The following is a 72,089-nucleotide window of genomic DNA, read 5'->3' as shown; positions in this document are numbered from 1 at the left end:
TTTGTATTCCTTCTATTTCTTTTTCTTCTCTGATTGCCATGGCTAGGACTTCCAAAACTATGTTGAGTAAGAGTGGTGAGAGTGGACATCCTTGTCTTGTTCCTGATCTTAGAGGAAATGCTTTCAGTTTTTCACCATTGAGAATGATGTTTGCTGTGGGTTTGTCATACATGGCCTTTATTATGTTGAGGTAGGTTCCCTCTATGCCCACTTTCTGGAGAGTTTTTATCATAAATAGGTGTTGAATTTTGTCAAAAGCTTTTTCTGCATCTATTGAGATGACTGTGTTGTTTTTATTCTTCAGTTTGTTCATATGGTGTATCACATTGATTGATTGGCGTATATTGAAGAATCCTTGCATCCCTGGGATAAATCCCACTTGATCATGGTGTATGATCCTTTTCATGTGTTGTTGGATTCTGTTTGCTAGTATTTTGTTGAGGATTTTTTCATCTATATTCATCAGTGATATTGGTCTGTAATTTTCCTTTTTTGTAGTATCTTTGTCTGGTTTTGGTATCAGGGTGATGGTGGCCTCAGAGAATGAGTTTGGGAGTGCTCCTTCCTCTGCAATTTTTGGGAAGAGTTTGAGAAGGATGGGTGTTAACTCTTCTCTAAATGTTTGATAGAATTCACCTGTGAAGCCATCTGGTCCTGGACTTTTGTTTGTTGGAAGATTTTTAATCACAGTTTCAATTTCATTACTTGTGATTGGTCTGTTCATATTTTCTATTTCTTCCTGGTTCAGTCTTGGAAGGTTATACCTTTCTAAGAATTTGTCCATCTCTTCCAGGTTGTCCATTTTATTGGTATAGTGTTGCTTGTAGTAATCTCTTATGATGCTTTGTATTTTTGTGGTGTCCGTTGTAACTTTTCCTTTTTCATTTCTAATTTTATTGATTTGAGTCCTCTCCCTCTTTTTCCTGATGAGCCTGACTAATAGTTTATCAATTTTGTTTATCTTCTCAAAGAACCAGCTTTTAGTTTTATTGATCTTTGCTGTTGTTTTAATATAATTAGAAAATGCTGTGAAAGCACTTTAATTAGCCTTAAGTAAATATTTGTGATAATTTAATCACAAATGCCATGGAATTTTTTCTGTAATACAAATAAATGAGATTTCCTAATCACCTTCTCCTCCCCTCCATTCCTCACCCTCCCAATTAAAATATCATGTTTGTCAATGTAGGAGAACATTTTAAAGTATGGTTGATATCTAATACATTTTTACAGTGTGACAGAAATCAATACTACTTAATATTGTGTTATATGCTATTTATAAATTATTAGTGATTGTTTTTATTCATTAAGGGTAAAATTCTGCTAAAGGACAGCTGGTTGGCTCAACTGTGATTGCTGTTTATATTTTTACAAATGCAATAATACAATTACAAATGGAATTATTTAAAATGCTTATGAATCTAAAACTTGCCCTACTTTACAGAGGTATGATAATAATAGCAATAGTAAGAACAACAGCTATAAGTTAATGAGCATTTACTCTGTGCCAAGAACTGTGCTAATTGCTTTGTAGATGTTATTCATTTTACAAAACCTTTGTGAAACAGGTTTTATTATCCTCATTTTACAGACAAAGGAACTGAGATTTAAAGAGGTCATTGCAAAGCTAATGAGTTGCGATTGGACCCCAGTAGCCCTGACTCTATCACATCTGCTCTTACAGTGATAACTGATAGCAATCTGTGTCCAGTGTCTACAGTGTTTTTATGGGCATTGCTTAAAAGTCACTATCTCCTTAGACCCCAACTTTATTCACAGTGTATATTATTTCAGTGTCTTTCTTAGGAAGCAATATAAAACTCTGCTGATAGTCATAAATGGAAAGACTTAGGAGTAAATGGACTAAACTAGACTTGCTTTGACTAGGATAAAACAGGATCCTGAAACTTCTAATATTTTCAGTTACTCTGAGAAATGTGATTTTATTTTGTTGTCCAAATTTATTCTATCCACAGAGTCAAAGCCTCTTTTTCCACTCAGTCACATTAATGACATAAGCACACCCACCATAATATGATGCATATATAAAATTAATTCTTCACTAAAATTTTTTTGGATGTTTTATGTTACTTTAGCTCACGTTTGTTTGATTTTAGCTAAATCTCAGGGGACTGGTTTCAAGACTCAGTTGTTCACATAGGGCTTTAAATAGAGTCCAGGTACCTTTGAATACTCTTGTGGCCCATCGTGCTTGGAGCTCTGTGCCTGCTAAGATGGATCCTGTAAGGCTGATGAAGCCAATCATAGCCAGTGTTGTCCTCTCTAGGTTTGAGGGAAAGACCAGCTTATACAGGAATATCTTCTTTGTGCAAAGGCTTTTGAGAGGTTCTTCCAGAAAGGGAAAAGAAAAGGTGTATCCTGTAGTGAAGATCACAACATCGATGTTTTCTTCCACTGTCCCATCTTCAAAGAGAGCAGAGGTTTCTGTAAACTCCTTCACGCTGGTTTTCATAGTGACTGTCCCACAGAGGATACAGGTTGGCAGCTCATCATTCACAATTATTTTTGGTTTTTTCCTTTGACATAGAGGAGAAAATTATTCACTGTGGTTATATTTATAAGACACTCAGCAAATAATTTATTTAGTCAATTCAAAATATCTGCCACGTCAAGGGAGTAAATTGACCAATGTCTAATTCAAAGTTGTCTATCTGACTTACTGTTTCTATAACATCTTTTGTTTTCCTGCTCCCAGTAGAAGGCATGTAGAAAATGACTAAACCTACTCTTTCCTGTGGGATTTAAAATTCTCTATCTCTTGGGTCTAATTTCTGGAGCAATGTCAGGATCAAGTGCATAACAATCCATTTGATAATCAGTTTTGGGTCCACATCACCCAGGCCTGAAAGGATTGGCATTTGGCAAAGAGGAAATTACAAAAAAAATTTTGGATTAAAAAAATTGAATCTATTGATAGAGTTTCATAATAAATATTTTCATGATGAACATCATTCTACCTAATTGCAGCAGACATAATGTCTATAAAATTTACGTATTGAATCATTCGTAGTTATTAATTTTCTTCGTAAGTTGAAAGCCATCTTACCAAAGAAAAAATATTTGGGTCATGCATATAATAAAAATCACATTTAATGACTTTACATGCATTTGAAAGTTTTCCTTTTCCTTGCCAATGTGTAGCTCTATATAGATGTGTATTAAAATATATAACTCTAGGAATTCCTATTGGCAGTTCATACCTCTAATCATTCAGCCAGAGTAGACATTTATTAAAGGTTAGTGAGAGCTGGCCATCTGCACTCACTGGTGCTGCAAATATTCTATTTGTGGATGGCAGCCATCCTGTGAACCCTCAAGGCCAGTTTAAATTTCCTAATTTTCAAACTGGAAATAAAGCTTCCATCCTTCATTTTCTTCTAGCCTCATCAATTACTATTTTGCTACCAGAGAGTACTCCTATTTCAAGAACTTCTGTGGTACTGATAGACATTGTCTTAAAAGAATAAGCTTAGAACAGGATAAACAAAGGCAATGTCACAATTATTGAACATTTTGAGTTCTGAATAAAATAGAATGAAAAATATTGATTAAATAACTTTACCATTAAATAAAAATATAAGTACCCCTTAGTAATATTTAGTCCATAATTAGTATGATCAAATCTTTTATTCAAGCCCCTCTCTTGACTCCACTTTAGTACACATGAAGGCAGAACTTGTGCAGTAAAATTATGGCGTCGTCTTGTACCCATCATATTAAATGGGTAGCCCCCATCTGAAGAGCGGCTGATGACCCAGGTACCAGTTCTAGTACTGAGAAGAACCTAAAAAGTAAGGCAAGAAGGATAAATACATGTGCATCATTTTTGTAGTATTTTTCTTCACTATGTTTCAAACGATTTATAACATTCTGGCCTTATAACAACAGAGGACTGGTGAAGTTGCACCTAGATCTACAAATGACTAGCTGTTCCCACTGCTGTCATTATTTTCATAAATCACTTTGACCTGATCTATGTATCGGTTAAGTATGTTCATCATGTTTAAAGGAAAGAATTATAGTACTAGTAGACATGTGCTATTGAGCTGGCAATTTTTTACATGTAAGTAATATAGGATTTAAAGTGAGGTTTTGAGAAAGCAATTTTAACTAAATTAAATAAAAATCTATTATTTCTAAATCTAATCATTGTCCTATAATTTATGATAAAGTGCAATAGATTTCTAATTTGTGAATCTATGCTTGGAATTTCTAAAATCATTATGCATACTTCTTGGGCAAAGTAACGGGTGCTTTTACCTCAAAATGAAGTACAAATCTGACTCCTTTTGAAAACTTGGAGATGTTGAGAAAACAACCTCCCCTTTCTCTTTTTACATGGGGGTTTTTCCAGAATTACAGAGAGAGAGTGTGAAAGAAAGACAGTTGGCATGGGTAGAACAATTTGCTCATTTGATCTTGTTCCAGGAGTACGTCTGAAAAATACTTAGTGATCTGGCATCCACACAATTTTCTTAGACCCTTCTTGGAGATGGTTCAGTTCTGTAAAGCGTGCGTTATGAGAGGCTTTAAGGATTTTCAAGATTTTTTTTTCACTCACCCAGTGTCCACATAATTTAGCGATTGGCCGGTGTGTTTTATAATCTTGAATACCACTCTCCAGACACCAGAAATGATGCTGGGGGTGGGAGTGCAGATTCAGAGATGGTATACCTGAGCTGCGGTTCGACTGAGCTCCACTGCAATGTCCCCTCCAGTGTTCCCAAGACCGATCACTAAGACGCGTTTGTCCTGAAAGCCTGTTGGGATCTTGTACTCTTGACTGTGCAGGATCTGGCCTTTAAACTTATGGATTCCTGAAGGGACAGAAGGATCAGAAATATCTAGAGTTATAACTCCTTAGTTGGCAGGCATGGGGTCTGTGGGAAAAGGGAAGTCCCAGAAATATGGCAGCACTTTGCTCCTCCTCCCAATTGCAGGAAGTAGAACCAGTATATCATCCCCTATCCCACTGGATGCTGTAAGCCCAGATACTGATTTAGTATAACATGCCTTGTTAAAAACATAGGAGAACTTATATATTTCATGCGTGTTCCGTTTTAAAGCAATTACTTAGGGAAATCAAGCTTACTGCAGACAATAATAAGAAACATCTCATGCATGACCTGAACATCCTAGACAAGAAGTAGATTGTTGATGCATGTTATTTTACCCAATAGATATATTCTATCAGAATGTGATTTATGTATATAACATGTTTACAAATTGAATTAAGAAATTTTCTTTTTTACAAAAGGAAATTGTGTGGCATGTTCTCATGTAAATAAAGTAATTATTCTTGTGATTTAGGCTTGTTACTTCATGCTTATTTTACTTTGTGTCTTATTATACGCTTAATGCCTTATTATACTGTATGCTTATTTATACTTTATTCTTTTGTTATTTATATTTGTATTTCTGACTGATCTTTCAAGCTCCTAACACTCTGTCAATGGAAGTATCACTATTACGATATTGATATACTATATATGAAAAGGGCTACCAAATATTTCTCCTCTTGATTTTTTTTTTTTTGGTAATTATCTCCTTGGCATATATAACAGACATAAACAATGGATTCATATAAACTAAGAATGGTAGTAACAGTGGAAGCAGAGCTATTTACAGTGCTGGCTGTGTCACTGGCAAAGTCCATTAACAATTCCTGAGAAATAAAAGTAGAATCTGGGTAATAAAGTCTAACCTTTTTCTTTTCCTTTGTACTTAGTCTAGTTTCACCTGCTCATAGGATACCATGTGAAGAGGCCTTGTACCCAGCATTTCAGACCAGAGATCCTAGTGTGAAATGGCTGTGCCTGACACTTCAGCTCAGCAGACCACATGCAGAAGTGCATTCAGGGAATGCCTCTGAATCTATACTACCACCGACCCCAAGTCATTGGAAGGGAATGCCAGATAGATGAAGAATGATGGGGCCAGGGGGCTGCTAAGCTGGCACACCAATTGACCCCTAGGAGCTCCAGCTAATATTGGACATGGGGGGAAAGCCTGTTGAATTCTTAGTTGACACTCATGCCACTTACTCAGTTCTGAACACCAGATCAGGTAAACTCAGTCACAAGAGTTGTAAAATTATGGGGGTCTCAGGGAAGGTCCAAGAACGGGCATTCATAGAACCATCAGAATGTAAACTGGACAAGCATAGGCTCACCCATTCCTTCCTGCATGTTCCCGAGTGCCCCGTACCTCTGCTAGGAAGAGATATCTTGGGGGCTACTATACACCTAATGGGAGACAAATTGGAGACTGGTGTCCCCTTAGACAAAGGGCACAAGATGATAATGTTAATGGCTGAGGACAAACCTCCCCAGACAGAGCAAGTTGATCTCCCTGGAATAAATGCCGAGGTCTGGGCCCAGGGATGGGTGGGATGAGCTGTAGGAGCCAGTCCCATGATAGTCCATCTAAAATCTGTACGTACATGGCCCAATAGAAAACGGTACCCACTCTGCTGGGAGGTCTTGTTGGGAACTGCCCATGTCACAGGGCCTAACTGACCAGGGCCTTATTAGACCATGTCAGTCAGCCTGTAATACCTCCATTCCCCCCGTAAAGAAACCCAATGGGAAATACCAGATGGTACAGGACATCAGGGCAGTCAATGAAGCCACTGAAGATATACACCCAGTAGTGTCTAATCCTACACCCTGCTGGCCACTCTACCGTCCACCAGGACCTGGGGCTCTGTATCAGATTTAAAAGATGTCTTCTTCTGTATTCCATTAACCACAGAGCCACAAGAAATTTTTGCTTTTGCGTGGCAGGACCCAAACATGCAACAAAAACAACAATACTGCTGGACAGTCCTGCCTCAAGGGTTCAAAAATTCTCCCACCATCTTTGGGGAAACTTTAGCTAAAGACCTAAAAGATCTACATCTGGAGGAGGGAACCCTCCTCCAGTATGTAGACGAAATTCTGATTGCCAGCCTTACTAAGGAGGCCTCTGACAAAAATACTGTAACCACCCTGAACAACCTAGCAGATAAAGGATATAAGGTATCCAAGAAAGAGCTTCAAACACCACAAACTAGGGTGACCTACCTAGGCTTCATTCTCACAGAAGGTAAGAGAAGCATACGCCAGGAAAGGAAAGAAGTCATTTGCTGCCTCACCCCTCCTAAAAACTAAAAGACAGCTTAGAGGTTTCCTGGGGATGGCCAGGTTTTGCCACATCTGGATCCCTAACTATGGTTTAATAGCTGGGACTCTGTATGAAAAGTTGAAAAGAAAAGATAATGATCCTTTTGAATGGAATTCAGAATGTGAAGGGGCCTTTCAAGAACTGAAAAAGCAGTTACTTCAGACTCCTCTCCTGGCCCTCCAAAATTTAGCTAAACCCTTTGACCTTTACATTCATAAAAGAAAGGGAATCACCCTTGGGGTATTAGCTCAAAAAATGGGACCCCTTACTCAGGTGGTTGCTTATTTCTCCAAACAATTAGATCAAACTGCTAAGGGATGGCCTCCTTGTCTACCAGCAATAGCAGTTACTACAACCCTGCTAAAGGGGGCTCAAAAGTTAACATTTGGTCAGCCATTCACTATACGGACTCCATACTGGGTTCAGGCTTCAGTTAAGTTCTAAGGGAACAGAATGGCTAACCCCCAGAAAGTCGATTCAAGTTCAGGCTATGCCTTTAGACAACCCAGTGGTTACCATAAAAAAACTGTCACAGGCTAAATCCTGCTACCCTGCTACCCACAGAAATAGGGCCCTTGGAGCATGATTATATAGAAGCCATAGACACGATCTATTCCAGTCGCCTTGACCTAGGAAGTGAGCCTCTCCCAAACACCGAAGAGGAATGATTCACAGATGGGAGCAATTTTATGAGAGAAGGAAAAAGCCTGGCAGGATAGGCAGTGACCTCCCAGACCTAAGTCATAGAAGCAAGAAGCCTACCCCCAGGGACTTCTGTCCAAAAGGCCTAGCTGATAGTCTTCACCTGAGTCTTAGACAGGGAAGATTTTACACAGATGTTTACACAGGTTCCCAGGATATGCCATCCTTCACACACAGGGCTATTTGGAAGGAAAGAAGTATGCCTGCTGTGGAGAATAAACAGGTGAAACATGGCTTAAATATACTGAAGCTCTTAGAAGCAGTACAGCTTCCAAAAAAGGTGAGTGATTCATTGTAGGGGTCACCAAGAGAAGGATGCAAAGGTAATAAAGGGAAACAACAAGGCCAATGCAACTGCTGAAAGGGCAGCCCTAGAACCAGTAACTTGGCAACTACCCCTCATACCTCAAAGGCCAGATCCATCCAATTATTCCTCAATCTGCACAAAGGAAGAATTAAACAGAGCCTGAAAATGAGGCTTCGATAGAGATCTAGGAGGCCATGCGTGGCTAGTTAATGAACACGGGCAATACTTCTTCACCCAAACTGCAGCTTGTCAAGCCATCAGGGAGGCTCATCAAGGAACTCACTACAGGCATATAATTGGCTAGTTGAGGTCATGGTAACTCCTGGCATGAAAAGTATAATCAGTCGGAGAGTTGAGACATGCCCCATCTGCACAATGAACAACTCCAACACCAGACCCCCGAGAGGCCCCCAGGTAAGGCCCATTCAGACCAGAGGGATATATCCTGGGGAAGATTAGCAGACTCATTTCACTGGCATGGCGAGAGTACCTGGCAATTTCAGGTATCTCTTGGTGCTAGTAGACTCTTTTTCTGGGTGTATAGAAACGTTACTAACAGAAATAATTCCCAGGTTTGGGCTTCCAGGGTCCCTACAAAGTAATAATGGTCCAGCATTTGTGTCTCAAGTGACGAAGGGGATAATGAGCACTGTGGCAGACCTTGCACTCAGCCTAGAGACCTCAATTGTTGGGGACAGTAGAAAGATCCAATCAGACTTTGAAATGGGCCTTAGCCAAGCTATGTCCAGAAACTCAAGAAGACTGGATTAAATTGCTTCCAATTGCCCTGCTCCGCATGTGATTAGCCCCAAGGGATAAGTGAAAGTTAAGTGCATTTGAACTCATATATGGTACAGCCACTACCCGAGCCCGAGAGAAGGGACACCTTAACTTGAAATGGAACAACTCAAGTGTGCCCTCCAGGGAGGAGAAACTATGAAAGCTTTCATGGAATATGGTAACCAGGTGCTGCCTGCACCCACCAACCTGGCCCTCCACCCATTCTGGCCAGGAGACTGGGGACACCTAAAAACCTGGAAAGCCAGCAGCCTTGAAGACCAGCTCAGTCCTAAGGGGAACGGACCCCACTTGGTGACCCTAACCACCTACTCTGCCCTGACGTTGCAGGGATTGCTCTGTGGCCACATCACCCTTGAGTGAAGAGGACCCTAAACCCCAACCTCCAGAGAGACAACCTGGGGCCATGGACCCCCCACCCTGTCTCATGCGAACCTCTCTCTGACCTGAAGCTTTTCTTCCAAAAAAACAACAAAATGTGACCAGGGATACTTAGGCCACTGCAGTGAACCTCCATATCAGGGCACGTTTGCCTACAGGCAAAAGACCTAGATACGTGCATTTTTAGGAAAAACTTGCTCTTGCTAAAATTTGGGCCATGTATCTTAAATTATCTGGTGTCCTTTGTCTCCAAAGGGTTAGACAAACGATGGTCGCTCAGCAATACGAACAGTTAGGGTTGAGGCCTGGTGACCATCAAACACATCTAAAGGCATCTGGGAAGAAGTCTGGTCCTCTTCCGGGTGGGGGGAGGTACAAAAGATGGACCTGCGCCCCCTAGCGCCCCTCAAGGATGAGGAGCAGGACAAAAGAGAGGAGGGATTTGTCACCAGCAGAGCCTAGTCTGGGTAATAAGATAAAGTCTAACCTTTTTGTCTTTTCCTTTGTGCTTAGTCTAGGGTCACTTGCTCACGGGGTGCTGCGTGCCGAGGCCTCGCTCCCGGCCCTTCAGACCTGAGTTCCTAGCGTGAAACGGCTGCGCTGACGCCTCAGCTCGGGGGAGCGTGCGGAAGCGCAGCGCGTGACCCTCAGTTGAAGGCGGTGGCGGTGACGGGCTGCGTGCAGAGTCTCTGGGTCCAAACCTCGATCTGGAGCGTGCGCCGTACGCCTGTGCCTGTCTCGCGAGAACTCTGCCCCCCACCCTGCTGACAGAACCCTGCAACGCAGCCCCACCGCGTCCTCTCCTGGAGAGCGCCTTCTCTAGAGCCAGATCTCGCACCTGTCCACTCTCTAATCAAAGAATAAAGCTTTCCTCTGCTTCTGAACCAAATTTGGTCTCTTGGCTCGAACAGCACCGGGCAGGAGGACCCTCGTTGGGGACCAGCTCGAAAGGGTCGGTGGTAACAGCTTCAGCAATGAGAGGTGGCAGAGGAAACAAACAGCGACGGGGCCGGCCACCTTCAGACCCCGTGACCGGTGAGATGAAGCCCTGACAATGAATCGGAAAGGGAGGCGCTGCACTTTAGAGGGTTCCTCAGCCTCTCACCCCAATACTTCAAGTACTTCTGCAATTTTAATGTAAAAAGATGAAACTGTCTCCTGGAACCTATCATTCTCCTACCAGACAGTCACTGCTTCATTCATTTACTCAATAACGTTTATTGAAGAGCTACTATATATAACACAATGTTTTAATAGGAGTCTTTGCCTGCTGAGGCCCCCAAAGCTGCAAACTGAATGCACTAAATATGACAACAAATAGTTGCCACATTCCTAGGGAGGTGCTCAACCCACCAGGCAGAATTTGCAAAGAAGGTGTACGCAGGCCAGTTTTGTGATCCTTTGCCTCTCACTTACTTTCAGGGAGTGAAGTTGAAGTGGCCAGAGGTTGGAAATTGGAGACTTTCAGGAAAGGATTTAAAGTGCTGTTGCATTTTTTCTCTCCTTGACACGAAGCCGTATTCGAGGGGCTTCTGGGAGACCCCTGCGAGACCTCGACCCTTGGAGGCTATGGAGCACGGAGACTGGTGCGTGACCCACGCTTGAACTGCCTGCGAGGGGTGGCTGCACCAGTAGCGAGTTTTTCATCTACTGCTGACGGTGTGGAATACATGTCTCATGTGGACCAGATGAAAGCCACGCAGGAGAGAGCCTGTCTGATGCCAGTTTAAAGGGACTTTGCATAAGGTAGCCATCTGGACTGGCAATGAGACCTTAACAGATAGTCTATGGAAATGACCTGGGGAGGAGCTAGGGTTCAGGGACTTGTAAAGTGGCCAGTCTGAGAGTGCTTGGTCTGTAGCAACAGGGGCTGCACGGAAAGATCCCTAGTCATGGGGCGTCTCTCTGGAGCAGAGCCTAGGAAAGCACCCCACAAAGCATGGATCTTAAACACCCCCAAGGCCTGAGAGAACTAGCACTCGGTTGGTGCCAGTCAAGAAAGACTTTTCCTGCCCCCTTACTTCTTCTTGTCCTTGCCCTGACTCCAGTTCTGGAAGGGCCAGAGACTGCAGCTGGTGAGTGAAAGGTTTGCAGGAGGAGGAGCTGGCAGAGGAAGGGGGCAGAGCCAAGCGCACCATGTCTTCTCACTGCGGCTGTCAGCACAAAGCAGGAGCCAGCTGGGGGAGGGGAGAAGCTTCATCATTACAGGTAATTGCCAGTTGTTACTATTACACGAGACAGAACATTTCAGTTATAACAATGAGAAGCTGCGGGAATTCCCTGGCAGTCCAGTGGTTAGGACTCTGTGCTTCCACTGCAGGGGGGCACGGGTTCCATCCCTGGTCAGGGAACTAAGATCCTGCATGCTGCGTGGCACGGCCAAAAAAAAAAAAAAAGATGACAGAGGAGGACTTTTCATTATTTGAGAGTGAGCAGAAAAGCGGTGGGAATGGCCTGAAGTTGCAACCAAGGGCAGGAGAAGGACAAGCCCCACAGATGAGGCCTGCAGGGACATTACAAGAAAAAGTCCAGTTGGTTAATAACTCTACATTACATGACCTGTACTTTCAACATTGTATATATAGCCCAAGGCACTGTTTCAGGTTTTAGGTTTAGGAGATGTGAGAATACAAGGCAGTCTCTACCCTTAAAGAGTTCATCCTCGAGTGAGAAATAGGTAAACAGACAATAGCTAACTAACGCTTATTCAGACCTTACTGGCAAGTCCCAGACATTCTTCTAAGGACTTTATACATATGAATTAATTTAAACCTCACAACAACCCCGAAGGGTGAACAATATTATGATGCAATTTTACTAATGCTGAGAGTGGAGGCACAGAGAGCTTAAGCAACTTGCCCAAGGCCATAGAGTAAGTAGCAGAGCCCGACAGGGAAGTCAGGTCATCTGACTCTGGGCTCAGCTGTCAAGCATGATACTATGCTGCCCCCCCCAGAACAGGAGGTGTTACGATGCCTTCAATGGGGCATCAGCCTAGACTGAGCCAGGGAAGTCATCCTGGAGGAGGTGATTTTTTTTTTTCAAAGAATGACATTAGAAAGATGATTAGGAATTTGAAAAGGGAAGCCCTAAGAGGGTTTCAAGAAGGGGGAAGAGCACGTGCCCCGAATGCATTAGAGAGTGGGGCTTCAACCCATTCACTGAGGTTTGGCTGGAGAGAAGCTTCCTGAGGGCTCAACCTCGGTTCATAGATTTTGTATGTACCTAACACAATGCTTTTCAAATAATAGGTTCTCCATAATTGCATATTTGAGCAGGGGACCCAAGAAAAAGTATGGAATGCATAGGTAGTTCTGAATCAATGATTATGTCAATAATGCCTTGCCCCTTCCCCTGCCCCAAAGGAATCTATTTGGTAAATCAAAACTACTAATTCAGAAAAAAAAACGGTCTGCTAGGAGGCACAGGGCCTAGTTTGCCGTGTCAGCAAATATCTCTGGAATAGTTTGCTATTGTGGTTTCTTCATCTTATACTTATTCCCCTACTGTTATGTGTTGGAAAATGCTTAGCAACTACCTTAGGAGAAGGAAGACCAGGAGCTTGAAGTCCATGCACAACGCTCACAAAATTTAAGAACATTTGTTAATAATTGATTAAATATAATTAGGCATTTGTGACCACTAACCTGTAACTAATGATTACAACTGATGTGTGTTTAGAGAGTCACTCTTACACAACTTCTGAGTGTGGGAGAGAGGAGAATGAAGAGGGGTGACCTGCAGAACTGCACTTTGTGCTATCCATCCCGTGATTCCTGTATGGGCTCTGGGAGGATCCAGCACTCTGAGATGGAATGGCTGCTGAGGCTTATAACTGGGGTTATAACTTAACTAAGAGGGAGAAATACTTCTTCGTCTGGGGGACGCACCTGCTTCTTAGGAAGCAGGTTCTTCCAAGCAATTCTCAGATGGTGGATAATAGCTTACAAAAGGTCCTGATTCATAACAGTAGTAGCTATTGTTTATAGAGTGCTTACTGTGTGCTCTGTACTATGCTAAGTATTTTACATGGATGATCTCATTTCATCCTCATCACTACTCTGAGATGGGAACTTATATTTCCACTTTGCTGAGGCTTAGAGAGCTTATGTTCATCCAAGATTAAGCAACTAGCACAGGGTCTGGATCCAGAGCTTTGTGCATAACCATTATGCTGAATGCTACTTATCCAGGGCCATTGCCTGCAGGGAACTGTAGCAGACCAGAACTTCCTGGAAAGCTTACATCGTATCCACTCACCAAGATACCTTACTCTGGAAACACAGAGGAAATTGGGATTATCTGTCCTGCTGTCCCCCATAACAGATTCTTCTAAAGTCTGGTCGTAAACCAAGACCCCCTCAGGGGGAGTCTCTAAAATCTATGTGTGTGGGTTTCTTCCTTCTCCAATATCTGGGTTTTAGGGCAAAAGAAAGGGGCACCTCAATATTTCTACTATAATTATTCCTCCCCCCACCTCCCTGAGGTCATTAAAGTATGTAGAAATGTCTGCTCTCAAGATGATCCAAAACTATGTTGCTACTCTAGTTTATGTTTAGCCAGTCTCTTTCCTTGGGACCACTTCTGCCAGTCTGGACACTTCATGCTGCCACAAAGATCATCACCTCTCAGCTCCTGATTGCTCTTTTGCAGCAGTGTTCTTTAGTTATAGTCGCAGTGGAACTGAAGGTAGTTAGGGGTAAAGGATTAGCCACCTCAAACCTGACAAGACACTTAATTCCAAAAGCATCTCTTATTTGACACTTGTGACAACATTTCCTCATAGAAACATTGTTATAAGAGGCAGTTATATATTCCTTTAGTACTATGTGATTATGTATTTAGGCCCATAGACTAGCAGCAAGCCTGAGCTGACCCACCATTTACAATATTGCTTCTTTGGTAAATTATGTACTGAATTCTCCCTCGCGTCACTAACAACATTTGAAAATAGAATAGTTTGTTAATTTGAGATTGTGTTTTTAAGATTTATATTTCATTTTTTATTGTTCTAAGGGTTTGCAAAACTTTCTTCTTCACATCTTCGTTTCTTAAAAGTTCTTTTAATTCCTCAAAGAAGTTTCAAAACTTCATACTCAATTGCCTTTAGGGCCACTTATGAGTAACGGAAGAAGAGTAGCTTTACTACATTTTAGTAATCCTCACTTGACTTCAAAAGATGGAGATTTGCCAATTGTGAGTTTATTAAAAAGAATGTGCCATTGGATCAAAAGCATTTCCAAAGGGGAATTTCTAAAACTCCTTTGTGTGGATAGCCCTGCTTTAAGAGGTGGATGGATTATTATTGTGATGACTATTTTGAAGGGTGACAATATTTCTTTGTATGTATAATTTCTGGTCTATTTCTTAAAAAAAATTCTGTCAAGTTTCCTTGTATTCTCACTTCCTTTAAGTTATTGAATTACAGGTCACTCCTGATTCAAATGACCTGTAATTTAATGACAAAATTCGAAGCCTATTTTTTTTCATGACCGATCTGATAGTTTTGAGCCTTATGTGATCACTGAGCTTGAATCAGACAGGCATGATAAAACTTAAATGATAAGATCAGCATTTATATTAATAAGCAAATAATAAAATCTGACACCTCTATAGTGTTTTATAACCTTCAAAGTTATTTTGTACATATTATTTCTGAGGGTAAACATAAAGTTGTCTATAGTCATGAGGAAGTATTTCCAATTACAAATCAGTAACTTCTAGAAGAACCCAGAAAAGTAGGCATGGTTTCAGGTAGAAATGACTCACCAGGAAATGACTCCAAAGGTAAATGGGGATTCAGGAAGTGTCCAGTGCAAACCATGACAGCATCAAAGATAGCTCTGTCCAGCTTCCCCTCTGTCTCTGTGACAACATCCCACTGACCAGTTTCGGAGAAGTCAGGACGCTTTGTTACGCTGCACACTGTGGTCTGAAAGCAAAAGACAAACACTCGCTTTCCATCAGTCATCTTGGGACCTCATACAATGACCGTATGGTAACCATGTCTGTTATTTCAAGTGGGCCAAGTCAGTCCCACGATAGGAGGTCTGTTAACACTGGCTTATCTTTTCCCTAGAGAAGTTAAATAATTTGTGCAAAGTCTCCAAAGTGGTCATATAGATTAGGACCCAGAACATCTGAATGCCTTCACTGCAAGGAAGAAACATTCAGTTTTTACTCCTGGTGAGAAGGAGATGAATTAAAATACCGAATGTTGAAAAAATTTAGGAAAATGAGTTTTGACCCATTATATCATCTGTGGTTCAGACTTCTAGTCATTTCTTCCCAATGGGTTTCATGAACAAAATCCATTTTTCCTTTCCTCTCAAAAACATTCTAAATTTTATCCTGAATGAGAGTCTGGATTCAGAGGAAGAACCAGGAAATTCAGTATTTTAGTGACTTATTTGAGTAAAACATGACCAGCAGGGTTATTATCTGCCTTATTCACATAGAGAGAAAGTCAGGAAGAAGTTTACTTAAGCATCCCATTTCCATCAGATTGGTGAATGGGCCAGCCCCTACTCATTAACCTTCCATAACCCAAGGTACCTTACTCTAAACTGAATGTATTTCAGAAGGTCAAAGTGCTCAGCAAACTCTTGGAGGTAGTTCCAAAATTTTTCTTGCTTCATGAAATTGGGATAATCTTCTTGGAAGGGGAAGTCGCTGTAACATGACATTTCTTTGCAGACGTTTGTCACTAATGACTTGTAGACCCTGGTTATTCCATCTTTAGAAGTTTCCTGTGGTGAAAGCACAGTTAGCTTGATGGGGTGGTGGGGGGGATAGGAGGAAGAGAAAGAGACCATCAGCAGTTAGTGTTCCACTTGTAATTCCAAAGAGTTCCTGGAAAAGTTAGCATTGGGTCCCCATGCTATAGTTATCAGAAATCATTGGTGGGGTTGGAATTGTTAAATACAATATCTTTCTCAAACTACAAAGAAGCTAACAACATTTAATAGGGCTCTCCAAGAATGACACTGCCCTTAAATAATTCCATGAACACGGGCCCATGGTCTATCTTGCTTATCTTCTCCTTCTTCCCTTGCCATGATTATTCCCTCCACTCATGCTCTGCACCTCTTCCTCTTGCCTTTGTTTAAGGAACTCCTCACTAATTTTTCTGTTTATTGTCTATGTATATTTTCAACCTCTCTCTTTTTATTGGCTCCTTCCCATCCACACTTAAAATACTGAAGACTCAAATTTTCAAAACAAAACAAAGCTCCCTTTCAACCTGTATCCCCTTCCAGCCTTGTCTCTCTCTGTCTTATCTAGGTCTTCATGAAAGAATCATCACATACTGGCAGCCTCTGTTTTCTCCTGGACTCCTCAACTCATTGTCTTGTCTCGATCTCTGTCACTCAAAAACAAAACAACAAAACAAAAAGATCTATATTAAAGGCACCAGTGAACTTCTCGTGGCCGAAGTTTTCTTCTTCAAGTCTCTTTCTTCACCATCATGTTCTCTAAGAAGCCTTCCATGACCCAACAGATCTTCACAAGGTAACTATTGTGCCCTGCCCCAGCACACTGTACTTTGAGCACAGGATCAATCACACTGCATTGTAGTGATCTGTTTACTGTTTCTGTTCCCCACCAGACAGTAAGGAGGGCTGGGTCCTTGTCTATCTTGTTTCCCATATGTCCTGGTAGAGGGACAACACGAGTACTTGTTGAATGAATGAAAATGAATACTACAATTGCATTTTTGAAAAAAAAATAGTATTTGTATGACTGGAAAAAATTACATCAAAATTTTGATAGTGCTGACTCATGAGTATTGATATTATATTTAATTTGTATTTTCCTTTTGTTTAACTCAGTACTGTTTTCTAAAATTAATCTATATCACTTTACCATAGGAGAAGGAAACCAAACCAACCATGGGGTCAAACAGCAGAAGGTACACAAACCAGACCTAATACTTTCTTTCACATTGACATTTGGTGGCTTGAAGAGGCCCATAGTACACCAGAAAAAAATTATTTTTCCTCAGTATGCTATAATCCTAGGGTTGTGATCATTTACCTGCATTTGCTTATTCTGTTTTCTTCACCATCCATCAAAGACTGGCAAATGCTGCCTCCTCCAAGAAGGCTTCCCTCATTCATACCAGTTTGAAGTACCCTCCCCAACCTTGAGCTCCCACTAAAGGCTGCTCTTCTCTCCCCAACCAAAGCATTTAGTACTTGGGCCTCCCGTCTTCTGACACCTTATACCTTACCACTGGGGCAGGCCCCTTTATTCCCTCTGAAGACCCTGCTATTCCCAGTAACCAGGACCAATTTTGGTCAGAGGCAGGGGGTATTTAGTCATTTCCAGCCCCACTTCCTGATGCTCAAGTAACCTAATAGCTGGCCTAGCCTTGAGCATACCCCACTAGGCTGCATATTACACTCCTAAGAAGGGTGGATTAGTGCCTGTGTTCTTCTTCTTCTGATAATGTGAAAAATACCCCCTAGACCTTTCAAGGTCTGGATTCTTGCCTCACCCTTGCCAATTCTCTTCCCAAAGACCTGAACAATGCCTGGGGGCTGGGGCTCCACTCCCTGCTGCCAACTTCTGTCCTTCCTAAAGTGTCATCTGCTCCATATTCACCAATGCCATTCAGCTTACCCAATGTGACACTCTGCTACTTTGTCTTACAATGTCCCTGCTCCAGAAATCATCGTAACTTCCAATACTATGTTTGTGTATTAGACTTAACTTTTTCTTCCTCTCTCCTCCAACTGTCTCTTGTCCCTACCCTGCCAATTGTCCAAGTTCATCACCTATCAGACTGCATCCTGCCTGGGGTCAGCACAACACCATAACAAACTTGTGCTACTGCAGTGAGCTGCTCCCGTAATGATCACCAAGGTAGGCTAAAGCGACCATGCCTGGGCAGGGACAAAGCAAACGGCCAGATTATGATTGGTGGAAGTGGGAGGGTATGAACTACGCACAGTAAACTTCCACAGTCCCCCGATGTCATTACTTCTTTCAAAGCAGGTAGGCTCCAGGTCCTCATCCAAGCAGCATTTGATGGAGGACAGGCCACTCACACCAGCTCCAATCACTGCAACTCGCTTGGCCATGGTGTGTTCTGTATGAGATAGGTTGAGCAAACCTTCTTTATATGACAAGGCTAGAAGGGAGCCCTTGTCATAGTAGTCAACTTTTACAGTGATCCTTTCATCTTTGAGCTGAGGCAGAATCACATTTTGTTTAAAGATGAGGGCTCTGAAATCACACTGGTTTGGTTTGAATCCTGGCTTCATTTATTTACAGTATGACCTTAGGCTAGTTGTTTATCCTCTGTGTGCCTCAGTTTTCTCATCAGCACAATGGGAGTGGAAATAATAATACCTATTTAAAATATTTGTTGTGAAATTAAATGACTGAGATATGTTGGAAGGGTTATAGAAGTGTGTCTGCTACATAGTAAGTGCTCAATTAAATTTTGCTCTTATTATTAGCTAGTGTAGCCAGGACCTTGATCCCCTTAAGACTTTAGATCCTCTCAGTATTAAAAGGACTCTTTGCTAACACCTAGTCCCTCTGAAATGCTAGGAATTGCAACAAGCAAAAATGTTAGTTTTTATTCAAAGCATCTAAAGTTCTAAAGAATAGCTAGTCATGGGCCATGTTCTGCCAGCAAAAAGATATTACATGCATTTAGGGGAGGTTCTTTGCACAGAGAAAGGTTGACTCACCATAATACAGAACTGTGGTCATATGCTCATATGGAAATGGGGATGCCATGTTGTCAGGAAAGATTGGAGGAAGTGTGAATGTGTCATGGGGATTTATAACCAGTTTTTCTTGATTTTATGTTTTGGGCTTCTGCAAACATCAGCATAGCTTTTGCTTTGATCAGATGGGCTAACCACTGAGTTGATTTCAGTAAATCAGGTTTATGTCACACGGAAGACTTTGAAGTGTCAGGAGTCCTCACTCTCAGGTGCTGCCTTTCCCTCAACCCTCGTGGCCAGTCTGAGAAACACACAAAGAGTAGTTGAGACCTCAAAGTATTTGCTTTATAAAATATACTTAACTGATTTGACTTTGCCTATGAAGACATGGTACTTTTTGAGGAGAGATCTTGCCATATAACTCTTATGTGACTTTTGTAGTGTCATGACACTTACCATAGTGGTGTTTGCCTTGAGGAACCTAGGGAGAACATATTTATTGAGCCCTGATTACCAGTAAATGGGAAAACATATAGCATCATCACTGAACACGACTTAAGGCCACTCTGCTAACAAGAGGTTGAGTCTGGAGAGACTTTGGGTATCTGAGTATGAGCCTGGATGTGCACATCTCATTGGTCTGAGAGCCTGAAGTGTCCTGTGATTCCTGCTACTAAGCTTCTTCCCTCACCTGAGCTCAGGTTTGCTGCCACACCTTCTGGTTGGGCTTGGGGGATTTTGACCTTTTGGTTTTGTAGTTTGCCTCCTAGCCAGATCAGAACCCCCAGGCACAAAACCAAAGTGAAGTTACTGACTTTATAGAGGGCAGAAGAAGACTGCTGAGCCCTTGGACCCTTCAGACTCACCTGGTTCCAGAGGAGGATCTAGGCAGGGACTTGCAACAAGGATCAGAGGGATTTCTCAGGGCTGCCTGTTTCCGAATCTTACCTGCCATCCTACCCTTTGTAAGGTTGAGACCTTCACGGCTGGCTTCATTATTTATAGCAAAATTTACACTTTTACCCCTGAGACTTTTTGTTTATTTAGGAGTATCTTTTGATTTGGAAGAGTTGGGCAGGCTGCAGTAAGAATGGACTTTGGAGGCAGCAGAACTGGCTTTGAACTCTGTCTCTGCAACTGACTAGGCATGTGACCCCAAACAACCCACTTACACACCTTAAGGTTTACTGTTTGCAAATAAGAAAAATAGCCATATTGAAGGATTGTTTGGGTCTTAAACAGTGATAATAATTACACAAAACTGCCTAGCACCAAATACTTACTCAGCATTCATTTCCCACCTCCCTAACTGACTCCCTCCTTTCCTCTCTTCTTCCTGGAAAAGACAGCTCATGCAGATAAAATTTATCAACAAGTTTGGAAACATATAGGCAAACATACCTATGACTTCCTTTGGATTGAGTAAAAGGTTTAGATGGCTTTTAATCAGAAATAAATGGCCTCCACCAATAAGAACACTTAAACTTCCAGGGCACTAGGTAGAGGTCTGGAATTGGCAGATCTCTCTGTGCTGTGTTTTTGCAATAATAATATGAAAGAAATAGTTGTTAACTGATCTGGTTAAAATGCAAAATGTGCTGCAGTGAATAGACTGGCAGCAAATTAATTCACTCAACAGATGCACCCTGTGTACCTCTAAGGGCAGGTACTGAGCCAAGCGTGGGGACCCCCAAAATGATTAAGAGCCAGTGACTTAAATAATAATAATAAATATAGACCCAGTGACTGTCCACAGGAAGATGCCACTATATGGAGAGAGGCTGACACACATGATATCATGTGGTACGTCCTGTAACAGCAGTGTGCTCTGGGTACAAATGCTTGCAGACACTCTTGGGCTGCTTAGCTATGCCTGGAGACCTAGTTAGAGACACATAGTAGGCTGTATTTTTCCTGGGCAAAAACACCTTGTCCTTTACAGACTGACTTAGAGACTGTCTAAGTGCCAAATAATTGGTGTCCAAAATAGATGTGAATTGAAAGGCAGGGGAGAATACTGCAGGCTTGAAGGGGCGGGAGGACATAAGGTGTGTTAAGCTCTTTGTAAACTGTAAAGTGGGCTATAAACATAAGGTCCATTGTAGGTCAAAGGTTGCTGACATTTAGTTTCTTAATCAAAAGAAGCCCTAAACTACTGAACTGGACTTTTGAACAACATGAAAACCCCATCCCATACCTGACAGACCAGAAAATGCAGGAATCAATTTTGAGACATGGAGAGACTTGGATGATTAGCAAATTATGTACCTGATTATGATTTATATGAGTTTGGACTTGGATCTATTTATATTTCTTATTATCACTCTACCAGTGCTCTTCCTCTGCTACGGCAGTTCCTAACATAACACTTGTGAAGTATTTTGTGTTTCCCAATGCCTCACAATTCCATCTCAACCAAAAGATGAAATCAGAAGTGAGCCTGGAATCACAGACAGTCCCATGATTCTGTTATTCTCACCCACACCTTCCTTCAGGGTGGTTTTCCCCTACAACATAACTTTGTTTCCTTAGCACGTTCCTTTGCTTCCTGGTTTTCTCTAATTCTGCTGCTTTAACCCTAATCAAGAGGCTCTCGAAGGAGATGATCACATTCATTTTCAAGGAGTGTACTCACCAAGGAAAGTATTCATCCTCTGTGAAAGCAGCTTCTGGAAACATTTCCCCATTTAAAAAAAAAAGAAAAATCCAGGACACTTACCTTGTTGGCATAGAGCAGATATTTTGACAAATTATTTCTCACAGCCCAAAGCCAAAGATAGTGTTTGTCTTTAAAAATAAAAAATTCCAAACACAAACTCTTTGTTCTAAAAATAAATAAATAAATAAACTAATGCTGACTTTAATCAAAGTGCTCTCGGTTTAAAACAAAAACCATCCGTTTTTCCTGTCATGCTAGTGACAGCAGAAAGTATACTCACCGAGGAAAAAAAGTTGTGTAGGGCACCAGCTTGATACTTCCGTGTTCTCGAAGGAGGGCTAAATGACGAGTTAGAATAAAGCTTTCGGATTCGAAGGCCACAAGCGACTTCTGCCCCTTTCTCCACCCTCCTAAACGTCACAGTTCCGACGGAGCCCTAAACTTAAAGGGGAGCACGTGGTAAGCGACTGCTCTTCTCATTGTAGCCTTTAGAGGGCGCCAAGTCATTCCAAACCACAATCCCCAGTGAAACAGACGTTCTACTTACTAAATTCTGACTCTTGAATTAGTCCCTTGAACCATCATAGGAACTGTCCATAGGAGAAAGTCAATTAGGTGACTATCACGTCATCAAGTTCTCCCAAGTCTAGAGTTCCCTAACCCCAGAAGTGTGATTTCAAAATTCAGAACTTTTTTAAGGAATTTAAGCTGTTTCATCCTTTCGGAAAGGGTTAGCAGAGGGAGCTGGTAAACCTGTTTGAAAAAGCGTAAAATTGGTTTTAGGTATTAGCCTAGGGCTAATATCTAAGAAGAGGAATAATTACAGAAGCAAGCACTTGGAATAATAATAATAGGCAACATCTTTTTTTTTTTCTTCTCCATTGAGTGCTTGGAAACAAGCATAAAATACCATCTTAAGCTCATTGAACAGTTTCTAGACCAGGGGAGCAAATGCAGATGTCCACAGGGGTCAGGAAGGTAACCCAAATGAGGGAAGAGGGCCGGGATAAGATCTGACTGGGAAGCACATTCCCCATCTATTAGGTTCAGCTAAATGGTGTAATTTGAGAGCATAAGCCCCAAATTACAAGGTTTTAGGTTCCTTTCAGTAGAAACTGCAAATTCAGATTTTTATATAAACTCTTCTATTGGCAACAAATTAATTTTTCTTTTGAAAAATATTAAGCCCACAGAAAAGTTGAAAGAACAATTTTATTAATGCACACTAATGTATCCTTCACCCATTTCATCAACTAGCAACCATTTGACACATTGAAATTTTCTTCCCCTCTCTCTTTCTCTTTCTCCACACGTACACACACACACACACACACACACCTGTACACACACACCTGAAAGTAGTCTTCAAACATCAGGATGCCAACAGGATATTTCAGCACATATTTCACAAGAGTAAGGGCATTCTCCCTTTCTATACTAAGAAAGTCAGTATAAATTCAATAACGTCATCCAACATACAGTCCACTTTCAAATTTCTCCAACTGTCCCCAAAATGTTCTTATCTAGTGGCATACTGGAGCTGGCTTGCAGAGTGAGAATATGCATCTCTTCCAAGTTCAGTGATAGCTTGGCATTACACACAGTAATGCTCTACACAGTAGCTTGATATTGTTCATGGTGGGGGTATTTACATCATGGAAACTGGCAAACACTACAAATCTGGGATCTCCCCACACCCCCAGCCATTTTTTAAACATTTATCCATATACCACTCATTTTAGGTTCAATGGCTTTATTGAGGTATAATTGATATACAAAAAATCTCCATATATTTAATGTATATAATCTAGTGAGCTTGGACATATTCATACATCTGTGAAACCATCACCCCTCAAGGTAATAAGCACATTCATTACCTCCAAAAGTTTCCTCATGCCCCTTTGTTTTTGGTAAGAATACTTGACATGAGATATACCCTCTTAATAAATTTTTAAAATGCACAATATATTGTTAACTACTGGCGCGACGTTGAACAGAAGATCTCTAGAATTTACTCATCTTGCATAACTGAAACTTTATATCCATTGAACAAGGACTCTCCATTTCCCTCTCCCCCCAGTCTCTGGCAACCACCATTCTACTGTCTGCTTCTATGAGTTTAACAATTTTGAATACCTCATATAAATAGAATAATACAGATTTGTATTTTTGTGACTGGCTTATTTCACTTACAGTAATGTCTCCAGGTTCATCAGTGTTGTCACCTATGGCAGGATTTCCTTTTTTTTAAGGCTGAATGATATTTCATTGTATGTATATACCACATTTTCTTTATTCATTCATCATGGACATTTAGGTTGTTTCCACATCTTGGCTATTGTCAATAATGCTGCGATGAACCTGGTAGTGCAAATATCTTCTTGAGATCCTGATTCAATTCTTTTGTACAAATACCCAGAAGTTGGATTGCTGGATCATATGGTGGTTCTAGTTTTAATTAAAAAAAAATTATTTGCAGTATAGTTGATTTACAATGTTGTGTTAGTTTCAGGTGTACAGCAAAGTGAATCAGTTATACATATACATATATCCACTCTTTTTTTTAAAGTTTCTTTCCCCATATAGGCCATTACAGAGTATTGAGTAGAGTTCCCTGTGCTATATACAGCAGGTTCTTATTATATATATAGTAGTGTGTATATGTCAGTCCCAATCTCCCAATTTATCACCCCCCCCCAATCCCCTGGTAACCATAAGTTTGTTTTCTACATCTGTGACTCTATTTCTGTTTTGTAAATAAGTTCATTTGTATCCTTTTTTTAGATTCCACGTATAAGCGATATCATATTAGTTTTAATTTTTTGAGGAACCTCCATACTATTTTCCACAGCAGCTGTACTATTTTACATTCCCACCAACAAAGTAGAAGGGTTCTAATTTCTTCATATCCTCTCTAATACTTATCTTTTATTTTGCTTTTGATAATAGCCATCTTAACAGGTGTGAGGTGATATCTCATTGTGGTCTTGATTCACATTTCCTTGATAATTAGTGAAATTGAGTACTTTTTAATATACCTGTTGGCCATTTGTATGTCTTCTTTAGAGAAATGTCCATTCAAGTTCTTTGCCCATTTTTAAATTGGGTTATTTGTTTTTTGCTATTGAGTTGTAGGAGTCCCTTATGTATTTTGGTTGTTAACCCCTTATCAGATGTATGGTTTGCAAACATTTTCCCTTTCTGTAGGTTGCCTTTTCATTCTGTTGTTTCCTTTGCTGTGCAGAAGCCTTTTAGTTTGATGAAATCCCACTTGTCTATTTTTGTTTATGTTGCCTGTGCCTTTGGTGTCATATTCAAGAAATCATTGCTAAGAACAATGTCAAGGAACCTCCATACTGTTCTCCATAGTGGCTGTATCAATTTACATTCCCACCAACAGTGCAAGAGGGTTCCCTTTTCTCCACACCCTCTCCAGCATTTATTGTTTGTAGATTTTTTGATGATGACCATTCTGACTGGTGTGAGGTGATACCTCATTGTAGTTTTGATTTGCATTTCTCTAATGATTAGTGATGTTGAGCATCCTTTCATGTGTTTTTGGCAATCTGTATATCTTCTTTGGAGAAATGTCTATTTAGGTCTTCTGCCCATTTTTGGATTGTGTTGTTTGTTTTTTTGATATTGAGCTGCATGAGCTGCTTAGAAAACTAAAACTAGGATTACCATATGATGCAGCAATCCCACTACTGGGCATATACCCTGAGAAAACCATAATTCAAAAAGAGTCATGTACCACAGTGTTCATTGCAGCTCTATTTACAATAACCAGGACATGGAAACAACCTAAGTGTCCCTTGACAGATGAATGGATAAAGAAGATGTGGCACATATATGCAATGGAATATTACTCAGCCATAAAAAGAAATGAAATTGAGTTATTTGTAGTGAGGTGGATGAACCTAGAGTCTGTCATACAGAGTGAAGTAAGACAGAAAGAGAAAAACAAATACCTTATGCTAACGCAAATATATGGAATCTAAAAAGAAAAAAAAAAGGTTCTGAAGAACCTAGGGACAGGACAGGAATAAAGACACAGACATAGAAAATGGACTTGAGGACACGGGGAGGGGGAAAGGTACGGTGGGATGAAGTGAGAGAGTGGCATGGACATATATACACTACCAAATGTAAAATAGATAGCTTGTGGGAAGCAGCCGCATAGCACAGGGAAATCAGCTCGGTGCTTTGTGACCACCTAGAGGGGTGGGATAGGGAAGATGGGAGGGAGATGCAAGAGGGAGGAGATATGGGGATATATGGATATGTACAGGTGATTCACTTTGTTATAAAGCAGAAACTAGCACACCATTGTAAAGCAATTATACTCTAATAAAGATGTTAAAAAAAATTAAGCTGATTTGAAGGAAACTACTTCGAGTTGCATTCTCCTAACACGGCATTTTTAACATTATTTTCTTCCCTAATTTAACAAGATTAGCATTAAAAGCAGGTGAAAAAAAAAAAGAACAATGCCAAAAAGTTTTTCCCGTATGTTATTTCTTGGGAGTTTTATAGTTGCAGTTCTTAAATTTAAGACTTTAATACATTTTGAGTTGATTTTTTGGCATGGTATAAGAGAAGGGTCCTGTTTTATTACTTTGCATGTTGATATCTGATTTTCCCAACACCATTTGTTGATGAGACTCCCTTTACCCTCTTGTGTGATCTTGACAGCTTTGTCAAATATCAACTGACTGTATATGTATGGGTTTATTTCTGGGCTGTCTATTCTGTTACATTGGTCTCTATGTCTGTCTTTATGCCAGTACCATACTGTTCTAATCACCATAGCTCTGTTTATTAGTTCTAACATTTTATTTTTTGTGGAGTTTTTAAGGTTTTCTATATGTAAATCATGTCATTTGCAAACAGATAATTTTACTTCTTCCTTTCTGATTTTAATACTTTCATTTTTTTTTTGTTGCCTAATTTCCCTGGCTAGAACTTTCAGTACTATATTGAATATGAGTAGCAAGAGTGAACATTCTTGTCTTGTTCCTCATCTTAGAGGAAAAACTTTCAGTTTTTCACAACTGAGTATGATGTTAACTGTAGGCTTGCCATATATAACCTTTATTATGTTGAAGTAAATTCCTCCTACATCTAGTTTGTTGAGAGTTTTAATCATGAAACTGTGTTGAATTTTGTCAAATGATTTTTCTGCATCTATTGAGATGGTCATGTGATTTTTATCCTTTATTTTGTTAGTGTGGTGTATCACATTAATTGATTTGCATACATTGAACCACATGCCACTCTTTATGGTTATATTTCTCCTGATTAAAGAGCCAATCGAGGGCTTCCCTGGTGGTGCAGTGGTTGAGAATCTGCCTGCCAATGCAGGGGACACGGGTTCAAGCCCTGGTCCGGGAAGATCCCACATGCCGCGGAGCAACTAGGCCCGTGAGCCACAACTACTGAGCCTGCGCGTCTGGAGCCTGTGCTCCCAACAAGAGAGGCCGCGATGGTGAGAGGCCCGTGCACCGTGATGAAGAGTGGCCCCCGCTTGCCGCAACTAGAGAAAGCCCTCACACAGAAACGAAGACCCAACACAGCCAAAAATAAATAAATGAATAAATAAATAAAAATAAATTAAAAAAAAAAAAAAAAAGAGCCAATCGAGGGACTTCCCTGGTGGTGCAGTGGTTAAGACTCTGTGCTTCCAGTGCAGGGGGCCTGAGTTCGATCCCTGGTCAGGGAATTAGATCCCACATGAATGCTGCAACTAAAAGTTCGCATGCCGCAACTAAGGAGCCAGTGGACCACAACTAAGGAGCCCACATGTCACAACTAAGGAGCTCACATGCTACAACTAAGGAGCTGGTGAACCACAACTAAGGAGCCCGCAAGCCTAGGAGCCCGCCTGCTGCAACTAAGACCCAGCGCAACTAACTAACTAACTAAATAAATAAACATTAAAAAAATAGCCAATCAAAGTTTATAAATTGCATCTAGCTGTTAGGTCTCTTTAGTTTGTCTTATTCTGTGATAGTTTTCCAGCCTCCAAAGGATCCAGTTTAAGAATGATCAACATTATTGTGTTTGTTACTGCTGGAACTAGTGTCCTGAAATAGTCTTTTAATTAGGTTTCTTACTTGCATTTGCTCCCTTATAATCCATTCTCCAGAACTATCTCTCTAAATCATAAATCAGATCATGTTACTCTGATGTATAAAAGTGTTTGCTGAAAGAGATGTGTGGTTTGGGAGGGTTTTTAAAAAACAGGAATACTAAGGCATTTTTATGTACTGTGGAGAATGACCCAGTAGAAAGGGAAAACTCAACAATTTGGGAGAGAAGTTGGTGGAAATCTGTCAAAGTTATCTGCTAACTGCTACTATTTTCTCATCTGAGAGAGAGGTGAGAAGGAAATGGTAGAGGTTTGTAGTGAGAAGGGATGATATAGAATAGTCATCTTGGAGATGAGATTGGGGCGTGAAGGAATTAGAAAAATCTAGCAGGATTTGGGGGGCAGTAGGGTAAGCATGAGTTGAAGAGTGATCAGTTAGGGTGCTGAGTGTTTTTCCTCTACCTAAGGTTAAGTGCTCAGGTGGAGTTTGAAGTAGGTGGAGAGTTGGATTTTGGCCAGAGTTGGAGTCCTGCCTTCCAAGTGTGAATGAATGGAGTTGAGAGTGTATGCAAATGTGATGTTATAAGATCATGAACTCTAAGCTGGGTAATGAGGGAGATGAGAAATAAAGGAAGGTGGGACAGTGAAAGATGATAGAGTGTTTGGATTGCAAGTCCCAGGAGTTTGAAGAGAATATTGCATTGGAAGAGTTATCTGGAAGAATATGATGATGTTGGTGGAGAGCAGGATGTTTGTAATTCAGATTGTGGAGAATTACACTTGTTGAGAATAACACAGTCAAGACCTGCACTGTCTAATGCAATAGCCACTAGCCATATGTAGCTTTTTAAAATTAGATTTAAATTACTTAATGGTAAATAAAGTTAAAAATTCATTTCTTCTTTGGCACTAGCCACATTTCAAGTGCTTAACAGCCACACGTGGCTAGTGGCTACCTCATTGGAGACTAAAGATCGGATGTTTCCATGATGGCAGAAGGTTCTGTGGGGCAGCACTGGTCTAGCATATGAACATAGTAGTAGGTGGATGAGACAGGTGGAGAATAAGATCATTAGAGAGAGCGGACTAAGGAACTGAGAGGACATGGCATGGAAGGATTGTATAGTTGATTTTGAAATCACTGAGAATTGGGCTTCCCTGGTGGCGCAGTGGTTAAGAATCCGCCTGCCAATGCAGGGGACACAGGTTCGAGCCCTGGTCCAGGAAGATCTCACATGCTGCGGAGCAACTAAGCCCGTGTGCCACCACTACTGAGAGCCTGTGAGCCACAACTACTGAAGCCTGTGTACCTAGATCCTGTGCTCCACAACAAGAGAAGCCACCACAATGAGAAGCCGGCGCACGGCAACAAAGAGTAGCCCCCGCTCGCCGCAACTAGAGAAAGCCTGTGTGCAGCAACGAAGACCCAATGCAGCCAAAAATAAATAAATAAAATTTAAAAATGAATAAAATCTATCTTAAAAAAAAAAAGAAACCACTGAGAATTATGACAGGAGTAATGGGGAAGAGAGAGAAATTGATTTAGAGGTCGATTCATGCCTTCTCCATGCAGCTCTGAGCCTCTCAGAGACAGCTGACCCCACCCCCAGCTCCATGTGTGGGTCTTTTGGTCAAAGGAGAATCCCAACCCCCTAGCACATGACTGCCTTAGAAGCAGGCTTTGATTCAATTTATATATGAGGACTTGAGACACGAGGGGAGATCACTGGAGATTTTAAGATATTTCTATTAGTGTAAAAGGGAAGCTGATGTGACAGAGACCCCTAAAATACAGTGGAACAAATAAGACAAAATTTTATTTCTCTGTCATGCAACAATTTGACCACTCTAAGCTGGTAAGGAAGCTTTCTTGCTTAGGTCACTCAGAAAACCTTTTTCCTTCTATCTTGTTACTCTGTTATCTCTGAGGACTTTGTCCTTTGCATGGTTGAAGCTGGGTGCTGCCATGAACACAATACAGCTTGCAGAAATGAGGAAGTGAGGAAATCCAGAGTAAGCAATTTCCTTTAAGTAAATGAAGGAGGAATTACACATATTATTTCATTCACATTCCGTTCGCAAGAAAGTGATCACGTGGCCACACCAGCTGCAAGAAAGAACTGGGAAGGTTGTCCCTAGCTAGGTGGCCATGTGACCAGGAAGAAGGGGTAAACAGACTTTTTAAATACAAGTTGCTGTCTGCCATAATCTGCTTCTGGAAGAATTCTGGAAGTGATTCTCTCTTTTTCTACCGGTTGTAGCCTAGAATTGCAGCAACTATTCTCTTTGCAAGCTGAGGATGACGTTGGTCCCAGCAGAAGGGCAAATCCAAGGGAACTGTGGAGAAATGGCACTGAAGCCACTGGATTAGGCAACCCCGAAGCCCATCTTACCACTGGACTCCCAATTATATGAGCCACAATGTTTCCTTGTTATGCTAGTTAGTTGAGTTTCTGTTTCTTAAAGTTAGGATGTTTCACAAATTATTTAACCATTCCACTACTAACACTATTTCCCTTTGTTGTTGTTATAAGCAGTGCAATAAACAACTTTGTACACATAACTATCTCTATAGGATAGAGTCTAAGATGTATCACTGCTGTGCCAGAGGATATGTGCATTTAACATTTTGGTGAACACCACCTAATTGCCCCAATCTGCATTTAGTAACATTTTCCTTCTACAATCACCACTCTCCTTCTCTAATGTTCTGGAATGTCTCCCTTTGACTCCTTTTATGTCTTGATTTTGTAGAATAGCGTGTTGGTGACATGTGTTCTCCTCTGCTGACGTTGAGGCTTAGTTTCTTTCTCCATCCACATGTTGCCCTAGCTCCTTCTCTGTTTACTAACCTGGCCATAACTAATCACAGTCACACTCTTTATAAAGGCTGCTGGCACTTCCATGAAAACAGATGTCAGAAATAAAAACGTTGCATAGTTAAATAGTATAACTTTTACTCTGTAGGAAAATGTGCTCAATAGTCTTATCCTATTGATACAAGCTAATTGTCTCATTATATTTTTCCTTTTGGCTTAGAGTTTTTAGGTCTATTTTAAAATCACTAATCAAGTTTTTCTGAAGAGAACAAACTAAGTGTAGACTTTAAAAAAAATCAAAATGTTCTGAAGTTAGAGACTGAAAATAATAATGTATCTTATCAAGGACAGGACAACTGTAAAGGGTGTTGTTTCTCTCGGTTGTCTACAGCTTACATGTGAAACTTTCTAAATTGGGAAGCGGTGATTGGGAGTGGGCCCTAGGACTGGGAGAATATAGAAGCTCTTAAGCTTATCTCCTCTTACAATGACCACTGCAGGGAATGGGAAGACCCTCACATTATTCTGTGGGGGAGGATGGAGAAGTGAGGGGAGATGGGGCCAGGGGAACAAGTGGAACAGGAATCAGTGACCTAGACAGGAAATGAAATGGGCCTGAACTAGCCAGTGAGGAAGGAGGGAGGGTAAGAGACAGACAAGCCTGTGAGATTTAATAATAGTTACCTTTAGGTGAGTATTTACTGTACACTAGGTACTGGGCTAAATGCTTTACAGGCAGTTCCCCGTGATCCCTTCTCTGAACTAGAGACACACTTGATCGAATTGTTGACTGTTAGATGTGGGGTGTGAGGGTCAGAGCGTCAAGGTGACTTCTTTTGTGTTTCAGTGGAAAACTGTGGATGAATAGTATTGTTGTTCCTTGAGAGAAGTATTAAAAGATAATTTTCAAAGGAGGCAAAATCATGCCTCTTATACAAATATAAAGAGAACGCAGTTTAAAGATTTTATTTAACTTGCTGTTAAAGAGGGAATTGGTAAGATGTTACCACTAGTTCAAAAGAAGCTTACATTTACAGATCAGGAATATTAAAATGAACATGCAAATGAAGGCAAAACTAATGTTTTCCACGGTGGGGAATGCCACTTAAACCTCTATTGGATATAATTTGCATGTCTATAGACAAGAATTATTTTGCATTGCTATTAATTGTCTATAATTTACAGTTTCAAAATAGCTCTCAGAATCAAAATAAGATAACCCCGAAAGGAGTGCTCTCAACAATGCTTATTTATTTATTTATTTGACTATGAAAGAAGAAAACACATATTTATTAATAAACACACCATTTATTTTTAAACTGTGCAATTTTACATAATTACTTATTGAAACACATTTTTTTTCCCTGCAGAGGATAAGGAGGATATCAGGGACTGAGTAAGGGAGCTTTTGGGGAAGATAATGAGGTTAACTTTGTACATATTGCATTTGAGAAGCTCATGGCATATTCTGTTTGAAATGTGCATTGAGACGCTAGGTCTGTGGCTCAGAAAAAATAAGGCAGGCAATAAAACGCGCATCCTGCTTAGGTAATAATAGTAATAATAGCTGTCAGTTATTAAATACTTACTAGGAATTATGCTAAGTACTTTATGTGGATTACACTATTTAATCCTTATAACACCCTACGAGGTAGGATGTGTTATAACTTCTATGCAGTAGAAAAGAAAACTGTAGCTTTGGAAAAGTACATAATTTGCTGAAGTTCACACAGCTAGTAAGTGGCAGAACTTCTGCACTGGTTTCAGCTCTCTATGCAACCCCCCCAGCGGGGCATGTTGAAAGATCCAGAGTGTTGGACTGTAAAAAAAGTTAGGCCCAGTAGGTGGTACTATTTGTATACACTAAAAGAATTTCTGAAAATGTAAAATTACTCTTAAGTGAAATGCCTTAGAAGTCCTTCGGATTTAATGATGAGCAAGAGGCCGAAGTGTGTAATATGCTTTCTCTTTTGCCAGGTTTCTGGGACATAACTAAATTCATTCATCTTTATGAATGGGACAAAACTGTTTCCCAGTATGATTTATGGAATAATTCCAAGGTGAGGAATGAGAGCCCCTTTTTTCTATTGAATCTGTTCTACACTATCGCCACAGAGTACATCTAGAATAGTCATGGTCAGAGAAGAGGGAGGGATAAACACGGAAAAAGATGCATGTGGAGATTCAGAAACTAGTGGTCTACATGATGGAAGAGAGCTTCAAAATCCCAGACAAAGCAGGAAAGATGTGTGTGGATAGAGAGGCACGTCCATATACACTCATAGGCAGAGTGAGAAAGGGAGACACACGGATGCTTTCATGGAGCAATATCCTTGTAATATGACTTTCATGATATCACTATTAAGACTTCTGAAGTCATTTATTTGAACATTGGAAACCACAGGCTTAAATGGTGAAGTTAAGAGCCCTGGATGTATGTTCTGCAGATGTATGTCCTGACTTGGCCACTTATGAGCTCTTTTACCTTGGACTAATCAATTGATATTTCCTTGCCTGTTTCTTATTTGTTAAATTTGTAGTACAGCCTTCCCCATGAAGACAGAGCTTGCTATAGCAAGAAACTCAGCTACCATCGCTAGCATTTGGCAGAGATTTAAAGGCAGGCAGGGGAGTTTTTTTTAAGAGTGAAAAAAGGGGAATGATTCAGATATACTCTTATTGGAGGTTGTTAGCATGGGGAAGGTGGAGGCGGGCTAACGAGAAGCAAGTCATCACATGTGACTGGTTTGGGGAGTATATTTGATTTTCTTTGTTGGTCCTGGGTTGGAGTGGGGACAACAGTTAGAGAAGCTGGCACTCATTGACCAAGTCCTGGTCCTGAGTGTTCTAATCTGATTGCTGCTGAGGTTACGGGTCAGAGTTCTATTGTTGTAGATGGTTTGGCCATTGTCTGTTTGTATACTTAGTCTCTTGGCACAATATATTCAGTACTTGAGATTAGGTTCAGGCTCCAGCTTGAGTCCTTGTGGTTTGCCCTTGTGGCTGCCTGGTTAGTTTACCTTGCCTTGTTTCACCCTGGGCACTGAACCTCCCCAGCCAGCTTCATAAGGACCGCTAAAGTGTCAGTTCTGCTTCACGGGAGAGAAAAGCATTTCAAGAAGTCATTCAGATTATATTCAGTGGAGCAGTTTTTCCTTATGAGTTCCTATGTTAAGTGTTCTCCCAATTCCAACGTGTGTGTGGACTTTTCCCCCACACCGTCGAGCAGTTCTTGGAGACCAGCTGGGTGTGCTACAGTTGAACTCAATTCTGATACTATCTACCCAGAGATGGCATCATATTCCAAAAGTTAAGGGCTCAGTCCTACAAGACTGCCTTCCCTCTCAATTCAGTTGTCAACTGTGAGCCCAGGTTGTCACCTGTGCTTCTGAGAACCAGCTATAGATCAGAAGTTCCGATGATCCCCCTCCTTGGGTTCAATTAATTTGCTAAAATAATCAGTAGCTTTGTGAACTAATTTGGCTCACAGAACTCAGAGAAGCATTTTATTTACTAGATTACTAGTTTATTATAAAAGGATGATATAACTCAGGAATAGCCAGATGGAAGAGATGCACAGGGCAAAGTAGGTGAGAAGGGAGTGGAGTTTCCATGTCCTTTCCAAGGGCACCATTCTTCCTGAGCCTTTATGTGTTCACCAACTCGGAAGCTCTCTGAACCCCATCCTTTCCAGTTTTTACAGAAGTTTCATTACATAGACATGATTGATTAAATCATTGGCCATTGGTGACTGATTCAACCTCCAGCCCGCCTCTCCCCTCCCCAGAGATCAAAGGGGTGGGAAGGTTCCAATCCTCAAATCACATGGATTGTTCTTCTGGTGATCAGCCCCCATTCTTAGGTGTTTTCCAAAAGTCTCCTCGTTAACAAAAGACACCTTTATATTCTCATCACTTAGGAGATTTCAAGGGTTTTAAGAGCTCTGTGCTGGAAACGAGGAGGAAGATCAATATATATCGTTATTATAAATCACAATATCACAAGTGTTAAGAAGTGAAATAGGTCACGGGGAAAGTTAAAAAATGGAACAGAACAGAGGAGCTTGAAGAGCAGACCTGAGTGGAGGAGTCGTTACCTGCATCTCTACTTACCTACAGAGCTCACTCTCTCCTGATTCCATAGTTTTTGAATCCCCTCCGTTATGCAAATCATGGACCTCTCTGTGAGGTGAAGCTTCCCATCAAAGCCCAGCAGTGAGGTGAAGTGAAGGCAAAACCTTTTCTGGCTGAGTCACATCCTCACATGTGTAGCTGTGAGAGAGAATCCAGGGTTGGTGTAGTTTGGTCAAAAACTGCTTTTGACATGATGTTTGCTTTTGACATGATGTTTGCTTTTGCTCTTCATTTTCTGTCTTTTCTTTCTTCTTCTTATCTCTCTATTAAAGACTTCCTAGCTTTGTCTTTTCTGTAATGAATTCCAGTTGGATTTCATTGACTCTGAGAAGAGGCAGCTGTTTGCCTCTTTAAGCAAAGTTGTAAAGGTGTATGTGAGCACAAGGTGTTTTTCCTTTGGGTGCTGGAGGCCAGCTCCAAGAGCAGGTGGAGGTGGGTGTTTTCTGTGGAGTAGATCTGATTGTGGTTGTTATTACTTCAGCTGGAGGCCCAGTTTTGTTGCAGAGTGCATTCTAGGGGAATGAGTACTCCCAGGCAAGTACATTCCTCTACAAACACTCCAATGAAGTCATTGAACCCTCCCATCCTTTTATGGTCTTTATTAATAGGCTCCTCATCCCCTTCTCTCTTTCCCCCAACTCTTAAAAAGAGAATAAAAGACCGCTTGAAATAATTCTAGGCTGTTTCTTTCTTTTTATTTTTAATCAGCTGATAAGAGCACCATTTTAGTACAACCAAATCTTTTGTGAAATAGGGAGTTTCATTTGAGATCTATGAAAATAGAAAAGAGGTCTAAATGCTCAGAGTGCTGTCTGGGACAACTCTCTCTTCTAAAATGAAACTTGAACCTTCCAGCCACCTTCAAACGCACAGAAACCTTGGTTATCTTCCTCTAGCATTAGAAGCAGGTGGAGTTGGGAGACCCTCAGGAATACCAGCGGCGGCCCTCCAGCCAGCCAGGAAAGGGCAGGGGGTGGCCTTCACTACTCAGATATGGTTTATATCCGTGAAGGCAATGCTGTTGCAATGGGGGAACCAAAGCATTGTCCATCTACGCTGTGCATTTGACAATCCATTTAGGTAATCTTTTATTTATAGGAAAATCAGGAAAATGGCCACAAGCAAAGCTAGAAAGCTGAAGAGTTTAAGTAAGCTTGCAAAGGGAGAAGGGGATTCTTGTACAACTCTAGTTTTTGTGACCTTGAATGTTTGGTCCCACTGGGTCATGATAGCATTTCTGGCTCCTTCCCATTTCCCTGGGAGAGTCAAACGGAACTGGTATGGTGTGCATGGGCCGACGAAGATGGTCAAAGCCAGGTGTGGATCCGTCAGGAGCAGAGAGAACAGGTTGAGCTTTGTATCGATATAGGTCAGGAGTTCATCTATGTATGGGATATAATCGGATTGTAAAGCTTTGCAGTAACACAAGCCAAACCTTTATAAAAGGAAGATTGGGATAAAGGGGAAGACAAAAAGATTAAATAATGATAACCTTAGAACAAGTAAAAGTGCCAGAAGTAAACAATGATGGTACAAAATTTGGACTGTCTTCTGTATTCTTCCCTCCATGCCCATAGCTGTCTAATGGTCTTACAGTATTATTTAAATACAAGGTGGATTCCTTGAAAATATACTCTGTACATATGGTGCTCCAAATGCTGATAATGGATCTCGTATTACTTTAGTTCTGTTGTCAAATGATCAGCAATTTCTAGAAAAAAAGATTTTATATGATTTTACTATTCCTAAATCTTTCTAGAACTCAATTATTGCTTGATTTGTATAATGTGAAAAACCACAAAAATCATAGGGTGGAATTCCCTGTAATGCTAGTATTAATCCCTAATATCATTGACTGACCTATGTGACAGAAGCTTTTACATCACATAGTTCTAATTAATGATTTATGTTATACTAGAATTCCATAATGGAGATCAGGTCATACCCCAGGTTGAGGATGAAGAAGAGACCCCTAAAATGCTTTTATTATTTTGGTATTTAGCACTTGGACAAGGGTAGAACAACACTGAAGTTTGGAAATATATATGAATGAGAAAAGTGATGTTTCTTAAATGCAGTGATTTTCAAACTCTTTTATTCTGCCACAGAGACCCTTTTTTTTTAAGTGAAAATTTATATCAAAGTCTGAAACAGATAAACAGTAAAACAGATAAAACCAGAGATGTTTTAAGATTAGGAGTCAGGAAGGGGCAAGACTCCCTCTTCACTGGCCATCTCCCTTCCATTATCCCTGGCCATTGGTGGTAGCCAAAGAGCAGAGCACAAGTGGAGACCTCTCCTCTAGAGAAGGTGTCAACCAGCTTATTCTGCAAAAGGTTCTAGATGGTAAATACTTAAGGCTTTGAGGGCCATATTAGGGTCTCTACCTAAACTATTCAACTCTGCTGTTGTAATGCGAAAGCAGCCTCAGACAATTTGTAAATTAATGAGTGTGGCTGTGTTCTAATAATACTTTACTTATGTCACCGTGATTTGAATTTCATATAATTTCCACATATCAAAAAATCTTCTTTCCAATGATTTAAAATTGTAAACGAGAAAAATAGATAGTCAGTAGATTTGGCCAATAGGCCCTATTTTGACTCCTGCACTAGAGTAGTCATCTGAATAAAAACAATAGAGCTGGGCTTCCCTGGTGGCGCAGTGGTTGAGAATCTGCCTGCCAATGCAGGGGACACGGGTTCGAGCCCTGGTCTGGGAAGATCCCACATGCCGCGGAGCAACTGGGCCCGTGAGCCACAACTACTGAGCCTGCGCGTCTGGAGCCTGTGCTCCGCAACAAGAGAGGCCGCGATAGTGAGAGGCCCGCGCACCGCGATGAAGAGTGGCCCCCGCTTGCCGCAACTAGAGAAAGCCCTCGCACAGAAACGAAGACCCAACACAGCCATAAATAAATAAATAAAAATAAATTAAAAAAAAAAACCAATAGAGCTGAACACAGATTTTTTGAAATGAATGAATGAGCAGAACTTTCTGGTGTCAGAGCAGATAAACACAACAGCTTGCCTGCTGATTATGGATAGAGATATAGAATAGTATCTGGTAGATGAGATTAATTATATTTTGGTTTAGAATCTAAACTCCATGTGGTGCTAGATGACCATGGTCTAAAGTGATAGTGTGGGACATTAAAACCTCAATTTCCCTTTCTCTTCTCTCTCCTTAAACAGGCCTAGTTTTTTTTTTTTTTTTTCTTCTCTAAATCTCAGGTGCTTCTTTTTTCTCCAATGTAACTCTCACCTTTCTTTGCTATTGCTTTACCAGTTTTAGTTATGATTCAAAAAGAATGCATAGTACTTAACTTACCCACTGGGCTTGTTTTTTTTTCTTGCATTAACTTCCTCTATCATGATGCTTGATGGTGGTAATTTATTAACACCTGTAAAGCAAAACAAATAAAAAATGCAATTTAACTTTAGGTTTCAGTGGTTACTTAGCAGGTAAAGATACGTTACCACCGCTCATATTTTATTTTTAGTACCCAGCTAGTCATCTGTTCTTCTGGCAGAAATACTAGCAGCCTAAGTGGATGGCTGGGTGATAAAGCCATCAGCTGAAGAGATAAGTATCAGAACATCTCACTACTTATTTGACGTGACAGACCCTCACAACTGGCTTGACTGAATTTTGTCATTCAATTGACTGAACTTTTTAATTTTAATTGAACCAGTTGATTCAGGCAAAATAACAGATTGATATTTTTTGATCCACGATTTATCTTTTGTGCTGGTCACGACACAAATTCACTGTGATAGTGTAATTTGGTGAACAATAGATGACTTTGCTTTTAAAAATTCTGTGGTTTTAGATAGAACCTGGGGAAGGCCTCGAAATTTCCAGTATCCAAAATAATATGGCAAACTGAACATATACGTCCCGCTATTGCTCATGCGCTTGCCTTTCAGGACCCGAACAGCCCATCGAGCTTGCGTTTCCCCTGTGGCTATCATGGAGTCCAAGGGTTTGATGAGGCCAATAACAGCCAGGGTTGGCTTTTGCAGATGTGCAGGGAAGATGTACTTTTTCAGTGATGCTTGGCCATCTTCAACTTTCACCACAGTCTCATCAAGGAAGAGGAAAGCAAAGGTGTATCCAGTGGCAAAGACAATGATATCAATGGGCTCTTCCCTTGGGTCGTTGTTAAATACAACAGAGTTTTCCTTCATCTCCTTTACACTTGGCTTGATGAGCACTTTCCCAGTGATGATACGGCCTGGGAGCTCATTACTTAGCACAGGCTCTCTTAGCTGTGTCCTAGACATAAACACGGATGAGGAAGAGACCTGCCAGGGACCAGTGCAGCCAGTCCTACCTCCTCCTTCCCTTCTTTTCATTCTGGGACTCTCCCCTCCATTAGGCAGGAGGTGCCAGTCTTGGGAGAAGTTACCTCTGTGGGAGTGGATTCATGAATGACCAAGAAGGATGATGGGATATGTTTACCATTTACCAGAGTTTAGAAGCCTGAGGAGAAAGCGGCCAGAGCTTTCTCTAACTCCTGCTTCTCTTGTTGAATTTCAGCATTCAGCTATCACTGTCACTTTAGAGATAGCTGAATGCTGAAGGACCACAAGGGAGACTGGGGACTTCTATATCTGCTGAGAACTGCCGGAAACTCTCTCCTCCTAGGAAGCAACTGTACAAGGAAAACTTGCATGTGTTTAAGAGGAATAAGGGCAGAATTATCTTTTTCTGCCTATGCTTTTGGAATCACAAAACAAACACTTAGCAAGATGATTTTAAGTAAGCCGAGCCATTTTTGGCTTATGGTGAATGCACAGAAAGAGACAATATGATAAAACGGAAGGAGCATTGGAGCAGGAGGTAGTAAGGGTGGCTTTGTGTCCAAATGTTTATACTTAGAGCTTGGGAAAGTCATTGGGTCCCTGTAGGCTTTCTTTTATTCATCTGTAAAATAGGGACACTAACATTTGCCATCCTTAGTTCATTGGGTAGGATGAAGAACATATGAAATAGTATATATTTGAGAACTTTGGAAATGATAAAGGGTTAGGTAAATCTGAGAGAGAAGAGATTACAATTCCTCAGGCTCCTTTTATATATTCTAGGGTTATGTGGATTAAATAAAATTCTTTATAGCTGCCATTCAGGCTGCCATTCTAAAACTTATGGTAGAAAAAGCTCTGGTGAAAAGAGTTATAAACCCTAAGGCCTGGAGTTAAGAAGTAGAAAGAACAGGTAGGAATAAAAAAGGAAGGAAAAATGCAGGGAGAGAGCAGGTATACGAGAGAAGGATGAAGAGAGACCAGAGGATGAAGTACATGTAGTAGGAAGGGGGCTGCCTGCCATCACTTGTGGCTTGGGTACCACCTGATCCCTGCTGGTGCAGAGTGGAATCTGGAGGAAGATCAGACAGGATCTCCAGGCTGTGGTGCCACCCTGGTAATGGAATGTCATTGTACAGACTCAATGAATGAGAAAGTAAAACTGTTGGTTCTTGTTAATGGGATAAGTCATGGGTTGTAACTGAAAGAACAAAACTGAAATCAAGGTCATCTTGACAAGGAGAAGGCACTGCCCTTAGAGAGACATGGGGAAGGATTCAATTTTTCCAACACAGTGAAACAGGCAAGTGTGTTGCTTTTGTCAGAAGAGTCATAGACGAATTATTCCCTTTTGATTGCTGCAGCTGAGGTTTATGTAACTTGCCAAGGTCACAGAGCCCACTTAATACTAAATGAGCTCCGGCAAGTGACTGAACTTCCCTAAGCCTTAGCATACCCACCATGAAAGGGAGATTATACTACTTACTTTAAAGGACTGTTCTCAATTACGTATTACATAATTTCACTTACCAAGCACTCAAAAACAGTTAGCTATTAACTGTTTAAATTAAGTAATTTAAGTAAGCAAATTAAGTAATTAAATTTAATTAAATTAAGTAATTTGTATGAAAGTTTCCTTCACATTCAGTCATGTTGTCACATTATTGCCTGGTTTGGATATGCCACTGGAAAGATCGAGGCCCCTTCTCCCTAATAGCTCTCAGCAGACACTCCATATTTACCTGTCTTTTGGTATTAAGCCATAATTTTCATGATTGAACCAGCTGTTCATCCTTCTCGCTATCAACCAATTCACAACTGGAGTTGGGAGAGAATTTCTGAACATGTTCTGAAATCACGTCACGAACACCATGTCCCATGGGTAGCCTGAGTCAAAGACGTGGCTGATGACCCACGCCCCTCCGGTGGTGCTGAGGAACACCTGGAAGCAATCAAAGAGGTCACTCAGTTTGACACAGTGAACAGGGCTGGCTCTGCCAGAGATTCGAGAAGTTTTGTGAATTGAAAGGCACCAAAAAGTCGGCCACCCTCAAAATACATCCCTGACAAGACAGTTTTGACTCCTCTAACTCCCACTTTAAAGTTATTCTTTTGAGATAATGGTTTGAATATCTAGAGTATTAAAATGCCTTAGAACATATTATTGAGCACTTTTTATCTGCCAGGCTCAGTGCTAGACACCATGGTGAATTATGTATTGAGGCTGGCTGTAGGGGGCTTAGAATCTCATGTGAGAAGACAGTGAACAGGTGATAACAACTTTGTATGCTAATAATTGTAAACGAGAACAGGGCATGGATGCAATTGAAAGTTGTCCGCAAAGGGTTTTGACACAAACCACTGTTAGAACTGACAGTAAAATTCAGTAATACAACTAGTTTTGGTGGGGTTTTTTTGTTTGTTTTTGTTCTTTTGACAGATTATCTGGCTACTTGAGTTTACCTGCTGACCGAGTTCACTAAGCTAATAGTTGTTCTGGTACCTATACAATAAGGAGTTGTCTGTATAACATTAAAAATTAAAAAAAATTAGTCAAAAATCTGTTGCTTTGCAGATACAAAACAACTGATTTAATACGTGGTTTTTCTCCCAACAAACTGGGGTATCCACAGCTGTGGGGTGACCACAGCTGCAGTGTTAGTGTTTTTATTATACATCTGTTTGACCTTATAACATGATGGAGCAGTATGGTGGCAAGAACTATGAGCACATCAGTGATTCTGACATTAGACATATTTGCACCTGCCTCTTTTTTTTTTTTTTAAACATCTTTATTGAAGTATAACTGCTTTACAATGGTGTGTTAGTTTCTGCTTTATAACAAAGTGAATCAGTTATACATATACATATGTTCCCATATCTCTTCCCTCTTGCATCTCCCTCCCTCCCACCCTCCCTATCCCACCCCTCTAGGTGGTCACAAAGCACCGATCTGATCTCCCTGTGCTATGCGGCTGCTTCCCACTAGCTATCTATTTTACATTTGGTAGTGTATATATGTCCATGACACTCTCTCACCCTGTCACATCTCACCCCTCCCCCTCCCCATATCCTCAAGTCCATTCTCTAGTATGCACCTGCCTCTCTTTGTCATGATTCAGAATCGGATATGGCATTTTGGTAGATATGAATTATATCCTGAAGCAAGGGGAATTTCTTTGTCGATATAGAAATGATGTGTGCCAAAGCATGACCACATATGGTGGTCATCATGGATAGGCCTGTGTTAATTTTTGCTTCAGAACCTCCTTTGCCTTCCTTTAGGATAACTCCACCAAATTGCTAAGTCTCTCCAAATCAATCAATTAGTCAATCAATCAATCGAGTTCCTTTTTGAAAATTCCAGAAGGGAACACACTCCCAATTCTTTTTCTTCAGAGCTATTTCCACTCTTGCAATTATTGATCTAATTATTTATATTTATTTATTTGACATCTGTTTTCCCCATGAGTATATGCTCTATGATAGAGGGAATCTTGTTTGATTGTTCTGTTTTCCAGTGTATCCCCCATGCCTGGCATAACATTCGGTATAGTGGAATTCAACAACAAATATTGATTTGTTGGCTGAATGGCTCTCAATGAGTTTATAGCATAGTTGGAAAGAAAATACATACCATAAAAGGTAATTAGCAGGGCTTCCCTGGTGGCGCAGTGGTTGAGAATCTGCCTGCCAATGCAGGGAACACGGGTTCGAGCCCTGGTCTGGGAAGATCCCACATGCCGCGGAGCAGCTGGGCCCGTGAGCCACAACTACTGAGCCTGCGCGTCTGGAGCTTGTGCTCCGCAACAAGAGAGGCCGCGATAGTGAGAGGCCCGCGCACCGCAATGAAGAGTGGCCCCCGCTCACCGCAACTAGAGAAAGCCCTCGCACAGAAACGAAGACCCAACACAGCTATAAATAAATAAATAAATTAATTAAAAAAGAAGTAATTAGCAATACTAAGAATTAAAAGTGCTGACCGAGGAGTGTAAATTACAATTATTACATAAATTCATACTAGCGAGAGATCATTTTGTCTTGGGTTGAGGTATCTGGGAATGTAAATTAAATTGTAATAAAAGAGAAAAGGGCACTGCAGAAGGGAGGGGTATGGTGTGAACAAAGAGGAAAAGAGAGACTTGGGAACTGGAAAGGGCACAGAGTAGACCTGTCAGCGTGCAGTTGATGATCATGTGGGAAAATAGTGTGGGAAAAAGTTAAAACAGCAGATTTGGACCAGATTGTGGAGACCCCTATAATGCAGGGCTGATACATCTGCAAATTGTAATTTTTATTTTTTTAGGTAAGGGGGAGTTAGTTTTTTTAACATGAGTGTCATAATGACAGCAATCTTTTCAGAGGATTTGTTTGTTGGTGGTTGGGGGTCTGGATGGATTGTTGTGTGGGGGGGGGTTGGACTGGGGTAGGAGTGCAGCTCAGGGTAGAATTAGGAGCTGGGGTTTTGAATGGAAGAGACTAGGATTTGAGGACTGGCTCTACCACCTGCTGGTGGTACGCCTTTAGGCGGGTTATTTAACTTCTCTAAGTCTCAGTTTCTTCATCTGTAGTCAAAGATACTAGTACCTACTTTGTGGCTTGTTTTGATAATTGGTTGAGGTAATGCAGTGAAGCATTTAGTGCCATTTTTGGCACAGAGTAAGCAAGCCCAATAAATATTGACTATTTCCATAATTATTATTAGGAGGACAACGCAATAGACTCAGTGGGAGGTGGTATGGACCTGATGAGGGTGGTGGCAATCAATAAGGAAAGGAAGGAGCACATGGGAGATCTTAGCAAGAAAAATTGCCAGAATTTTCTGACCTGTGGGACTGAGTAAGAAACAGATGTCCTCTATAGCTCTTTTTGACTGAAAAAATGACAAAAATAGGAAGTCAGAGAAGCTGGATTTGGAAGAAAAATGACACCTGGAATTCACAATAACATTTATGAACATTCAAGAAAAAAATACCTAAAAAAATCTGTTTAGTGTATGTGTGTGTGTTTTAGGAATTTTTTTTTCCTTTCATCAGTTATCATGGTGTCAAATACTGTTTGCCTGAGGCATGTGTCGTAAGATAAAGCTCCTCATTAGGTAACATCAAGAATGATACCTTCTTTGCCGCGTGGCTGGCCTCCACAGCAATGTCTGTGCCAGAATTCCCCATTCCAATCACAAGAACTCTCTTGTCTCTAACTATATCTGGATGTTTATACTCTCAGCTATGAAAGTACTGGCCTTTAAAAGTATTTATACCTATAGAAAAAAAAAAGTCAAGTAGAAAATTTATAAGACTAGTGAATGAAACATACATGTTATTCAGTTAATAACATCCTTTTGACAGATGATTTAGGTTGTTTTCATAGCATACTCAATTTTAAGAAAATCTGAAACATGAATACATAATTTTACAAGGTACAGAAATTAATGGGTGATTATTTATTTAATGGAAATACTTACTCCATCTCACTAGATAGGCCTCTAGTTTTACTTACTAGATGATTACTAAGTTAAAATATCATGGCACTATAAAAAATTTTCCCCCCAAACCATTGTGGAGTTCAAGGTTTTGGAACATAAACCACCCATTGTGCTTGCTTTGCCCTGCAATAAACCTTTCTCTAATCAAAAAAAAAAAAAAAAAAAAAAAAGAAATCATGGCATAAAAACTTATTAAACTAAAGTGTAAGAAGTCATTACCTTTCAAAGTTTGACAGAAATCAATGGGACAGAAATATTCTATTTACTAATATTTGATCTATATAGAACTTTTCACAAGTAAGGAGCAAGAGCAGAGAAATTAAAGGGAACTATGAGTCAGTGCTTCCACGCTATTCAGCAAGCTTTTTGGATACCTGTTATGTTCCTGTCACTGTGCTAGATGACATGGGAAATAAATAAAAATATGGTTCCTATTCGAAAAGATCCTTGTGGGTTCATCTTGGTGACTGACAGTAACTCAAACTGGGTTTGCTGAGTCAGCCAGATTTGGCTCAGAGAAAAAGGGATTATGTTAGTTACACTGGGATTAGAGCCACTGTTCCAGCTAGATATCTCAAACAGTTGATGCCAAATCTCATTGAAACATCAAGTGTGTTTGGAGAGTTTTGGAAAATACTCAAGGTTGTGCAACACAATCAAAAGTAATATGTCCTGTACAAAGAATCTTTTTTTTTTTTTAAGAAAATGTGATAAGACATCTAGATTCTCAGGGGATGAGTATGGATGCTGTGGCACGTAGCCTTACCAAGGCCCAGTAGCTCTTTACTTCATCTTAAATCATTAGAAATCTAACATGAATCTCAGTTAGGGCCCAACCACAATCTAGATCATTTAGAATTTAACAATGACGCAACCAAGTTTAAATATTAACTCAGCACAGGGACCCAGTCTGGATCCAAGAACTGCCAGGAAGGGAGAGCCGGACAAGTTTAATGAGAACAATAGAATTATCCCTGAATGTTAGATTATCTTAGATTCTCACTGGATCAGGCTGTTTTGGACCACAAATGGACAAAAATGAGACTCTGTAGCTGAGTCTTCTACCAGGCTAATACTTTCCCCACTTATATTACAGGAGAACAGAGCAAGAACTTTTATGAGGTGAAGTGGTTGTGTTAGTAAACACAGCTGAATGTATATGGTATCTGAATTAATAAAATTAGTTACCTTGGGAAATTATATATTTATTCCAGCTGTAATACCTATTATTTTTACTAAGACATTTTGGAACACCTTTTATGGAATTGCCTCCAGAACTCATGACATGCATTTCTGAATAACTTCAATGAATTTAATTTTTGTAATGGTTAACAATGACCCTAGGGAGTATGTACAGACCACGCAAGTCTGCTGTGGGGCAGAGAGGGAGATGGTGAGATCTGGAGGACTCCATTTCAAGTCTGAAGTCATGAAATTTTAGCGCTCAAAGACTCCTTAACAATAATTTAGCCACGGATTTCAAGTGACCAATTGGTAGTGGCTGGTAAGAAGGATATTGAGAAGGACGGCAAGTACTGTAGAGTTCTTTTTGCTTGATTTGTGATGTATGCTATTGGGTAAGGTGGTCCAAACCCCTCAGTTTCTAGGAAAGAAAACAGAGGCTTAGAAAGGTTAAGTGGAAAGCCCAAGATTATATAGCTTGTTAATTGTATAACTTACAATGTATACCTCCAGGGTCCCAAGCTCATCCTATTTAAACTGAGTACATTGACTCCATTGCTTTCAAGGTATGTTTTATCCTAATTTGACCTGACTTCAGTAACATCTGGGGGGCAGATCCAGGATCATTGGAGGTACATGAGTTTGTTGTAAAATGAGTATTGCTATCACTCCAGGTCATACGTAGATGTGATTCCTCCACTGGACTCCTATAAAACTCTTTTCATGCAGGCTATGTGTTGTCTTATCCACCTCTGTAGTCTTAGCATCTTGCGCAGTATACTGTAGGTGCCGAATAAATGCAGTGTACTCTCTATGTCATGAAATTTTCCGGATTCTTGGAGTGATCCTGTACCAGGTACTCCTTCCTGGGAGTCTGGAGTACCTTGCCTGCTCAGGTATTTTTCTCTGTAGGCAAGAAAAGGGTAGGGTGGTAAGAGTTCATTGTTGAATGTGTTCAAGCAGAGGCTGTTGAGTCTTTCTCAGGGATGGTGAAGAGTTTCCTGCACCAGGAAGAAGACTGAACTGCATTCCAATTCAATGATTATAGTCTATGGCAGTTTTCAGGATATGCTTTATCTTAACTTGACCTGACTTGAGTAACCTCTGGGGGCAGACAAAGGATCATCAGAGGTACATGGGTTAATTGTGAACCAAGCCTTGGGATCACTACAAGTCATATGTAGATGATTCAGAGAAAAATTTCCTAAAGTTTTAACTTTTTGAATCCTTTACTGCAGATGAAATAAACCAAACCATTGAATTTTCTATTCCCTCTGAGTTGTAATCCAATTGAAATTTGACATAGATTACCATGAATCATGGTTACAAAAGCCAGATAAAGAAACTGAGACACAAAGATGTCTTAACTTGCCTCCTAAGGCTCATGCCCCTACTGACTATTAATCCAGTGCCATAAACCTCTGATCTAGGTAACTGCTATGACTCATAGAAACAAACAAAAATCACGTTACTTTTTCCTTTATTCACCGATTGACCTCTGTGACCTCTACACTCATCTTTGTCAATGCACCACTGCTGAGGCTCACAACTTGCCTAAGCCTCCCAAGTCTTAGAAGACTTTCTGAGTGCTGCCAGTCACTTAGGGAGGGACATTGAACTTCAGTGAAGCATAAAACTGCTTAGTAGTTATTCATTCTGCTCTTTGGTACTCGTAAGTTGTTTGAAACAGATGAAAGCCAAAAACTGGCCAGATAGTGGTGGTTAGGGAAAAAACCCTCTTACCTCACAACTTTAACTGTTTAATGGAGGAATCAATAGGAATTTATTTCCAGACCAATCCAGTGTAAGGATGGCTCCCATGAGACAAACTAAGGTCAGTTGCAAAAAAGCCTATACCTGGAAAGGAGTCTGGTGGCAAATATGGGTTAGTAAGAAAACTAGTGCAGACCATGACAGCATCAAAGATGGCTGACTTTTGCTTCCCTTCATTCAGAGTGACTACCTCCCATTGGCTGGTAACAGAAAAATCTGGGCGTTTTGTTACACTGCAAACTTTAGTCTGAAAAAAGAATCATAGACATGGTTAATAGTTTTCAAGGTTCCAGTAGGGGCCTGCTGGCTGACGTGCCAATTGACATTTCAAATGTTCTAGAGCACAGACGAAACATAATTAATAAGCATAACCCTAGAAATCAAATTGGACTATCAGATTGATCGTAATTTCCTGATGGAAGTATTCTAAGCTTCGAGTTGTAGAGGGGTATTTAAGAGAGGGGGTGTGGTCCAGAATTTTTAAGTGATTTCCTCAAATTCTCACAGTGAGTGATAGAACCAAGATTATGACTTAGGTCTTTCTATGTTTTTAAAATTATTTTTCTGTTATGTATAGTTCTCGTACACAACAGTTCCTTTACAACAGCTCCTTTAATAGAAACATGGATAATATTGAATATATAATTGAAAATATAAATTTGGTCCCAAGTATCTTAGTTTATTAAAGGTCTTATAGACTATGATGTTGAAGTTTTCCCAGATCTAGAGAACTACTGAAAAGTGCTAACTTTATGGCTGAATTTGTTGGGAGTTGTCTAAATTCAAATACAGTTGATTCTTGAACAATATGGGTTTGAACTGCGGAGGTCCACTTATACGTGGATTTTTAAAAATAGTAAATATTACAATACAACAGGATTTGTAGTTGGTTGAATCTAGGGATGTGGAACTGTGGATACAGAGGCACCTGGGAAATGGAGGAAATGGGAATTTTCCACTGTACAGAGTTGGTGCCTCTAAACCCCTGTGTTGCTCCAGGGTCAACTGTGGTCTATTTTTGTTCTCATGGAGTACATGTATATCCATGGGTACTAGATTCTGATTCAGAAAATATATAAAAGAAATTTACAAGTCAAGTTTAAAAGCATAAATGAGCCACTGACCAAGAGATTTTGCTGCCTTGCTTTCCTCTTCAGTTTTCAAAGAAGACAGACTTCTCAAGTCCCTCCTAATGGTTCACTGTCTGGTTTATAATATTTGAAGTGCTTGTTGGGTTCTACATTTGTATTAGCAATTGTCTTTTTAAAATATAAACTTTCAGTTAATTAAACAACTTTCAAAATAAATTTATTTTTATCTTGAAAATAGTGTGTTCATCATTGAAAATTTGGAATGTATAGAGAGGAAGGAAAAACAAAACCTCTTACAGACAGCTGCTGTGTGTACTTTCTTAAAACTCTGGTGAACATCTAGTTTTTAAAAGTTATTTTAAAACGGGCTTGGGAAACAGGTAGTAAAGGAAATGCTTCAGACTTAGAAATTCTGATGCATTAAATATATTTTTTGTGGATTATATCCATTGACTATGGTAGTGTTTTATTTTTATTCTGTCCCTTGGAAAATAAGGAAGTGGGATGAAATATTCTTTGGACAACTGGAGTACTTTTATTTTTCTCCAGTTTTATTGAGATATAATTGACATATAACACCGTATAAGTTTAAAGTGTACAACCTAATGATTTGACATATGTGTATATTGTAAAATGATTACCACAATAAGTTTAGTTAACATTCATCACCCCACATAGTTATCATTTATTTTTTTGTGATAAGAACTTTTAAGGTCTACTCTCTTAGCAACTTTCAAATATACAATACAGTACTGTTAACTGTAGTTACTATACTGTATATTACATCCCCAGAACTCATTTATCTTATAACTGGAAGTCTATTACTTTTGACTACCTTCACCCATTTCCCTTCCGCATCCCCCATCTACTTCTGGCAGCCATCAATCTGTTCTCTGTTTCTATGAGTTTGTTTGTTTTTTTGATTCTACATATAAGTGAGATCATACAGAATTTGTCTTTCTCTGTCTGATTTATTCCACTTAGCATAATGTCCTAAAGGTTCATCCATGTGTTTGCAAGTGACAGGATTTTCTTCTTTATTTACCATGGCTGAATAATATTCCATTTTCCTATCTATCTATCCATCTATCCATCATCTATCACATTTTCTTTATCCATTTATCCATCAGTTGTTTCCATGGCTTGGCCATTGTAAATAATGCTGTAATGAACATGGAGGTGCAGACATCTCTTCGAGATAGTGACTTCATTTTGATCAGGAGTACTTTTAAGGTTGTGAATGTGAATCTTATATGGTACTTGTTTTGGTCAATCTTTCCATTCATGTTACTTTCTCTGTAATTCTCCATGAATTCCTTACCATCCCCATCTCTGATAGGGAGGGTAATAGAAGGGAAACACATGGATTTTCATGTGTTTCTTGCAGAGGAAGGAAAAAAGGAAGAAAGAAAGAGGAGAAAGAGGATATATTTATTTGCCTTTGTCCTTCTACCTACCTCCTGTCTCTGTCCTCTGAAATGGGAAGGGAGGTGGGTATGGCCAATAAGAAAATATCAAAGATTTTTCTATTCCCTAAGATATCTAGAAAAGATTTCCTTCAAATAGTGACATTCTGTTGTGTATAGGCCAGTGCACACATCCATTCATATAAAGGGATAGTAAAAAGAGAGTACCCAGGAGCTGATAGGAAGTTCTCAATGTCCCTGTGTATAGGCATTTGGCCCAAACTGAAAATCTGGTTTGACATTTTTAAGGTCCATTTGGATACTTGGTTGTAAGCATCGCAAACTAAAAGTTTATACATACAAATCCTTAGACAAAGTATCTCCAGATTTACTTAGGGTGATTGTAAGTAAAAGGGGAAAAGGAATCCAACCTGGTGTCAGCAATCTTGCCAGTTCATTATCTCATCTACAGAACCTAGGGTAGAGAGAGATAATAGAAAATAGGTAGGAAACACTTCCTGACTACTAACTGATGTTTTGTGCCTTTCTTACCCTGAATTGAATGCATTTCAGAAGGTTGAACTGGTTTGCATACATTTTGAGATATTCCAGGAATACAGAATTTTTTTTTTTTAATAATTTGTTTCTTTGAATTCTTTTTTTTTAAAAACATCTTTATTGGAGGAATACAGAATTTGACACATAGTTTGGATAATCTTCTGGGAATGGAAAGTCTGGGTAACAAGACATCTCCTTGCAGCTGTTGGAAACCATGGACTTGTAGAGGCTGGCTCTGCCTTCTTCAACATGTTCCTGTACAAACAGTGCATGCACATGAGTGTGTATGCATGTGTGCATGTGCATGCACACACATGAAATGGATGTTAATTTTTAGACGTTGAACCATACAATTTACGTATGCTACCTGCTACTTTCTAATGGAATTCGCTATCCTGCACTTACTTGAAAGATGATGAATATTGGACCCCACTATGAATATCATGATCAGAATTACAGTTTCATTTATTACATGCTAACAAACCTAGGATAAACTCACCTGTCCAGACTCACACAGTATCACTGCAAAATACAGGAGAATATGGAAATACACCAGAGCCAGGAAGTAGTATCTAGATGATGAACGATTGCTTTGGTTTCATGAGGTATTGTTGAAAGGATTATGGAGAAAGGGGGTTCAGATTTTGAAGGATTTTGTGTCTGAAGTTAAGGAATTTGAATTTCATAGAAATTCATGGAAGTGATTCATATTAAATTTTGAAAAGATAATTCTGGTTCTACAAAAGATAACTTAGAGGGATCTGGAAAGGAAGGAAATGAGGCTAGTTAAGAACCTGAAACACAAATCCATGCGATTGCCAATGAGGGCCAGAGCAAAGGCAGTGACAGTTGAAAATGAGAGACATGGGATTTGTTAGGTAGCAGAAAGGTAGAATACATAGGATTGTGAAATTGTTTGGATTTAAGGTTTGGGAGAGGAAGCAGGTCAAAGGTTTCCAGATTGGACAACTGTGAGCATGGCAAAACACTAAACAATTTCCCACTCCAGTTTTGACTTGGGTAACTAGCAAATAGCAACATCTCAGACAACTACTACAAGGTTGAGTAGTGGGCAGTTTTAATTATTCATTTAGGTATGTACATTGCCTCTGTCTTTTAGATGTATTATAAAGAATTGTTCTAATTTAAGTAGGAAAGTCCTTAGTATTTTAATATTGTTTACCATCTTGTATATGTATAGTTCTTTTTTCCTGTGAAACAAAAATTATTTTATTTGTGTGAACAAGTAGAAATGTGAACATAAACCTCACATATGGAGAGGACTTACTTTGTTCCCTCAAAAGGTTTGAGTCTAGATCTGCATGAAATATGTAATGATAACAGAAAATAAAATTATAAACATACCTTTGTAGCTTGAATTAATGATACCGATCTCATCAACTGATGAGTTCACCTTATCTTGCTTATTTGTGACTCCACATCTGACAGTCCCATTTATCCAGAATAAATCTAGAAAACTGGAATCTAAATGGCTTCTGAGAAAGATGACTATTTAAATCCTGATCTTTCATTCTGTAGGAAGATCTAAAGCAGTGCTACTCAAAGATGTAGGGACTTCCCTGGTGGTGCAGTGGTTAAGACTCTGAGCTTTCCATACAGGGGGCCCTGTTTGATCCCTGGTCAGGGAACTAGATCCCACATGCATGCCACAACTACAACTAAGAGTTCGCATGTCTCAACTAAGACCCGGCACAACCAAATTAAAAAAAAAATTAAAAAAAATGAAGAAACAAAGATGTAGTCAGCAGAGCCAGACTGATATGAACTTTTTATTACCAGTCTATGACAATATAAGTACAGAAGGTGAGAGTAAGCATCTCGAAACTTTTATAGCAATAATTTGACATTGCTCAGTATCCAGGCATGTGGACTCCTTCGTGATGAACGGGACATAGATCAGTCTTGGTTTTGTCTAAGTCACGTGATGAGTTGTGTGGGATTTGAACTGAGTACTAGTAATGCGGGTAAGACTACATTACAGTGTACGACTTTTTTTAAATTAATTTAAAAAAATTTATTTATTTATTTATTTATTTTTGGCTGTGTGGGTCTTCGTTGCTGCATGTGGGCTTTCTCTAGTTGCGGTGAGCAGGGGCTACTCTTCGTTGTGGTGCGCGGGCTTCTTATTGTGGTGGTTTCTCTCGTTGCGGAGCACAGGCTCTAGGCGCTTGGGCTTCAGTAGTTGTGGCACATGGGCTCAGTAGTTGTGGCTCGCGGGCTCTAGAGCGCAGGGTCAGCAGTTGTGACGCACGGGCTTAGTTGCTCCGCAGCATGTGGGATCTTCCCGGACCAGGGCTCGAACCCGTGTCCCCTGCATTAGCAGGCGGATTCTTAACCACTGCGCCACCAGGGAAGTCCCCAATGTGTAACATTTTAAGGTTAGTTTGAAAACTGTTTTCCAAAAGTGCATAAAAGCTATAATTATTTTCTTTCATTGAAAGATAATTGATATTTGCTTATAATTTTACAGAATAAATGATCAGAACTGACTACTGATAAAGGACTGAAGTTAAATTTTAAAAATACAGCACTACTTGCTTCATTCTGGATAGCAGTTTAAAAAATGAATATCCTGAGCTTGCTGAGGTTTCTTTAAAATCTTTTCTTCCATTCCATTCTTATATTCTGTGGGCCTCATTTCTCTACTATGTGTGTTGTTAAGCAAAATTTAGAAACAGTTTAGATATATGTTATCTCTTGGGAGAAGTGCTCTCATCCATTCAGCCCAGATTAGATAAAATGACAAACAAGAAGCAAGCTTAATTATCACATTATAAACCTTAAGTATTAATATGTACAATGTGTAGTGAAAGTGTGCCTACAGGTGTTTAATATGGAGAACTGGTATTTCACACATATGGTTTTGTTTAGCAAAAAGTTACAAGTGTAATAGAGATTCTCTATAGTATTTGCCTTGTGCACACTTTCAAAGGAGTTTGAATTTATGTTTTGACATTTTCCTTTGTTTCATTTTCACCTTTCTAATAGTTCATTTTATTATATTTTACAAATATGATTGTCTATAATTTCTTGGAAATTAAAACAAACCTGATTCTTCTCCACAGTTTGAGAAGCATAGCTCTCTAGATTTGTGCTTCTAAATCTTGTTAAGAATTGCTTGGGGTGTATCAATTTACATTCCCACCAACAGTGCAAGAGTGTTCCCTTTCCTCCACACCCTCTCCAGCATTTATTGTTTGTAGATTTTTTGATGATGGCCATTCTGACCGGTGTGAGATGATATCTCATTGTAGTTTTGATTTGCATTTCTCTAATGATTAATGATGTTGAGCATTCTTGCATGTGTCTGTTGGCAATCTGTATATCTTCTTTGGAGAAATGTCTATTTAGGTCTTCTGCCCATTTTTGGATTGGGTTGTTTGTTTTTTTGTTATTGAGCTGCATGAGCTGCTTGTAAATCTTGGAGATTAATCCTTTGTCAGTTGCTTCATTTGCAAATCTGTTGGTGGGAATGTAAATTGATACAGCCACTATGGAGAACAGTATGGAGGTTCCTTAAAAAAGTAAAAATAGAACTACCATACGACCCAGCAATCCCACTACTGGGCATATGCCCTGAGAAAACCATAATTCCAAAAGAGTCATGTACCACAATGTTCATTGCAGCTCTGTTTACAATAGCCAGGACAAGGAAGCAACCTAAATGTCCATCATCGGATGAATGGATAAAGAAGATGTGGCACATATATACAATGGAATATTACTCGGCCATAAAAAGAAACGAAATGGAGGTATTTGTAGTGAGGTGGATGGAGTTAGAGTCTGTCATACAGAGTGAAGTAAGTCAGAAAGAGAAAAACAAATACAGTATGCTAACACATATATATGGAATCTAAGGGAAAAAAAAAAGTTCATGAAGAACCTAGTGGCAAGACGGGAATAAAGACACAGACGTACTAGAGAATGGACTTGAGGATATGGGGAGGGGGAAGGGTAAGCTGTGACAAAGTGAGAGAGTGGCATGGACATATATACACTACCAAACGTAAAATAGATAGCTAGTGGGAAGCAACCGCATAGCACAGGGAGATCAGCTGGGTGCTTTGTGACCACCTAGATGGGTAGGATAGGGAGGGTGGGAGGGAGGGAGATGCAAGAGGGAAGAGATATGGGAACATATGTGTATGTATAACTGATTCACTTTGTTATAAAGCAGAAACTAACACACCATTGTAAAGCAATTATACTCCAATAAAGATGTTAAAAAAAAAAAAAAAGAATTGCTTGGGGAATCTTATTAACACGTAGATGCTGACTTAGTGGGTCTGGGTGAGCCTGAGACTCTGTATTTCTCACAAGCTCCCATGCAGATGCTGCTGGGTCACGGACCACGCTTTGAGTAACAAGACTTTAGAGCTGTCTTGCCCGATAGGAATGTGATGCAGGCCACGCATGCACTTTAAAAATTTCCAACAGCCACATTAAAAAAGATAAAAAGGAACAGATGAAATTAATTTTAATGGTATATTTTATTTTACTCAATATATCCAAAATTTTATAATTTCAACATGTAATCAATATAAAAATTATTAATGAAGTATTAAAACTTTTTTCTCATATTAAGTCTTCTAAATCTAGTATATATTTTACACATCTGAATCCAAATGCTAAATTTTCACTTGAAAAAGTGGATTTACATACCCAAATTGTTAACAAATACACTTAAAAATTCTCCAATAACTGAATTGAGTATTGGTTTTAAAGTTAAAATGAATTAAAACTAAATTAAATAAAAAATTCAGTTCCTTAGTCGTTATCAACTGCATTCCACAGTTACATGTGGCTGGTGGCTACCTTATTGGGCAACACAGATTTAGAACATCCTTAAACTTGAAGCCAGGTATTAGAACTAAATTTAGTGCTGGTTTGGTGTAGTTAAGAGTGATCAAGTTTCCTCTGGGTTATAGGAAAAAGATAATGGGAATAGCTCTAAAGAGCTGTAATATTGAGAAGTGAGAGCAAACAGAAGGGGAAGAAACTATAGTAAAAGGAGAAAAACATCAGTTATAAACATTCTGGGGTCAGTTTGTGTATGACCAAAGCTCCCTCACTTTTCTCTGGCACCTGAGAGCATCACATTGTAAATAATACTTTGTTAAAAGCGCCAATTTCTAGTTAACAACAATAAAAGGCTCAATTTGGAATACATACTGTCAAAAGGGGGGTAGAGATGTGCATAATATCATGTTCTAAAGATTTCCATAAAAGTAGTTCAAAAACATTTAAAACATTTTATAATGGCATGTTTAAAAATCAAAGAGTAGTAGAGACTCATTGGAATTGGATAAGTCAGGGAACCATGGGGACCTTAAAACAAATGAACTCACAAACGAAAATAGAAAAAAAAACAACAACAACTCTGCTGCGCAAAATTTTGGAAAATAATTGTAAAGGCAGGAAGAAGAAAACCTTCCAGGAAACACTGAAGCCTAATGTGAAGTAATGCATCACAGATGCCAGCTGAGGAGAAACTGTAGCTTAGTATGGAAACCTGACCTTTAGGATGGAATCCAACACCACTTTGCTCTGTCTCTCTTTCCTCCCACTGATTGTTTCTCCTGGTAAAATATAAGGTCTGGAGTGTTTCAGATATATACAGAGAGTACGAGTCCATGCCACTTCTGAATGGGGTTTGCAGGTCCTGGGCCCTCCCCTCCAGTGTTTGCCTCAGTGAACAAACTGCCCCAGTGATTCTCAGGCCCTGCTGGGACCCCCGGCTGCAGGCACTCTTGGCATTGTCTCTGTGTGTGTGCCAATTGCCCTCTGTGTGGCACTCTGTATGTGGAAGCACATTTTTCCTGAGAATTGATGGGGGCACTTAGGGGAAAGATTTTTGTCTTGAAGGTAGAACTGAATGAGAGGGGAAGGGAGATGGATTGTGCAGAGGGGAAAAATAATAAAGGCAAGAATGGAGGGGTTTCTGGCTTCCTGGTCCACTTGGTCCTGCAGTACAATGGGAAAGACATCATATTCACTAGAATACTTCATGGGATTCCATGGACAGTCCAGGATTTCACTGCCCTTATTCCTGAGCTGTGGCACAGACTCTGGAAATGCGTGGAGTATAGTTCTTGTCAGCACAGACCACAGAGTCAGACAGCCTGGGTTCATATTCAAGCTCTACATTTTTAGCTGGGTGACCTTGGGAATTTTCTTAACCTCTCTGTGTCTCAGTTCCCTCTTCTATAAATAGGAATAACAATACTACATATCCCCTAGGATAAAATGAAATGATAGTTCTAATGCATTTAGAACAGTGCCTGGTAAGCTGTCAAAAAGTATTAACTGTTACTTGTAATATTCTTCTTCTACAATTACCATGGAAATTTACTTTCTCAAGCTTTGTGTCCTCCAGAGAGGATTATAGGCAATGGGAAGAAACCTTTGTCAGGTCAGAGGTTTCTCCTTCCTCATTTAAAAAATAGATATAAAATGATAATAAAAGTCACTCCTATATAGATACATAGAGACATTCTCTCAATGCACGACATTTGCAGCTCTTGTTCTTTTTTTTTTGGCTGCGTTGGGTCTTCGTTGCTGTGTGCGGGCTTTCTCTAGTTGTGGCGAGTGGGGGCTACTTTTCATCGCGGTGTGCGGGCTTCTCATTGCAGTGGCTTCTCTTGTTGTGGAGCCCGGGCTGTAGGCACGTGGGCTTCAGTAGTTGCAGCACACAGGGCTCAGTAGTTGTGGCACAGGGGCTTTGTTGCTCCGTGGCATGTGGGATCTTCCCGGACCAGGGCTCGAACCCGTGTTCCCTGCATTGGCGGGTGGATTCTTTTTTTTTTAAAAAATTAATTAATTAATTACTTAATTTTATTTTTGGCTGTGTTGGGTCTTTGTTGCTGTGCGCGGGGCTTTCTCTATTTGCGGCGAGCGGGGGCTACTCTTCATTGCAGTGCGCGGGCTTCTCATTGCAGTGGCTTCTCTTGTTGCGGAGCACGGGCTCTAGGTGCACGGGCTTCAGTAGTTTTGGCGCACAGGCTCAGTAGTTGTGGCTCGCGGGCTCTACAGCGCAGGCTCAGTAGTTGTGGCGCCCGGGATTCGTTGCTCCTTGGCATGTGGGATCTTCCCAGACCAGGGCTCGAACCCGTGTCCCCTGCATTGGCAGGCAGATTCTTAACCACTTTGCCACCAGGGAAGTTCAGCTGTTGCTCTTAAGAACAATTATTTTCCTTCTTTTCTTCTTCCTTTGAACAGCCGGAACACATTTTACTTTGTCACTTCCTCTCCCTATGGAGAGTCAGACTGTCTACAATCTGTCCACAGTCTGTAGATCTGTTTTCAGATCTACAGCACAGGAGAGCTGTGGAAACCTCAGAGGAGATTTGAGGAACCCCCAAGAGGTTAGGAGCCTGTCAGGTGTATCCCCTCCAAGATAATATGAATTCAATAAATGTTTGTTTAATATATGAATAAAAGGAAACCTACTAAGATTACTGAACTTTTAGAAATAAGGCTTTTAAGAAGAAGTAAAATGGTACCCAATTAACAAATCATTTCAGCCCCTGTAAGAATCAGGCTTAACGTGCCTAAAGAAGAAATAGCTGAAGAAGAATTCCTTAGTGATTTAAGGGGGTGAAGTATTACACTTCATCATTGCCCTCACTGAATCTAAAAATATGTGGTGCATAAGGCGCATAGTAGGTGCTCAATAAATGTGGAATAAGTGAAAGGATACATGTGCAGAAGAAAAGACCTCGATGCTCATAAGGAAGCACGTCATTCCAGGGAGGGTTATTGTTACAGAGATATGATGGGTGAAGCAGAATGTGTTTCTATCAGCATAGTATAATTACTTCTAGAGGATGTCAGTGTGGTTCTACATTAAGGCTATTTCTCAAGGCTCCTTCCTATACTAAAATTCTCTAGGAGTAATATTAGTTATGAGTGACAGAACAATTCCTGACATTTTATTTCTTCAAGTGTTCCTCTACAATCGAGATAATCAGCCAATAGCATTACTGTTCTAAGCCTCCCTTTCCTCTCAAGAGCCTGAGAGAGTTGGTTGTGGAACAGATGTTCCACACTTACCTCCTGCTGCCACTTGAGTTGGTGGTCACAGGTGGGTTCTTTATCAATGTATCCCTTTTCTTTTTAAACGATGCCAACCCCTCCCCCACCCCAATGAAGGATGGACTTTCTTTTCCATTGCAACCTTTGTCTGCTTCCTCAGTTAAGACTGTGGTCTGGAAGAGGCCAGAGTTATGCCCATGTGAGTATCGAATTAAGTGCAGTAGTTTATAATCTCTGTAATGTTGGGGGCATCTCTCTATTTGTAAATGGAAACCTTCTCCGTATGTGTTTTATTGGGTTTCTGCAGTTTGCCTGTCTATTTTTGCATTATGGCCCCTTTCACCCAGAACAGGGACTAAGGATCCCCCTTGTACATTTTCTGGTAAGCACAGCCCTTGCCTGAGCAGACTCTCTAATTCTGCAGGTTTTAAATGGGCCACTTGCTTTGATTGCAAAGACATCTCTAACAATCTTTCGTGGTGTGTGTGTGCGTGCGTGCGTGTGTGTGTGTGTGTGTGTGTGTGTGTGTGTGTGTGTGTGTATCTGCTGGGGTAGAAGGGGGAAGGGATGTCTCTAGAAAGACCCAGGAGAGTCATAGCATGTTAGAGCTGGAAGTCCCCTTTAAGGTCACTTAGTTTAGAGATTTTCAATCAGGCTTTAGAGGAATCTCAAGGTAGTACAGAGGTGTCTTAAAGAGGCTGCTGTGTCAAGAAAGGGCTGCTGAATGAAGGTGGGGATGGTTTTTCCTGCCTCCCAGGACCCAGTAATTTAGCTTTTATCTATTTTTTAAACTGACTCTGTGTTCTTACTTTACAGATGAGGTAATGGGGACTGAAACAACTTGTTAATTGGGTACCATTTTACTTAGGCTACTGCTGGGTCACCCTCTTTCTCATCCTTTTGATGTCCTATCATGTGCCTCACAAGGGCCTCTATTTTTCTTTTTCCTTCCCCTCCTGTCTCTGAGAAAAGTGTGCCTCTCCACTTTTCCAGGGCTATTCCTTCCACTTGGGCCTGCAATTCCACTTCTTCCTTTTTCTGCCAGGATCTTGTCTCAGTTTGGGCTTACATATTCAATCATTTCCTATCATCCAGATATTTTCTCTTTACCTGTAAACATATATGGGTCTCCCTATTATGCAAACAAAACAAACACAACAACAGAAAGACATCTTAATTCTGCTCATCATCCGTTGCTTTCTAAATTGAGTACGAATCCCTTGCCCAAACATTCAGCCACTGTCCTCCCTTTTCATTATTTCTCTTACAAGTACCACACACACCAATAAGCTCTTTTTATTTTCCAAGCATGCCCAGTACTTTTTCTTTACGGTTTCCTCCCTGGCATCTCCCACTCAATCTCATTTGCCTGTTGAAATCCTTCCAAATCCACCACACACCATCTCCACCATGAAGCCTTTCTTGGCTTCCCTCAAGTGAATGTAATCCTGACCTCACTTAAATACCCATAGCACCGTTTCTGACTTACAAGATCCTGCCCTTTTCCCATCAGACTGACAGCTCCCTAAGGCAGGATGACTGTTTCTCATTTTTGTGTCCCTCACAGTGCTTTGTGCATAGGTGTTTGACCTGCCCAATCACACAGCCAGTTGGGCACAGCTGTATCTAGAACTCATTTCTCTTGGTTCTTACATCAATAGTTTTTTTTTGTGTGTGTGTTAATAATTGGGTATCTGTGATTTATATAAGGAGCATTTTTGTCTGGTATGCCAAGGTCTCTGGGCTTACTTTTTGCTTTGATTTAGATTACTTTAACCAAATAACTCTACCCTGGCAGTTTTATCCTGGAAGCTAACCCTCAACCCCAATGGAGTAGTAGTACTTATCTGGAATACTGTGTTAAGAAGGATTCTGAGGCTCATTAGGGGAAGGGTATAGTGTTTGATTAGCAATGTTTTCAATGGGCATGAGAGGCTAGAGTTATGGCATTTGTGTCAGGTTTCTGCTCCCCTTTCGGAATGTATGTGTTTTGAATCATGGGAACAGATGTTCTCTTTTCCCTAGGCCCCTTGGGGAGGTCTCTGTGCATTGATGGTCACATTTGGTGGTTGGACACATTTCAAGATATGCAGTTCTTCTTTATGTGAGCCAAGCTGGTCTATGCTGGGACTAAACTAGGAACCTTGGCCTCTCTGGAGCTTTGCTCACTGAATTAGAAAATAATTACTTTATTCCTGTTCCAAGTTCTACCCTTCTATAATAAGGGAATGCTAAGTGTTGCTTTCTCTTAGTCCCTTAGGACTCTGAGGCCAGGATATCTGACACCTTGCTCCTTTTCACTCTTCCTGACTGCTTTCTCCTTAGCACATTTAAAGCTCACGGGATATGTTCTTGCTCTCCTGAGAAGAAGGGAAAATAGGAGGTTTGGGGAGATCTGATGCAAATGACTCCCTGGCTGAGCCGTGGAGCTCACAGGGTTTCAGTGGCCTCCAGCAGGACCCCTGTGGTTTCCCTGGACCCCAGGCCATTCAAGGGTGGTCTTTATAGTTGCCTTTCCTCCTACCTCACCCCTTTTCCCTCTCCAATCCATACTGTAGTCCTGAGAATATTATTATTTCTTTTTGCTCAGGCAACAAAAAAGTCTCCAAACTCCTCACATCCTTCACTTCTGATTGTTCTTGACATGGATTGGAATTGCCTGGACAGCAAGACCTTGAGTATAGGACTCACCCTACACTGAGTCTTGTGTCGCTTTGCTTCAGATAGAGCAGAGCTGGAAAAAGAAGCATGTATAAGCAGCTCAGTCTTTCAGGCAGAGGCAGAAATTCCTGTGCTGTGTTTATACCTTTGCCCCCAACACTGGAGACTCTTGCTTCTGACCCCCAGGTTCTGCTCCTGCCCTGCGTGTCCTGAGCTTTCCTGGCTTGTCCCAGCCACTCCATCCTCTTCTACCCTTCGTAGGCATCTTTATTCCTCTTGGCCCCGGATGAAGTTTGCAAGGTGGCTGATGCACCTCCCACCCAAATTCAGGCTATTCCCTGCTTCTTTTTTTTTTTTTAAAATCATTTTCAATGACCCTTTCTGTCCCCCTGTTCAGCAGATGTTTCTGGCGCCTATGGGCGCCAGCCCTTGTGGAAGAAATTCAATCTCTTTTTGCACCAGTCCAGCCCTTTTCCAACAGGCACACAACAAAGCTGTCGAAGCCCCACTTACGGTGAATCTCCACAGCCCCCCAAGGTCGTCGCTCCTCTCGAAGCAGGTGGGCTCTAGTCCTTCCTCCAGATAGCACTTGATGGGGGCCAGGCCACTGACCCCAGCTCCCACAGTTGCAACTCGCTTGGCCGTGCTCTCCTGCGTGGGGACAATGAAGCAGAACCTTTTATTCACAAGTGAAAGCCCCACCCCATCCTTGGCTGCTCTAGCAGATTAGGAAAAAGAATTTGAAAGATTAAGGGATTTGCTCCATTCGAATCCTCTGTAGCTGGTCTCTGGTGTTGTGAATGTGAGAAGAGAAATGTTCAGGTCACTGGTTTAACCCCGTGCTTGGTATGTTCCCACCCCCTCACTCGGAGCTGGTTCTAGACTATAGTACAACTGTTGTCAAGACTGTAGCTTTTGGCAGAGTGGCTGAAATCGGATCCTTTAGTGGAAGGAGTTTTGCATTCTGAACTGTGCTGCTACCTCTAGCCTCCCTCCACTACCCGTAGAGTGGAATAGAGCAGCAGACCAGAAATGATCACCTTGTCAAACATGGTGTTTCGTAAACATAGGAAGCTGAAGCTCAGATTGGTGTAGTGATGGGACACAAGGCCGCACAGCAGCTGGTGGAGCGGAGTTGGGATGAAGAGCCAAGACACTGCGGCCCCCACAGGGGCTGTGCAGCACTGCCCTGGGCCAGTCGCAGCCCCTAGCATCCTGCCAGGGCTCCGGCTCTGCTGTCCATCCTTCTACCTGCTGCCAGTGGATGGTCACCAGTGGAAGAGAGAGGGTGTGTGGTGGAAAGGTAGGCATGGAGAATCACCCCTCCTCTCTCCATTGGATCCTGATTCACTTCTAGAAAACCACTGTGTCATCACTGGCACACGTGGAGGATTGTCTGCTCCTGGCCATGAGTTCACATGAACTTGTAAGAATGCGGAGAGGCAATATAGTGTGTTGGTTAAGCAACCAGACTCTGGACCAGATTCCCTGGGTTAAAGCTCAGTTCTGTCAGTTACTGCTCTGTGATCTTGGGCAAGTTATTTAACTCCTCTGTGCATTATAAAAATGGAGAAAGTAGTAGGAGTTTCCTTGCAGTGTTTTGTGAGAATCAAGTGAATCAACACATGACAGTTGGCTTAGCAGTGCTCCTGGCACTTAGAAAGTGCTCAATAAATAGAAGCTATTGTTAACTATAAAAACATTTCCCCAAATTGGCTTCCTCTTCTGCCTTTCCCATCAATGAGCCTCTGTTCTTTTAATTCCTGTAGCACTTAGGTCAATATGTACACCTTTAACACTATATCATGTGATTTTAGGTGTTGTTCTCAAATACTTTTTTGTGTTTTCTCTCCCAAAGTTAGTAAGTTTTTAAACCACATGGGTCACAGAGTAGATGCAAAAGGTACCCCAAAGACATTTTTTTTCTGAACATTTGCATTTTCTTGTTTCACAGATGAGCTCTCTCCACAAAACTGAATATACATCTTTTGTTTTTCAGGATTGGGAAACAGAGAAGTAGTTCAACTATAGAGACTTCTTCTTCTTTGTTCTCTGCTGTGGCCCTAGTGTCTAGGGCTGCACTTGGAACATAATGTAACTGAAGCTCAACACCCATAAATATTTCTTTTTTTAGAAATTCACGTTCTTTTATTTATTTATTTATGACTGTGTTGAGTCTTCGTTTCTGTGTGAGGGCTTTCTCTAGTTGTGGCAAGTGGGGACCACTCTTCATCGCGGTGCGCGGGCCTCTCACCATCGCGGCCTCTCTTGTTGCGGAGCACAGGCTCCAGACGCGCAGGCTCAGTAATTGTGGCTCACGGGCCCAGTTGCTCCGTGGCATGTGGGATCTTCCCAGACCAGGGCTCGAACCCGTGTCCCCTGCATTGGCAGGCAGATTCTCAACCACTGCGCCACCAGGGAAGCCCCATAAATATTTCTTGAATGAAATGAAAAGGTCCATTTTTTTCAGGTGTCATGTAAAGGTGTTATAGAGTCAGTTGCTTCCCTGTGGCAACTGGATCTTATTTACTAGGGAAAAGCTAGTAACCTCCGTTTGCGAGGAGTCATGCTCTGGATCCTGATAGAATTGCCTTGGGCTCCTTTGCAAAAGAGGATATCTGTACTAACTCTTACTCCAAAGGCCAATGCACTACTGTATATATTTGCCTTTAAACATTTGAAGAATCATCATGGACAGAAAGATTAGAATTATGGCCAATCATGAAATCAAAGATGTTATATTCAGGTAAATTTTAGGTCAATTTAAGCACTTTCCAGCATTTCAAGCTCTGATATTTACAGGCAGAGTCTGTAAGATGATTTTTTTGGAGACTTTGTAAGTAGGAAATTAACAGGTTATATAGAAAGGGGAATCAAATACCCTATAGGGTCTTATCAAGCCATATTCTATGATTCATCTTCTGGTTAATTAGCCTTCAAACACCTAATGAGGGGCTTCTATGTTGCTAAGCCCTAGGCAAGGTATCAAGGAAACAAAAGATGAATTAGGCATGATGCCTTCTTTATGGTAGCTATCATCCGGGTGGGGAAGTAAGATGTGAAAATAGATACAATATTCTGTGTCAAGTGCTAACACAGAGGTATGTCTCACGTACACTTTGCAGTAAGAGCATGAAGAAAGAGGTGCTAATTCTGACTTTGGGATGGTAGGAAGGCAACACAGAGGTATACTGTTTGCTCCAGGTTTTTTTTTTTTTTTAAATCACTCATTTTATGTATTTATTTATTTTTAATTAATTAATTAATTAATTTATTTTTGGCTGCGTTGGGTCTTCGTTGCTGTGTGTGGGCCTTCTCTAGTTGCGGCGAGAGGTGGCTACTCTTTTTTTTTTTTTTAACATCTTTATTGGAGTATAATTGCTTTACAATGGTGTGTTAGTTTCTGCTTTATAACAAAGTGAATCAGCTATACATATACACATATCCCCATATCTCTTACCTCTTGCGTCTCCCTCCCTCCCACCCTCCCTATCCCACCCCTCTAGGTGGTCACAAAGCACCGAGCTGATCTCCCTGTGCTATGCGGCTGCTTCCCACTAGCTATCAGTTTTACATTTGGTAGCGTATATATGTCCATGCCACTCTCTCACTTTGTCCCAGCTTGCCCTTCCCCCTCCCCGTGTCTTCAAGTCCATTCTCTAGTAGGTCTGCGTCTTTATATCCGTCCTGCCCCTAGGTTCTTCATGACCACTTTTTTTTTTCTTAGATTCCATATATATGTGTTAGCATATAGTATTTGTTTTTCTCTTTCTGACTTACTTCACTCTGTATGACAGACTCTAGGTCCATCCACCTCACTACAAATAACTCAATTTCATTTCTTTTTATGGTTGAGTAATATTCCATTGTATATATGTGCCACATCTTCTTTATCCATTCATCCGATGATGGACACTTAGGTTGCTTTCATGTCCTGGCTATTGTAAATAGAGCTGCAATGAACATTTTGTTACATGACTCTTTTTGAATTATGGTTTTCTCAGGGTATATGCCCAGTAGTGGGATTGCTGGGTCGTATGGTAGTTCTATTTTTAGTTTTTTAAGGAACCTCCATACTGTTCTCCATAGTGGCTGTATCAATTTACATTCCCACCAACAGTGCAAGAGGGTTCCCTTTTCTCCACACCCTCTCCAGCATGTATTGTTTGTACATTTTTTGATGATGGCCATTCTGACTGGTGTGAGGTGATACCTCATTGTAGGTTTGATTTGCATGTCTCTAATGATTAATGATGTTGAGCATTCTTTCATGTGTTTGTTGTCAATCTGTATATCTTCTTTGGAGAAATGTCTATTTAGGTATTCTGCCCATTTTTGGATTGGGCTGTTTGGTTTTTTGATATTGAGCTGCATGAGCTGCTTGTAAATTTTGGAGATTAATCCTCTGTCAGTTGCTTCATTTGCAAATATTTTCTCCCATTCTGAGGGTTGTCTTTTCATCTTGTTTATGGTTTCCTTTGCTGTGCAAAAGCTTTTAAGTTTCATTAGGTCCCATTTGTTTATTTTTGTTTTTATTTCCATTTCTGTAAGAGGTGGGTCAAAAAGGATCTTGCTGTGATTTATGTCATAGAGTGTTCTGGCCAGGCAGATTCTTAACCACTGTGCCACCAGGGAAGTCCTTTGCTCCAGGTTTTGAAGGATGAAAAGGACTCCAGTGGGCAGAGGAGTGGAGGAAGTGCGGTTGAAAGGGAGGAAACTGAGAGGGTCCTTATAAGGGCCAGAGATGGTCCATAGAGGCATCATGACAGCTTGACTCCAAGGAGGGCTTGCTATTCTTTTGCCTCCTACAGAAAATAGCATGTTCCCCACATGAGGGGACTTCATTACAGTGTCGATTCACTGGATCATATGACCTACATGTTTCCCCACAATAGGTCATTTTCTTTGATTTCTCTCTTATTTTCTCATAACTCCTAGCTTCATGCTTGGTCTGTACTAGCAGTTGCATAAATATTTGGCAAAGGATTGATTCCCTGTTAGGTAAAATGAATTAATTAATCACCTTATATCTTTTTTTTTTTAAACTTATTTATTTAATTTATTTATTTTTGGCTGCGTTGGGTCTTCATTGCTGCACACAGGCTTTCTCTAGTTGTGGCGAGCGGGGGCTACTCTTCGTGTGGTGCGCAGGCTTCTCATTGTGGTGGCTTCTCTTGTTGTGGAGCACGGGCTCTAGGCACGCAGGCTTCAGTAGTTGTGGCACATGGGCTCAGTAGTTGTGGCTCGCGGGCTCTAGAGCGCAGGCTCAGTAGTTGTGGCGCAGGGGCTTAGTTGCTTCGCAGCATGTGGGATCTTCCCGGACCAGGGCTTGAACCCATGTCCCCTGCATTGGCAGGCGGATTCTTAACCACTGCGCCACCAGGGAAGCCTCACCTTATGGCTTTTAATTAAAAAAATAATTGAGCAAATATCTTCTGGGAGCTAACATCCTGGGTCAGAGATTCCTTCCTCAAAATGACTTTCTATCAAATGTACAACAAATGGAAATTCTCTCCCCAGGTCACCACTGTTACTCAGTGTGGGCCGGACGCAGCCAGCCTTCTCTGAGAAGTAAGCATCCCTGGGGCTTTTCATGGGACAGTGGGGTGGTTGTGGGTCAGAGACCTGAGTCTGAAGTTCAGTGCTGGCTAATTGCCAGAAGTATGATGTTACACAAGTAATTTGTTTCTGTGTCTCAGTTTTCTTCTCTCTAAAATGAAGCTAGACGTAGAGCCTGTTGTAAGAATCAACTAATGTATAAAAAGCATTTAACACAGTGCTTGGGACATTCTCATCTCCAAATAGATGTTGCTATGTTATTTTTACATCTTCATGAGATTTTTCTTTAATTTGATATTTTTGTGGCTATCTGCCTTGACAATTTTGGGTATATTTATTTGGACTCAGAGTCACTGGGGCAACTAGACATGTATAGCTAAAGGTTGTCTTCTAGCAAGTGAAGGAAATGAGTAGGGAAATGTAAGAATGATGGTGAAAGGGAAAGAGAGAAAAAGAAAAAAGGAGAAAAATAGGTTTCAAAGTCACGCTTAAGGACTTTTTATTTCTTTAAATTTTTGCTTCAGATCTATTTGGTGTGTCACCATAGTCTCATTTGAATTGTTCCCACGTTTGGAAAAGCAAACATTAGAATACATGAGCACATATACACTCAAATACTGCCTTCAATGCTGATAAAAATTAATGCTTCCAATCACTCATTCAAGTATTGATAATTATATGAAACCAAAATGATTTAAAAATTAATAAGTGCTTTTTAGAAAAAGTATTGTCTGCTTTTATTATTTCCTTTAACTAAAAATCATTTCCAGTCAGTGACTGCTGTACTTTAGACAGAGTGATTGAAAACATAGTCGGAAATTTTATTAGGGTGAAAGGTACACTAATGCCACTGATTATTGGAGTGCTATTTCACATGCTAATGCAAAACTAATATTAAAAATGCTATTCCTCCTTATGTGAATATTCAAAAAAATTTGGCCATTCCTTTGTTGGAGGTTTTAAAAGCAGTGTAACATCATCATCATTATTTTAATGAAGAAAGCCTCCTCAAAGCTGACTAAATATGAAAGAAATAAGTAATAAAAATAAAAAAAATATGACTAAATTGGTAAAGTGTCACTGGATGAAAGTGAGTTTATAAAAAACATCAAGCAAAATAACTTAAGCAACACAAAATTACTAAATGAGTTGAGAAATCACTGTCAATTACATCAAAGTTACCGATTTTTAACCATGGGGTTACAAACTACTGTTCTTTTCCTGGGCATTTTATATTGCTGCCTCTACTTCAAAGAAGTAAGATGCAAATATATAATGTATTGAAGTCAGTTTGAGTGCCCACTTTGGTTTATTAGGATAATATAGGGGGTTAGAACCTGAGGCTAGGGCTGTCATTCCCAAAATTGTGTGTAGAGGAACTGAGTTATTTTAAAAATTTGAGGAAATCACAGTTATTTTAAAAATTTGAGGAAAGCACTCCATGTCTGTTGAACACGGAACAAAGCATTAGCTGGAGGTAGTTCACAATTTTTATATCAGATAAGGCTGTGTTCTATTTGATGATGCTACATGTTTGCAAAGCTGGGTTTTTGACCATTTCAATGTTAAAAAGCGAGTAGTGCACAAAAACTGGTTGAGGTAGAACAGGAAATGAAGGGACGATGTGCGGTCTGATTCCAAGGGTTGAGCAGTGCAGCGCGTAGCAGGCATATACACCTCATTATTAAGTAATTGTGGTTATTCAAGAATGAAAGAAAAATACTATTTTCCTTTCAATTTGTGTATTATTTTTTCAAACAACTACAAGGTTATTTGAAAAAGAACAAAAATACAAATACAGAGAACAGAAATACGTAAGTTGTTTGGACCTGACTACTTAATAAGAGGAACTATAGCTTGGAGGCCCCGTGAAAAAATTACTTACACACTAAAGATTCCCTTGAACCTGGGAAGTTTGGGAACCTCTGGATTATAGCCTTTCCTTCTGAGTATATTTTTAATTGATCAGGACACCTTATCTATTGGTGTCAGGAAATGCAAATTATCCTATATCTAGTCCAGCAGTGTATCGATTAACCAGCGCTTCTTGACTGTTTCTAGTGTGACTCATCTATGCATTTCAAAGGAAACCATCTTCACTGATGTGCTGTCAGGCTTGTATCCAGTCCTTTATTTGTACATTACCCACCCTTCTCTCTCTTCCTTTTTCTTTCTCTCTCTGTCTCTCTGTCCTATGTTCTCTGTGTCTCCCTGTCTCTGTCTCTCTCACACACACACACACACACACACACACACACACACACTTTCTTAGCACACGGATACTGGCACGGACTGCACAATGATACAATATCCTGAAGTGAGCTGTGCATTTCAGGAGTAATCAGAGATGGTAGATTTAGTTGAATGCAGTTAGGGGTGAGTAAGGGTGCCCACTTAGCCCTTGGGAACAAACGAGCACAAACTGGTAAGAAACTCGGGTTAGAGCAGGGCCATGCTCTGGGATTTCAATCTTCCAGCAGCCGTTCCCCACCTCCTCAAGCCTATTCCTAAACACAACCACCTGATAAGAAAAATTCTGCCCGGCTCTGAATTCACCGTACCAGTTACAAGGCCATAGATATTCCCTAGGCTGGAGGGGAAACTAGGAAATAACAAAGGACAGACTTAGTTTCTCCATCTGTAAATCAGATGGCATTCAACTGGATATCTACAAGAGATTTTTGAAACCCTTAAAGTTTGTAATCTTGTGAATTCAGCTGTGAGCGGAATTAGCAAAAAGAACTGACAACAGTACGAGAATCAAGAAATTTTGTCATAATGCGTAGAATGGAGCACTTTTAACAACAGGAAAAAAGACATCATGCCAACACAAAGTAGTCAGATTTGAAAGTGTGGATTGCCTCTCTCTCCCAGCTTGTGTCAAATGCCAACATTTGGTAGACAAACCCCCAAAGCATTGTCAGACACCATGTCAGAAGCTATTAGTGGAAGCACTTAAGAAAAATGACTGATTTCCCTTTGTATTAGGAATCCAAGTTTTCCCTTTTGATTAACCACTTAGTAGTCTGACCAGCAATGTACTTACCAGTGTACACAGAAGACTTGATAATATCTGACTTTACTGTCCCGTTACAAGTACTCAAGCATTTACCGCTCTCTTTGTACTTTGGGGCAGGGAGTGGCTTTATAGCTCCTCCACAGACTAAGAGAGTGGCGTTCTGGTGAGGCGATTCTGTCCTGAAGCATAATAACAAAACAGGAAAAATCTGACCCCCACCTCCCTAATCCAAAGGAATCAGAGATTATATCTTATTTACTTTATGTACTTGAAATTCCTGGTGCCAAGTCCTGGCCACAGTTAGGACTCGAGCTTGCAGAAATCTAAATGGATAATCCTGAGCCAGTGTTGGCCTAGGAGTCCCCAGTATACTGGATGAACCCTGTCTAGGAGATAAGGAATGTTACGCAGAATTTGGAACCTAAGGTTAGCCATTGTTTATATTTTAACTTGATTAATTGCAACAGTGGCATGCTACGAGAAACACTGGTGATATGTACTTTAGACTAACTCTTCTCCCTGCCAAACAGAAATTATTTTAAGGACTCACAGCAGCATCTTCAATATTCATAGATTTCATTCTTCAAAGGGGAGGGAATAAATAAAATAAAGTAATCATGACAACAGGATGTATGGAGGCAAAGGAATAGACTTGAATGAGTCTTCCTTAGTCAATCTCAGGCTCTGGAAATGAACTATTTATGTTTTAAAAAGATATCAGAATACTTGGAATGATTTCAAGGGATCATCTCCTTTCTAAAATTTTTCAAGGATATAAATTTAGTAACAATTTTGTCCTAATGGTGCTAGTTTTTTCCCCACTGATTCAGCCTCAACCTGACAATTGATTCTCGATCTTCCACTGTAGAAATAGGATAACAACCATAGTTATTTCACCAGGTAGTGGTAATGATGAATGAGTTATGAAAAAACAACTAGGACAATGCTTTGCACATTACAAAGCAGGGATTGGCAAACTTTCCGTAAAGGCCAGATAGTAAAAATTTTAGGCTTTGTTGAGCCATACTGTTTCTTTTGCAACTACTCAGTGCTGCCATTGTAGCTTGAAAGCAGCCACAGACAATAAAAGAATAGGTGTGGATGTGTTCCAGTAAAACTTTATTTACAGATATAGGTAGTGGGCTGGTTTTGACCTATAGGCAGTAGTTTGCCTACTTTTGCTATAAAGTCTTGATAAATTCTATTATTATTATTAATAATATAATGGCTTGCAAATAATCTTTAATAATTAGAAAAGTAATTAGTTTTTAACGAATAACTAAGTATATATGCCCTCTGCAATTTTTTTCAAAGGAATCTGCTTATAGGAGCAATGAAAAAAAAATCTTGTATTTAAATGCTGGTGTCATTTCAAAGGCCTTTTTTTTTTTTTTAAATCGTTTTTTGGAGAATCTGTATTGATAAGTATGCTCCCTTCCAGACTGCCTGCCCCAGTAAATTTTACTTCTTTCACAACTCTCTCTTCTCATCCCTCATGGAATCTACCAAGAGTAGATATGCTTTTTTTTTTTTAATTGCTATTATTTTATTTTATTTTATTTATTTATTTATTTTTGGCTTTGTTGGGTCTTCGTTTCTGTGCGAGGGCTTTCTCTAGTTGTGGCAAGTGGGGGCCACTCTTCATCGTGGTGCACAGGCCTCTCACTATCGCGGCCTCTCTTGTTGCAGAGCACAAGCTCCAGATGTGCAGGCTCAGTAGCTGTGGCTCACAGGCCTAGTTGCTCCGCGGCATGTGGGATCCTCCCAGACTGGGGCTCGAACCCATGTCCCCTGCATTGGCAGGCAGATTCTCAACCACTGTGCCACCAGGGAAGCCCCTCAATGGCCTTTTAAAGAGTTTCCACTGACAGGGATTGCCATCACATAGTTCTAGGCACTTGAGAGAGAAATCCAGGCCAATGTGAAGAGTGATGACCACAAAGGCTTTGGAGGAATAAGAGGAGAAATTTGTCTAAATCTTGAGTCTCTGAGATTTTCCCTCTCTTTGAAGGTCTTGTTCTGGGCTTATGGCACAGTTTAATCTCCCAAAACACAATTTGTGTAAAGAATGGCTGTAGCTATTGCTTTATAACCAGATGTTTATTATGTTGCTCAATGTCTATTGACATTGAATTGCTTGTGACATTTTTAAAGTTCAGTTGTTTTTTTTTTTAAAGTTCAGTTTTAAGCAAATGTTTGTCTCTCGTAACAAGCCGGCATGCTTTCTTTTATCAGATG

General features: G+C 40.4%; 2 protein-coding genes across 2 annotated transcripts in view; both read right to left on the bottom strand.

The window, feature by feature from the left end:
- FMO4 (flavin containing dimethylaniline monoxygenase 4) overlaps positions 1–21,989 on the bottom strand; it is a 34,023-nt gene extending 12,034 nt beyond the window's left edge. Inside the window, 7 exon segments of the mRNA XM_036845951.1 lie at positions 2,185–2,537; positions 3,606–3,805; positions 4,696–4,838; positions 15,143–15,305; positions 15,934–16,122; positions 18,328–18,467; positions 21,692–21,989. Of these exon segments, the coding sequence (XP_036701846.1) occupies positions 2,185–2,537; positions 3,606–3,805; positions 4,696–4,838; positions 15,143–15,305; positions 15,934–16,122; positions 18,328–18,467; positions 21,692–21,743 (1,240 nt within the window). The 5' untranslated portion in view covers positions 21,744–21,989.
- Positions 21,990–35,433: 13,444 nt separating this feature from the next.
- Positions 35,434–61,999, bottom strand: FMO1 (flavin containing dimethylaniline monoxygenase 1; the record flags this gene model as incomplete). The annotated part of the gene is given in 9 exon segments (XM_036873736.1): positions 35,434–36,193; positions 38,086–38,158; positions 38,678–39,033; positions 40,805–41,004; positions 44,180–44,322; positions 47,587–47,749; positions 50,552–50,622; positions 50,695–50,812; positions 61,787–61,999. Coding segments are annotated over 9 exon segments (1,680 nt in total), but the record flags the coding sequence as incomplete, so codon positions are not given.
- Between the last annotated feature and the right edge of the window lie 10,090 nt (positions 62,000–72,089).

Source organism: Balaenoptera musculus, chromosome 1, assembly GCF_009873245.2.
Source record: "Balaenoptera musculus isolate JJ_BM4_2016_0621 chromosome 1, mBalMus1.pri.v3, whole genome shotgun sequence".
NCBI classification, from domain to species: Eukaryota; Metazoa; Chordata; class Mammalia; order Artiodactyla; family Balaenopteridae; genus Balaenoptera; species Balaenoptera musculus.
The sequence above is the reverse complement of the archived record's forward strand: the minus strand, read 5'-3'. Positions and strand labels throughout refer to the sequence as shown.